This window comes from Lutra lutra, chromosome 17 (assembly GCF_902655055.1).
Source record: "Lutra lutra chromosome 17, mLutLut1.2, whole genome shotgun sequence".
Taxonomy (NCBI): domain Eukaryota; kingdom Metazoa; phylum Chordata; class Mammalia; order Carnivora; family Mustelidae; genus Lutra; species Lutra lutra.
In genome coordinates this window covers 44,699,812-44,754,015 of record NC_062294.1, presented here as the reverse complement: position 1 = coordinate 44,754,015, position 54,204 = coordinate 44,699,812, and the positions used below count along the sequence as shown (strand labels likewise).

General features: G+C 37.6%; 1 protein-coding gene across 6 annotated transcripts; it reads right to left on the bottom strand.

Moving 5' to 3' along the window:
• Positions 1 to 9,360: 9,360 nt before the first annotated feature.
• LOC125088376 (zinc finger protein 420) lies at positions 9,361 to 53,533 on the bottom strand. Of its 6 annotated transcripts, XM_047709402.1 has the most exons (5): positions 52,774 to 53,533; positions 51,237 to 51,287; positions 34,440 to 34,528; positions 32,793 to 32,922; positions 9,361 to 12,581 (listed from the first exon to the last, which is right to left on the bottom strand). In XM_047709402.1, exons 3-5 carry the CDS (start codon positions 34,446 to 34,448, stop codon positions 10,651 to 10,653), a joined length of 2,070 nt encoding a protein of 689 aa, XP_047565358.1. In that variant the 5' UTR covers positions 34,449 to 34,528; positions 51,237 to 51,287; positions 52,774 to 53,533; the 3' UTR covers positions 9,361 to 10,650. The 6 variants fall into 6 exon arrangements, with proteins under 6 accessions (XP_047565358.1, XP_047565359.1, XP_047565360.1 ...); XM_047709403.1 differs by lacking the exon at positions 32,793 to 32,922; XM_047709404.1 differs by lacking the exons at positions 32,793 to 32,922; positions 34,440 to 34,528.
• Between the last annotated feature and the right edge of the window lie 671 nt (positions 53,534 to 54,204).

The window sequence follows — 54,204 nt, the reverse complement described above, 5'->3', positions numbered from 1 at the left end:
CTAAGTTTTGTTATGCGTGTTTTCATTTTCATTTACCCCAAATTGTAATTTCATTTTTGGATTTCTTATTTAATCTAGTGATTTATTAAGAGTATGTTGTTTCAAAAAAAGAGAGAGAGAAGGAGAGAGACTCTTAAATACAGAGAACGCACTGGTATTTGCTTAGAGGGAAGGATGGTATGGATATAGGGGTGGGTTAAATAGATAAAGGGAATTAAAAGGTACAAATTTTCAGTTATAAAATAAGTCACAGAGATGAAAAGTACAAAATAAGGAATACAGCCAATACTATTGTAGTAATGTTGTATGGTTACTACATTACTGTGATGGGCATTGAGTAGGGTATTGAATTGTTGAATCCATATGTTTGTACATCTGAAACTAATAGAACTAACTGCATATTAATTATACTTCAAAAAAGTGTGTTGCTTAATTTCCACATAGGTTTCATTCCACTGTAATTGGTAAAGATATGTGGTATATCTTCAGTCTCTTAAAATGTATTAAGATTTGTTTTGTGGCTAATTACATGTTCTATTCTGAAGGTTGTTCAACATGCACTTAAGGAAAAATCAGTGTTTTGCTATTAATAGGTTGAGGATTCTGTTTTGTCTGTTGACTTAAATATAGTGTTGTTCAAGTCTTCTGTTTCCTTACTGATCTTCTACTTCATTGTTTTATTATTTTGTTTTGTTTTCAAATTTTTATTTAAATTTCAAGTCAGTTAACATAAGGTGTAATATTAGTTTCAGGTGTAGAATTTAGTGACTCATTGTTTTATTTATTATTGGAAATAGAATAGTCAAGGCTCAAGGTACTATTGTATAACTGTTTGTATATTCAATAATGTCATTTTTTTTGCTTTATATATTCTGCAGGTCTGTTGTTAGATACATATTATAGAGTGAATATTTGTGTGTCTCCCAAATTTATATGTTGAAGCCCTAAGCCCTACTGTAATGGAGATGGGGCCTTTGGAAGATAATTAGGATAAGATGAAGTCACGAGGGACAAACCTTCATGATAGAATTAGTGCTCTTATAAGAAAAGATATCAGAGAATTTATTCACTCTTTCTCTGCACCTGGACAAAGAAATGGTCATGTGAGCATACAGCAAGATAGCGGCCATCTACAATCCAATAAAGGAGCTTTCACTAAAAAAAAAAAAAAGTTCTCACCAGAAACTGACATATTGAGACACTGACCTCCAAATTCCAGCCTCTAGCATCGTAAAAAAATTAATTTCTGTTGCTTAAGACACCCAGTCTATGGTATTATTTTATAGAAGCCCAAGCTAAGACAGTGCATATGATTATAATTGTTATATTTTCTTGAAGTTTTAATCAATATCTCTGCCTGACCTCAGAGATTATGTAACAGAAACGTCAGTGATGACACACAACATGGAATACAAACTTCACAAAAATAGTTTGGAGAAGTCACTAATAAATGGATGGCTGCAGTCCTCAACCAACAAAAATCAGCAATCCCCAAGGAGGGAAATAATCTTATTTCCAAACTTACATTATACTACTCAAAATGTCTACATCTCAGCAACAAATTGAAAAGCATTAAAAAATAGGAAAGTATGTCCCATTCACATATCAAGAAGAATCTGACAGAAACTATCACTGAGGAAATGCAGATATTGAAATCACTGGTCAAATATATTAAACCAGCTATCCAAAATATGCTAAATGAGCTAAGTAAAACACTGGACAAAAAACTAAAGTAAATCAAGAATATAATAAATGAGGGGCGCTTGGGTGGCTCAGTGGTTTAAGCCTCTGCTTTCAGCTCAGATCATGATCCCAGGGTCCTGGGATCAAGCCCCACATCAGGCTCTCTGCTCAGCAGGGAGCCTGCTTCCCTTCCTCTCTCTCTGCCTGCCTCTCTGCCTACTTGTGATCTCTGTCTGTCAAATAAATAAATAAAATCTTTTTAAAAAAAGAATATAATAAATGAACAAAAATGTTAATTGGAAGATAGAAACTATCTTTAATGTTAATGTTAATTGGAAGATAGAAACTATAAAAAGGAACCAAAAAGAGATTCTGGAGCTGAAAAGTACAATAACTGAAATTAAAAATTCACTAGATGAGTCCAATGGTAGACCTGAGGAGGTAGAAAACTTAGTGAACTTAAAGATAAGGCAATTGAAATTATCTAGTCTGAAGACTAGAAACAGAAAGAATGAAAAAAGAGGGCCTGAGAAAGCTACAGGACACCATCAAGCACATCAATATATACATAATAGGAGCCCAGAAGGAGGAAGGAGGCAGAAAAAATATTTGAAGAAATGACTGCCCAAATCTTTCAAACCTGAAGACAAGAAATACAGATTTTCATAACCCTCAATCAACTGCAAGCATGATAAACTCAAAGGGATCAACACTCAGAAGTGTTACAATTAAATTATTGACAAGCAAAGACAAAGGTTCTTGAAAGCAGGAGGCAATCAATTTGCTACATACAAAGGTGCTTCAATAAAGTTAACAGCTGATTACTGATCAGAAACCATGTAAGTCAGAAGAAAATCAGCTTATATATTTAACATTCCAAAAGAGAAAAAAAAAACCCTGACAGATGTTCTGTATCTGCAACAACCAACCTCAACATGAAAGAGAAATTAAGATCCTACAGGTAAATAAAACCTGAGGGAGTTGCTACTAGGATACCTCTGTTTTAATTTTGTTAAATTAGTATTTATAAAGTAGAGTACCACAATGTTGGATGGTGAACTGGGGTTCAAAAAAAGGCCAAAAAGAAATTGAAATACAGTTTATTACTCACAGGTCCAGGAGGAAGTACACAGCATGCCTCCAGGGGCCACGCAGGTAGGTCCAGGCAGAATGCACACAGAAAGTGCAGCAGAACCTAGGGCACATGCTTTCATTAGGGTCTGTAGGTAGTGTTATAGGGTTCTAATGCTAGGGCCAGACTGCTTAATTCAAATAAAAAAAAGTGGGGTTTATATAAGCTTCATGGGGGACTTATAGAAGGGCCACACAAGGGGAAGGCTCTGGGAAGCAGGGGTAACTGTTTATTACAAGGGCCATTTGGGGAAGTCCTATCAAGAACTTGTGAAGCTATGGGCTGTGATCTAAGTTATGTACCAATGGGAGGGATTGGTGTTAGTTTGAGGCCCTGGTTTTACTGATTTCCATTTTAGTTTCTATTTATTTCTGCTCTAATCTTTATTATTTCCTTTGGTCTACTGGTGTGGGTTCTGTTTGTTCTTTTTCTAGCTCTTTTAGGTGTAAGATTAGGTTGAGATTTTTCTTCCTTCTTGACGTAGGCCTGTATTGCTATACCCTTCCCTCTTAGAATAGCTTTTGCTGCATCTGAAAGATTTTGGGCTATTGTGTTTTCATTTTCACTTGTCTCCATGTATTTTTTTATTTCCTCTTTAATTTCTTGGTTGATCCATTCATTGTTTAGTAGCATGTTTTTCATCTTCATATATTTGTGCTCTTTCCAGATTTTTTTCTTGTGGTTAACTTCTAGTTTCACAGTGGTGTGCCCAGAAAAGATGCATGGTATGAACTCAATGTTTTTTCACTTGTTGAGACTTGTTTTATGGCTTAATATGTGATCTATTCCCTTGTGTACTTGAAAAGAATGTATATTCTATTTTAGGATGGAATGTTCTGAATGTATCTGTAGCTCCACGTGGTCCAATAGGTCTTTCAAAGTCAGTTTCCTTTGTTGATTTTTCTTTTTACACTTTTTTAAAACATCTTAATTTTTTTTCGGTGTTCCAAGATTCATTGTTTATGCACCACGCCCAGTGCTCCATGCAATACATGCCCTCCTTAATACCCACCACCAGGCTCACCCATCCCCCCACCCCTGCCTCCAAAACCCTGTTTGTTTCTTAGAGTCCACAGTCTCTCATGCTTCATCTCCCCCTCTGATTTACCGCAATTCACTTTTCCTTTTCTCCTAATGTCCTCCATATTATTCCTTATGCTCCACAAGTAAGTGAAACCATATGATAATTGACTTTCTCTGCTTGACTTATTTCACTCAGCATAATCTCCTCCAGTCCTGTTCATGTTGATACAAAAGTTGGGTATTCATCCTTTCTGATGGCTGTGTAATATTCCATTGTATATATGGGCCATATCTTCTTTATCCATTTGTCTGTTGAAGGGCATCTTGGCTCTTTGCACAGTTGCAATTGTGGCTATTGCTATGAACATTGGGGTGCAGATGGCCCTTTTTTTCACTGTATCTGTATCTTTGGGGTAAATACCCAGTAGTACAAATTGCAGGGTCATAGGGTAGCTCTATTTTTAATTTCTTTTTTTTTTAAAGATTTATTCGTTTGACACAGAGAGATCACAAGTAGGCAGAACAGCAGGCAGAGGGAGGGGGGAAGCAGAGAGCCTGATGTGGGGCTTGATCCGAGGACCCTGAGATCATGACCTGAGCCAAAGGCAGAGGCTTAACCCAGTGAGCCATCCAGGTGCCACTATTTTTAATTTCTTAAGGAATCTCTGCACTGTTTTCCAAAGTGGCTGCACCAACTTGCATTCTCACCAATGGTTCAAGAGGGCTGGATGATCTATCCATTGATCTAAGTGCTGTGTTAAAGTCCCCTACTGTTAATACTGCAACTCATTTGTGTCCCAAAGGTTTTTTTCCTGCTTGCTGAACAAGTATAGATTAGCTCTAGCCCTGGCACCCCACCAAAATTCTCCACCATTCAGTGGAGCTGAAACCATACCTTCTTCTTCTTTTTTTTTTTTTTTTAAAGATTTTATTTATTTGTCAGAGAGAGAGAGGAGAGCGAGCGAGCACAGGCAGACAGAATGGCAGGCAGAGGCAGAGGGAGAAGCAGGCTCCCCGCCAAGCAAGGAGCCCGATGTGGGACTCGATCCCAGGACGCCGGGATCATGACCTGAGCCGAAGGCAGCTGCTTAACCAACTGAGCCACCCAGGCGTCCCGAAACCATACCTTCTATAATGAAATCTGAACCCCAGACTTAGAGATGGGGCCCATCTTCAAATTTATCCTTCCCTGGATACTCTCCTTCAGTCTTTGGGTACTCTTCAGAATTCTTTATATCTTATAGTTACTCTTTTACAATAGCTTCATGTTTCTTTATACTCCATCTTGGTCCAGAACTGGAAGTAAAATATCCTTAATAGCCACATTAAATATTTATACTAACTGTATTTAATAATGAATTGGGAGTTATTTCTATACTCTTATGGAAAATTTTTGGAATATTTATTTATTTGAGGGGGGTGGACAAAGGGAGAGGGAGAGAAAGAGTCTCAAGCAGACTCTACTGAGCATGGACCTCAACCAGGGCTCGATCTCTCGACTCTGAGGTCATTACCCGAGATGAAATCAAGAGTCGGATGCTTAACTAAGCCACCCAGGCGACCTGTTCTTATGGGAAGTTTTGAGCAAGTGAGAAGGAAATTATGTATCACTTCTGATAACCTTTCACTTAGTCACAGGGCCACAATTGGCAAGAGAGAATGGAAAATTTGGTACTTAGCAGGGGGAGCCAAGCACCCTGGGGAAAAAAACCTGATAATTTTGGCAGTCTGCCCAAATTATGGTGTATAATTAAAAGAATATATAGGTATAACAACATGCCACCATAAAAATGAGGTAATTTCATGTAGGAGAGGACCTCTGGGACAGAATATATTTTCCAAAAAGGCCCACTCACTCAACTATATCCTACCCCATATGCTCTGCTTACAACATGACACTCTCCTAAAAAAATGTAGCTGCCTAAACAGAGAATGGGCAGAAGTGAAATTATGCAACTTCCCAGGCTAGGTATGGAAGATCTTTATGGCATATTGCATTTTCCAAACAGGCCACAATATATCCTATCCTACAGGCTTTTCATAAAATGTGACACTTCTTTCATAGAGCTTTAACTTCCTCAACCAATAGAGTATGACACAAGTGATGTTATGTGATTTCTGAGGCTAGATCATAAAAATTACATGCACTTTCACCTTGTTTTGTAGGGCATACTCTTGAAACCCAAGACACTATGCTAAGTGGCCACATAGAGATATCACATGTAGGTATTCTGGCTGACCAACCTAAGGTCCAGTTGATAGCCAGAATCAAGTGCCAGACATGTGAGCATGTGAATCTTCAGATGATCCCAGCCTTCAGCCATCAAGCTTTCAAGCCACCTCATCTAAGGCTACGTCAATCAGAGATGAGCTGTTGTTGCCAAGCCCTGTCCAAGTTTTTACATATGTGTGAGCTAAATAAATTATTACTGTATCTTAAGCCAAGTCTGGAGTGGTTGTTATGTGGCAACAGCAACTGGAACGATTGCCAAAATATGGAAGCGAAAAAACAAGGCAGGTTTTTATAAAACAATTTATATATTCTTAAAAAGCAAATGAGGGACGCTTGGGTGGCTCAGTTGGTTGGACGACTGCCTTCGGCTCAGGTCATGATCCCGGAGTTCCGGGATCGAGTCCCGCATCGGGCTCCCAGCTCCATGGGGAGTCTGCTTCTCCCTCTGACCTTCTCGCTCATGCTCTCTCTCACTGTCTCTCTCTCAAAATAAATAAATAAAATCTTTAAAAAAAAAAAGCAAATGAAAAAAGCAAATCTACATTCTACCTCTCTCTATAGAGAGCTATATATATATACATATATACGTATATATGTATACATATGTCACTTTCATTCTCTGCTAGTAGTCTGTATAGCTAGAAATATATAGTTTCATATATATCCTTGGAAAAACTACATAAATTCCTGATGGATCTGTTCCAAAGTCTGGGAATTGTTTGGGGGATTTGAGTCATACACTGTTGCAGGCTAGGATTGGGTTTCATTAACAGTAGTACATATCCCTCAAAAATTCAAGAGGCTTTTGGGGTGCCTGCGTGGCTCAGTGGATTAAAGCCTCTGCCTTCGGTTCAGGTCATGATCCCAGAGTCCTGGGATCAAGCCCCACATTGGGTTCTCTGCTCAGCAGAGAGCTTCCTTCCCCCCCTCTCTCTCTGCCTGCCTCTCTGCCTACTTGTGATCTCTGTCAAATAAATAAAATCTTTAAAAAAAAGAAACTTATTAGGCTTCCAAGTATTTGCTAATTTGTTTAACTACAATGTCAAAGATCTTGTGTGAATACAGTTTTAAGCTTGATTTCTTTTGCTTACTGGCCCCTTGTGCTTTCATTTTTCTATCCCTTTAACATTGCCAGGCAATCATATTTCACATTAAATACCTCACTTTGGTGACTTTCATATCACTTTTCTTTTGGACCCCAAACTTCTCACCACCACCACCCCCATTTTCAGCTAACCTTAACACTCATGAAATCACTGAAGGCATTAGAAGAACATTTTCCAAAACTTCTCCCATCTCATCTACTTACTTCCCAGCACCCCATATTTGACCATACTATTGTCAGGAATAAACTTTCCAGGATATTACCCAAAATGATCCCTCCATCTGTTAAATCTTATCCCCTCACTGGCATAAAGCCATTACTCCAGTAATTCTCACTTCTTTGTTATGAATTATTCCCCCCATCCAATTATTCCAAACAGCATACAGAATTCCTATTACTTCTCCCATCCTGGAGACAATCTAATTCCGGTTGCTTTTTTTTTTTTTTTTTTTTTTTGCTTGTATTTGCTGCAAACACCTCCAAGCAGTTGTGTCTATATTCATTGTCCCCAATTTCTTAATTCAACCACTCCAAAACAAACAAAAATACCCCTACTCTTCTCAAGATCAACAATAATATGGATAAGTTCAAGTCAAGTCTCATCTAGTATTATGACTGCTAATGGTATCTACAACCATTGATCGTCTTCCTTTGACTCACTTTCATGTAGCTTCTGTAATGCCACACTATTCTGTTTTTCCTTCTATCCCACCCGTCCTTCTTAACATTCTTTGCTAGTCTGTCCTTTTATCCTTGAATTCTTAGTGTTAGAAGGCACTGTGGATCAGTCTTTTCTCTATCTATACCCAAGTCTTTAATGATCTTATTCTGCGTCATGGTTTTATATAAATATGGGCAATACTTAACAAATTAATATAATCTGTAGAACAGTACAAGCTAAAACATCCAAGTGCCTAATCAATATTATCATTTTGTCTAAAAAATATTTCAACTCAACATTTTCAAAACTGAACTCCCCAATATCCCCAACAAACCTGAAGGAATTGCAGCTTTCCCCATCTCAGCTAATGGGAATACCATCTTTCCAGTTGTTTGAAGCCAAAATCTGTGAGGCAAAGGCACCCCAGAAACCTCTCTCTCTCACCTGATATCTAACCCTTAAACAAATCTTGCTTGCTCACACTTACCCTATATCTAGAGTCCAACCACTTCTCACCATTGTTACCATTATGATGTAAGCTTACATCTTTCATCTGAATTAAGGGGCAACAGCCTCTTGCCCACTTCACTTTTTTTTTTTTTTTTTTAATTTAAACAACAAAATGGCAGCTTGTCAAATCACATCCTCTGCTGAAACACTCCTGTGGCTGCCTCTTCCACCAGAAAAAATTACAAAATGCTTACAGTGACTGACAAGGACTTACAAGATGTGGCCCTGTTATCTCCTTCCTCCTCTATTAATTACCCCCTTGCACAGACCTCTACAATAGCTTCTTTGATGTTCCTCAAGTATACTAACATCATCCCATTGTAGGGCCTTTGTTCTTAGCTTTCTCCTGTCTGCAGTACTCTTCCCTTAGATAACCACTTTCTCTTTCATGTCTTCAAATCTCGACTCAAATCCATTTCATAAACTTTCATATTCCTCTGAACTACTTCTGAATGACCTTTCCTCCATAACACTAATGTTCTAATATACCCTGTAATTTTTCTATAACTATTCTATCTCCACCTGCTAGAGTTGCTCATTGATATATCCCAAACACCCAAAAACAGTGGCTGGGATATAGCAATATATGAATTTACTGTCAACCAGGATTGGATGCCTGTAGGGAGAGATGACATCTCTTAACAAAGCAATATCACTTTCAATCTCTGTTAGTGGCCTCTGCAACTAAGTCAGTACCAAATTTATCTTTCATGGGACATTACCAAAAGCAGCAAGAAACACCCAACACACATTCTGAATGACTCCTACCATTTCTACTAAAATTGCAGCCTTAACTGGTGAAGGATCTGCCTTGTAAGATAGACTGGAAGAGAGTCAGACCAAATGTCCTGTCTATAAAAGCAAAAATCTTTAGTTTTCTAGCCTGAAGTAGGTTAATTCTCATTCATGATGGCACAAAGTCAATGCCATATATAAGATTTCCTTTACCCATAGCACTCCACTTCTGGGTACAAAATTCACATTTTAGTGTCAATGACAGAATAACAACAACATCAACAAATAAGTTTATTTGAATTTTATATAAAGAAATACAGGAGGCAGACAGACCAGAATTGGTACAACTGTTCCAAAAAATCAGTACAGGTGTAGACTCATTCTGTATTTCTGCTCCATCATCCTTAGTACCCAGATAATCATTTTCAAATTCTCCATAAAATCACCAGAGCTGTAAACTAAATGTCCACATTGTAGGCAGGGAAACAAAGAAATGCAGAGAGAGAAAGGTATTCTTAAATGTACAAATGTACAAATACCTTACATGTACAAATACCACTTCCATCTTGCTGAGCTGCAAAAGAGGCTGAGATCATTTTTCAGCCAAGAATTCTAAAGGAAAAATGGATATTGGATAGGGAAGTAGCAGTCTGTGACAGAATGTCATGTTTCACTGCAAAATAGTAATATCAGTTTATTTTTAGTTAAATTAAAAAGCTGTACATTCAAGTTTTTAGAAATTTCCTAGTAGGAAATTTTATTTTGGCTAGCCATTGTTTTTCATTTCTTAAATAATATTCTTGAATTATGGTAAAAATGATAGGACATATGAATTTTTGGACCTTGTTACAATTCACTTTACCTCTCTTCAACAATCCACTGATTAAATCTACAAATTTTTGTCTCCCCCCCAACCCCCAACAGTATGAATTTCCTCTTCTAGCATATGGAATAAGATGTGAATGAAAGCTTTCTCATGTTCATTACAGCATACAGTGGCCCCCACTCAAACAGTCAGGGTCAAATATTAATGAAAGATTTCTCAATATTCATTATACCCCTAAGTGTCCTCTTCTCATGCAAATTCTCTAAAATCATACTAGTAATAATGATAGCTAATACTTGTGGTATGGTATGTTCAAGGCACTGCTCTAAGAACTTTACATGAAATGCTCACATAATACTTCCAAGAATCTTACAAGGAAGGTATTAGGCCTATCTTACAAATGATTAAGCCAAAGCAGAGGTTAATTATAAATGTCATGAAGGAAAGTAGCTGGTAGAGTCAAAATAATGTTGGAAAAGACAAATTCTACAGCCAGAGGCCTCAATATATTTACTATATTAACAGAATTATTCTCTATTAGTATAAGCTAAAGTTTAATAGGTTTCCAGTAATGATAGGTTTTTCTACATAGATTACATTAACAGTATCTTCCCCCATTAGAATTCACTGATGCTGAACTTTATGAGGCAAATACGCTCCCATATTCACATTTTAGGAATTCTTTGATAATAATGGATTAGTGACCAGAGAAGGCTATCTTAATCATAAAGAATCAGGTAATTCATATATAAACTTGAGAGCTATGACTGAAATCTATCCCACACTCCTTATACTCAAAAGATTTCTCACTGATATGACTTCTCTGATGTTGAGTTAGTTGTGAACCACGAGTAAAGGCCTTCCCACATTCCTTACATTGATAGGGCTTCTCACCAGTATGAACTCTCTGATGTCGAGAAAGATGTGAGCTCTGAGTAAATGCTTTCCTGCATTCTTTGCATTCATAGGGCTTCTCACCAGTATGAATTCTCTGATGTAAAGTAAGTTGAGAGCCATGACTAAAGGCCTTCCCACATTCCTTGCATTCGTAAGGCTTTTCTCCAGTGTGAATTCGCTGATGTTGAGTAAGTTGTGAACCACGAATAAAGGCCTTCCCACATTCCTTACACTGATATGGTTTCTCACCTGTATGAATTCTCTGATGCTGTATAAGTAGTAAGCCACGGGCAAAGGCCTTTCCACATTCATTACATACATAGGGTTTCTCACCAGTATGAAGTCTCTGATGTTGAGAAAGATGTGAACTCTGAGTAAAGGCCATTCTACACTCTTTACATTCATACGGCTTCTCACCAGTATGAATTCTCTGATGTTGGGTAAGCTGTGAGCCACGAATAAAAGATTTCCCACATTCCTTACATTCATAAGGTTTCTCACCAGTGTGAATCCTCTCATGCTGAGTAAGTTCTGAGCCACGACTAAAAGTTTTCCCACATTCTTTACATTCATAGGGTTTTTCACCAGTATGAATCCTTTGATGTCGAGTAAGGAGTGAGCCACGATTAAAAGCCTTTCCACATTCCTTACACTGATAAGGTTTCTCACCAGTATGAATTCTCTGATGTTGAGTAAGCTGTGAGCCATGACTAAAGGTCTTTCCACATTCCTTACATTCATAAGGCTTCTCATTCGTATGAATTCTCTGGTGTTGAGTAAGTTGTGAACCACGGATAAAGGCTTTCCCACATTCTTCACATTTATAGGGCTTTTCACCAGTATGAATCCTCTGATGTTGCATAAGCAAAGAGCCACGAATAAAGGCCTTTCCACATTCCTTACATTCATATGGCTTTTCCCCATTGTGAATTTTCTGATGCTGAGAAAGCTGTGAGCCACAAATAAAAGCTTTCCCACATTCCTTACATTCATAAGGTTTTTCACCGGTGTGAATTCTCTTATGTAGAATAAGTTGTGAGAGCTGAGTAAAGACCTTTCTACATTCTTTACATTCATAGAGTTTCTCACCAGTATGAAGTCTCTGGTGCAGAGTAAGTTGTGAGTTCTGAGTAAAGGCCTTCCCACATTCTTTACATTCATAAGGTTTCTCACCAGTATGGACTTTTTGATGTCGGGTAAGTTGTGAGCTACGAATAAAGGCTTTCCCACATTCTTCACATTTATAAGGTTTTTCACCAGTATGAATTCTATGATGTAAAATAAGCTGTGAGCTCTGAGTAAAGGCCTTCCCACATTCCTTGCATGCATAGGGTTTCTCACCAGTATGAAGTCTCTGATGAAGAATGAGCTGTGAATCACGACTAAACGCCTTCCCACATTGCTTACATTCATAGGGTTTTTCACCAGTATGAATACTATGATGTTGAGTTAGGTGTGACGCTCGTCTAAAGGCCTTCCCGCATTCTTTACATTTATAGGGTTTTTCAGTAGAATGACACCTAGGATGTTGAGATAAGTAAGCATGCTGATTGAAAATGGACATTTTTTCATATATGATCATCCCTTGCCTGAAATATTCCTCCTGATTTTCTTGCTGCTTTTCCAATGTGTCTCTGATTTCCAAATAATCTCTGGAACTGGACTCCTCAAGATCACAGTTTTCAAGCCTGGCACTCATTTCCCATTGGGATAGTTCTGTTTCATAAGTGTCATTTTTTGGAGATAAGTCTTTATTTGCACTCCTTGAAGGCAAGTCTGAAAGATAAGAGAACATCAAACATTTCTGTTGTCATTTCAGGAGAACCCATAGTAGAAAAGACTATATGTGAAAATATCTATAGATGATAACCAATTTATGATGGTTCAACCTATAAACTTTTGCTCTTATGATAGTATAAAAGCAACATATATTCAGTAGAAACTGTACTTCAATTATGAATTTTGTTAATTTCCTGAGCTATCAATATGCAGTACAATACTCTCATGATCCTGACCAGTCGCAGTAAATTACAGCTCCCAGGCAGCCACATGATTGTGAGGTTAAACAGGTGATATACTTACAACTATTCTGCACCCACACAATCATCCTGCTTTTCAGTTTCAGTATAGTATAAAAAAATTACATGAGGTATTCAACACTTTATCATAAAGTAATCTTTAAGTTAGAAACTTTTGCTGAACTATAGACTATTTTAAATGTTATGAGCATGTTTAAAGTAAGATAGGCTAAGCTATGATGTTCGATAGGTGTATTAAACTTAAAATATTTTCAACTCACAGTGGGATTATTGGGGCAGGAGTTATAAGCTGAGGATCTGGTATAGGTAACCAATACCCAAAAGAAATAACTGGCTTACATCAGTGCTTTTCAAATATTATTTACTATGACCTATACTAATATCTACTTACCTTTCATATCACAACCTGACCCATACAGTTTCATTAAATAATATCTAGGTTTCTAGGTAGATTATGAAGTTGTAGTAATCCAAAGAGAAAGGTACTGGTACAGGCACATGTACACTAAAACAGAATAGAGACACCAGAAACAAATCTACACTTATATAGTCAATTAATCTATGACAAAGAACATTAAGAATATACAATGGGGAAAAGTCAGTCTCTTCATCAAATGGTGCTGGAACGACTGGACAGCTATACACAATAGAATGGACTGTCTTTTAACACCATACATAAAAATAATCTCAAAATGGATTAAAGGGCTAAATAGGAGATCTGAATCCATAAAAATCCTAGAAGAGAACACGGGCAGTAATTTCTCTGACATTGTCCACAGCAGTATTTTTTTTTCAGGTATGTCCCCTAAGACAAGAGAAACAAAAAGGAAAAATAAACTATTGGGATAACATCAAAATAGCTTTCGCACAGCAAAGGAAACCATTAACAAAACAGAAAGGCAACCTATTGAATGGAAGAAGATATTTGCAAATAGTATACCCAAAAGAGGTTAATATCTGATATATATAAAGAACTTATACAACTCTGAACCAAAAAGCAACCTGATTAAAAAATGAGCAGAAGACCCGAACATTTTTTCCAATTAAGACATAAAGATGGCCAACAGACACATGAACAGATGCCCAACATCACTCATCATCAAGAAAATGCAAACCAAAACCACAATGAGCTACCATCATCTTGCACCTGTTAGGATGCTAAAAACAAAAAGACAAGAAATACAAAGTGTTGGTAAGGATGTAGAGGAAAAGGAACCTTCATGTACTGTTGATGGGTATGTAAATTGGTCAACCACTGTGGAAAACAATATGGAGGTTCCTCAAAAAAATAAAAATATAGAGTGGGTGAAGATGGCAGCAGAGTAGGACCACCCGTGGCTCACCTTGTTCTATGAATACAACTACACAACTATCAAATCATCTTAAGTACCCCAGAAATCGATCTGAAGATGTGTACTCCATATCTAAAAGTAGACAAGAGGCCACATCAAAGAAGTTAGGAAGTCTGGAGATGCAGCTTGGGAGAGAAACTGATCATGTCTGCTGTGGTAGGGAGGGAGTTGCAGACATGGAGAAGGGTAAGAGACAGACTAGTACACTGGGAAGCACACAGAGAAAATGAATCTCCATAGCAATTGGCTTAGAAAGTGAAAGGACCCAAATTTTGAGAGTTCATGCAACCAGTGGGGGTTAACGCCCAGAGTTTAAAAGGTCAGTGTGTGTGGCTCTGAGAGAGCTTGGAGGACACGGGGCTGCTTTTGGAGAAAAGGCAGGTCAAACAGCCCACGGACATACAGTGTGGAAATAGTGATTTGAAGAGTACCTGGGGCACACAGTAGAGAGGTCAGTTGAGAGGCAGCAATCACAGAGAGACCCCTCAAGGAACAAAGGAATTAGCAGGTGCCATTTCACTCCCCCATCCCTCAGCATAAACACAGAGCCTCCTGTGGGAACCAACACAGTAACAACACTAGCTACTTGACTTGCTTTCAACAAGCCCCAGCTCCACCAAGCTACAGTGGAACCACCCTTCCCAGTAACACCTGGCAGGTCCCCTACCCCAGAATACTGGATCAAACCCCCCACTAACACTGTGTCTCCTGATCTAGGAGTTTAGTGAGGCCTCAGTTCCAGTGCAAAGGTGACAGGTCTCATTTCACAAGCAGACCAGAGCACACCTAGTTAAAATGCATACCACTGAGGCCAGGGACCAAACGCTGGTCCTAACAGACAAAGAAAGGCTTTGCAGATGACTAGCCTGAAGCATAAGGCATCCAGGACATGTCAGCATAATACATAGCACACATTGGAGAAACTCCCTAAAGCACCAGGCCCTAGGAAACAAGGACACTACACTGCATGACACAGCAGAAACTCTTCTTTATAAGGCCGCTACCCTCAAGAAAAGGAGATTACCTGAATTTTTTAACACAGAGAAATAGGCATAGAGTACTTAGACAAAATGAGAAAACAGGAATTTGTCCTAAATGAAGGAACAGGACAAGGTCATGGCCAGAGATCTAAACAAAACAGATATAAGTAACATGCCTGATGGAGAATTTAAAGTAATGATCGTAAGGATGCTCACTGGACTTGACAAAAGAGTGGAAGACACCAGTGAGACCATTAACAGAGATAAGGAATAACGTAATAGGAAGGGCTCAAGAAATGAAATGAGAAACACATTTGGAGGAGTGAACAGAAGGCTGGATGAAGCAGAGGAACAAATTGATAACCTATAAGACAGAGTAATGGAAAGTAATCAAGCTAAAAGAGATAAAAGAGATAAAAAAGAATTACACAAAATATATATATATTTAAATACACATTTAATATATTTGTATATGTAAATATATATCTATATAAAAGATATATATCTATATAATATAGATATTATAAGTATATATAAAAACAGATCAATTACATACACACACACACACACACACACACACACACAAAACAGATCAATAAAGCTGGTTCTTGGAAAAGAGCAACAAAATTGGCCAGACTTATAAAAAAAAAAAGAGAAAGAGAGAGAAGGAATACAAAGAAATACAATTACAAATGAGAGAGGAGAAATAACAATAAATACCATATAAAATTATCAGAGAATATTATGAAAAAGTATACGTTAACCCGGGGTGCCTGGGTGGCTCAGTGGGTTTAAGCCTCTGCCTTCAGCTCAGGTCATGATCCCAGGGTCCTGGGATCAAGCCCTGCATCGGGCTCTCGGTCAGCAGGGCGCCTGCTTCCTCTTCTGTCTCTGCCTGCCTCTCTGCCGACTTGTGATCTCTGTCTGTCAAATAAATAAAATCTTAAAAAAAAACAAACCCAAAAGTCTTCACCAAAAAACTGATAGAACTGATAAACCAATGCAGTAATGATGCAGTACACAAAATCAATCTATAGAAATCTGTTGTATTTCATAAACCAATAATGAAGCAGCAGAAAGAAAAATTAAGGAAACAATCCCATTTACAACTGCACCAAAATAAGATATCTAGGAATAAACCTAAGCAAAGAGGTCAAACGCCTGTACTCTGAAAAGTATAAAATACTGATGAAAGAAATTGAAGATGACACAAAGAAATGGAAAAACATTCCATCCTCATGGATTGGAAGAACAAACACTGTTAAAATGTCTATAATACCCAAAGCAATCTATACTTTTAATGTAATTCCCGTCAAAATACCAACGGCATTTTTTACAGAGCTAGAACAGATAATCCTAAAATTTGTATGGAACCACAAAAGATTTCAAATAGCCAAAGCAACCCTGAAAAAGAAAAAGCTGAAGGCATCACAATTCCAGACTTCAAATTATATTACAAAGCTACAGTAATCAAAATAGACACATAGACAATAAAAGAACAGAAAATCCATAAATAAACCCACAATTACATGGTCAATGAATCTCTGACAGAGCAGGAAAGGATATCTAATAGTAAAAAGTCTCTTCAACAAAGTTTTAGGAAAACTGGACAGCAATATGCAAAAGAGTGAATACACAAAAATAAATTCAAATGTACTAAAGATCTAAATGTGAGACCTGAAACCATAAAAATCCTAGAAAAGAGCACAGGCAGTAATTTCTCTAACATCAGCCATAGCAACTTTTTTCTAGATGGGTCCCCTGTGGCAAGAGAAACAAAAACAAAAATAAACTATTGGGACCTCATCAAAATACAAACCTTCTGCACAGCAAAGGAATCAATCAACAAAACTAAAAGGCAACCTTTGGAATGGGAGAAGTATTTGCAAATGACATATCCAATAAAAGGTTAGTATCCAAAATATATACAGAACTATACACTTTAATAGTCAAAAACAAATAATCCAAGTAAAAAATGGGCAGAAGACATGAACAAACATTTCTCTAAAAACACAGAAATGGCCAACATACACAGGAAGAGGTGCTTATCATTACTTATCTTTAGGGAAATGCAAACCAAAACTACAATATCACCTTGCACTTGTTGGAATGGCTAAAATCAACAACACAAGAAACAACAGGTGTTGGTGATGAGAAGGAAAAAGAACTCTCATGCACTGTTGGTGAAAATGCAAACTGGTACAGCCACTGTGGAAAACAGTATGGAGGTTCCTCAAAAAATTTAAAAAAGAACCACCTTATGACCCCAGTAATTGCACCACTGCGTGTTTACCCAAAGAATACAAAAACACTAACTCAAAGGGATACATGCACCCCAATGTTTATAGCAGCATTGCTTTTAACAGTCAAGATATGGAAACAGCCTATATGTCCTTTGATAAGTGAATAAATAAAGATATATAAATATAAATAAATAAATATATATATATATATTTAGAGAGAGAGAGAGAGAGAAATATTATCCAGCCATAAAAAAGAATGAAACCTTGCCTTTTGCAATGACATGGATGGAGCTAGAGAATATAATGCTAAGTGAAGTAAGTCAGGGAAAGACAAACACCACATGATTTCGCTCATGTGGGATTTAAGAAACAAAACAAATGAGCAAAGGGGAAAAAGAGAAACAGACAAACCAAGAAACAGACTCCTAACTATAGAAAACTGATGGTTAAGGGACGCCTGGGTGGCTCAGTTGGTTGGACGACTGCCTTTGGCTCAGGTCATGATCCTGGAGTTCCGGGATCGAGTCCCGCATTGGGCTCCCGGCTCCGCGGGGAGTCTGCTTCTCTCTCTGACCTTCTCCTCGCTCATGCTCTCTCTCACTGTCTCTCTCTCAAATAAATAAATAAAATCTTAAAAAAAAAAAAGAAAACTGATGGTTAAAAGAGAGGAAGTTGGTGGGGTTACTGGGTAAAATAGGTGATGGGGATTAAGGAGTGTGTTTACTGAGATGAGCACCAGTTGATTAAAACAAAATTTTTTAAAAATAATTAAAATAGAAATATCATACGGACCAATAATTTCAAAAGAAATGAAAACAGTAATTTGAAAAGATACATGCACCCCATGTTTATTTCAGCACTATTTACAACAGCCAAGATATGAAAGCAACCCAGTGCCCAACAACAGATGAATGGATAAGGAAGATGTCATATATATATATGTAATGGAATATCATACATCCAAAGGGATGTGACTGTGGCATTTGCAACAACCTCAATGGACCCAGGGATTACTATCTAAGTGAGATACGTCAGAGTGAGGAAGACAACATGATTTCAGGGGTGCCTGGGCAGCTCAACTGGTTAAGTGACTGCCTTTAGCTCAAGATCCTGGAGTCCCATGATCAAGTCCCACGCTGGGCCCCCTGCTCAGTAGGGAGTCTGCTTCTCCCTCTGACCCTCCCCTTCCTGTGCTCTCTCTTTCTCTCTCAAATAAATGAAATCTTAAAAATAAAACCATATGATTTCAGTGAGTGGAATCTAAAAAAAATTAATAAACAAAAAGCAGATCAGACCTACATATAAAGAGAACAGACTAATGGTTGCCAGACTAATGGAGGGTTGGGCAAAGTGGATGAAGCTGAATGAAAGATACAGGCTTCCTGTTAATGGAATGAATGTCATGTGACTAAAAAGCACAACATAAGGAATACAGTTAATGATACTGTAACAGTGATGCATCAGGACAAATGGTAGTTCCACTTGTGAACATAGCATAATGTATAAAGTTGTCATATTACTATGTTGTACACCTGAAATTAATGCAACATTTGTGTCAATTATATGCAAATAAGAAAATGGAAACCCAGATGTCCCTCAAAAGTGAAATGAATCAACAAACTTTGGCATTTCCCCACAATGGAACACTATTCAGGAATAAACAGTAAGTACAGATACATGGAATACCGTGGATAAATCTCAAATATATTTTACTAAGTGAAAAAAGCCAGACCAGAAAGGCTAGATATTTTTATTCCATTTATATAATATTCTGGAAAAGGCAAAATTGTAGGGAAAGAAAATAGGTCACTGGGACAGCATGAGGAAAAAAAAATTATTTATTTATTTATTTATTTATTTATTTATTTATTTAAGAGAGCACAAGCAGGGGGAGAGGCAGAGGGAAAAGGAGAGGCAGACAATCTTAACTAGACTCTACACTGAGCACAGGGCTTGCCAGACAGGGCTTGATCTCATTACCCTGAGATCAAGACCTGAGCTTTAGGTTCGTGTTTTTGTTTCGCTTAGTTGGACACTTAACTGAATGAGCCACCCAGGTGCCCCCAGCATGAGGAAATTTGTGGGTGTAATGGGACTGTTGTATATTAGGACTATAACAGTAAATGGTGCATCAGATTTCCTGAAGAACACCAATAAACACTAAATAAAACATGAGAAACAACCTCCCAAAAGAATGCCAAGCACAATGAAGAACCAGAAACTAGGTAAACATACTTTGAAGCCACAGCTACCCTTGGGACATCTGCTGTGTTCAACTGCCTACATATGAAACTTAATGGTCTTAAAAAAAAAAATCTGAGATAAGGCCCTGCACTGACAATATGTCAGATTAGTAATAAATCAAGCCCCAATTCAGGCTCCACTCATGCTAGGTAGTATGCTTGGGGATTATCTCCCTCTGCCTCTCCCCTCCCACTCTCCTTTTCTCTCATGTTCTATCTCTAAAATAAATAAACTTTAAAAAAACCTTTAAAAGCAACAGGTAGTCAATGGGAAAGTACAGAAGCTGGGTGGATAGAAGCTAGGAGGTTATAGCAATAATCCACATGGCTTGGACCAGATGATTCTGGAGGAAGGTATGGAGAAAGTGAGATGTCACTGGATTCTGGATATATTTTGAAGATGTGATGACAAGGATTTGATGATCAACTGGGCATGTGCTATGAGAGAAGTCAAAGAAAATTCTAAGTGTTTTGCCTGGGCATCCAGAACAGCAGAAATGCCATTTACTGAGAACTTCTCATTGTAGTAGAGGCAGGTTCAAGAGTTTGAACTATTAGATATCGTAAAGAAGATGTTGAGTAGGAAGGTATATGTATAAGTACGGGGTTCTGGGGAGATATTTAGATTAGATAAATAAATTTGAGAATTATCAATAACTAGATGATATTTAAAGCTATGGAATTTGATGAGATCACCCAAGAAGAGTCTTTGGATACAGAAGAAAATGGAAAGGGAAGGGAAGAAAAGAAAAAGAAGTTTGAGGATTGAGACTGGGACACTTGAACATTTAGAGGTCAGGCAGATGAGAAGTAACCAGAAAAGGAGACTAAAAAGGAGTAGCCAATGAGGAAAGAAAAAGATCAGGAGAATATGGAATCCCAGAACCCAAGTGAAGAAAGTGTTTTAAATAGGAATAATCAGTTTTGTCAAATGTTGAGAAGGTAAATGGTAACTTCTAATTTAACAAAGGCTTTAACAATAAAGAGGTTACTACTGATTTTCACAAGACAGTTTTGGTAGAATAAAGGGGATAAATTTTGATTGAAGCAGTTTTTAAAAGATGACCTAGAGTTATGGAGCATGGAAAATTCTTTTGAGTTTTGTTATAAAAAGTAACAGAGAAATGGGGCCATATCAAGAGGAAATTATGGGTGTTAAGAGATTTGTTTATCCATTTAAGATGGGATATGGGAGAAATTTCATGTTTGTGTGCAGATGAAAATGATTAGAATAAATACTGACAAGTTGATAATTACAGAAGACTAACAAAAAACAGAACATTGCTCCAACAATGTCCCTGAAGAGATGAGAATTAAGTGGCATTTAGTATAAAAGTAGAGGTACTGGTCTTAGATAAAGGTAAAGTTCATCTATCATAATAGGAAAAGAGGCCCAATGAGTATAGAGTAGGGAGACAGATCAGTGGGGCAGCAGAAGCTTGTAGAAGTTCTCTGATTATTTCTGTTACCTTGGTAAAATCAGCTCATGGCAATCATCTTGGAGTCAGGCAAGAGAAATTAGAAGTCATGATTATGCAAGTGGCAACTTAGCTTTGAAGTAAACAAAAATTGACAGACATAGAAAAAGGAACATAAATCCAAGATCATAGTAGAGATATTGTAAAATAATAAGATAACACAGTTGGTCTTTGTTCCTGATTTCTGGCAGGAAACTTCAAACTCAAAACTCTCTGAATTCCCTGAGTGATAAAGGTAAATGGAATGTTTTCTGTTATTCATTACAAGTCCCTTTCAACCACAGCTGAGTTTATGCTAAGGAAGTGACTTTTGGAAAGCCCCTAAGGATGGTAGGCTGGTTGCCAGGGGAACCAACCATATGATCGGTGGGTTGGAAATTGCAGCCCCATCTTCCCACCTCTAGAGGGCAGAGACACTAGACACTGAGTAGGTTACTAATGCCCATGATTTCATCAATAATGCCTACAAAATGAAGCCTCCATAAAAACCTTAACTGGGCTTCACAGAGCTTCTGGGTTAGTGAACACATGAAAGTGCTAAGAGGGTGGTGTGCCAGGAGACAGCATGGAAGCTCTATACCTTCTCTATACCTTGCTAGAGTATAAGTCCTGACAAGTTTTTGTTTTTGTTTGTAATATGAGTGCCTGACTTAAGCTTTGATTGCTAAGGCATCCATTTCAAAGAGGCAACCATTTCAGAGATGACGATCTCAAACATATTACAAGCCAGAGCAGATAAAGAGCCATGCTACCTCCCCCTACCAAAACTCCTTTGTTTTAGAAATCTTGGTTGATGTCAGTAACTAACCATTTGGACCACTTATTGTTTTCTCTTTGCCATCCTTTAAGTTCCTGCTTTTATTTTAAATTCAACAATAAAGAGCCCAGAAACCAGAGGCCCTCACTCTCAACCTCAGCAGAATCCTAGGCCTGTGCACTCTCTACCCATGACCTCACTGTGTGGCCCAGGGTATGCTGTGTAATTTCCAGGTCCTCTAAGTCATAAATCTTTACTTTTTCAAAGTTTCCTGATGGTTGCAATCGTAATAAGAGCCACAAAAGCTGGTCCAGCCACAACGTTAGTGGTTACTGATAAGCTGAGACCAGTACAAAAATACTTGCCCTGTGCCTCTTTTCTGTTTGGCTGTTTCTGAGTTGTATATTTTGTAATAAACTGAGAAATGTTTCTCTTAAGTTCTCTTGGCCATTCTAGCATGTTATTAAACCTGAGGAGGGTGTTGTGGGAACCTCTGATTTATAGCCAGTCATAGATACAGGTGACAACCTGGGACTTACAACAGGCCTCTGAGGTAAGAAGCAGTCCTGTGGGACTGAGCCCTTAACCAGCAGGGTCTGCGCTAACTCTGTAAAGTGAGTGTCAGAATTAAGTTGAATTAAAGGACCTCCTGCTGGTGTCTACCGAGAACTGGAGAACTGCTTGGTGTGGGAAAATCCACACATCTGGATGTGTGTTGTGTGAGTAGAAGGAAATAGTTTTTTTTGTTTTTTGTTTTTTGTTTGTTTTTTTTTTTTTTAGGACAGTAAATATAAACAGACTGAGAATAAATACGGGTTAAGAAGACTGAAGCATATGGGACGCCTGGGTGGCTCAGTTGGTTAAGCGGCTGCCTTCGGCTCAGGTCATGATCCCGGCGTCCTGGGATCGAGTCCCACATCAGGCTCCTTGCTCGGCGGGGAGCCTGCTTCTCCCTCTGCCTCTGCCTGCCGTTCTGTCTGCCTGTGCTCGCTCTCTCTCCCTCTCTCTCTGACAAATAAATTTAAAAAAAAAATCTTTAAAAATAAAAATTAAAAAAAAAGAAGACTGGAGCATAATTAATAAGATAGGTAGACAGATAAAGACACCATTTTATTATATTACAATAAGATTAGAAATTGGAGGGGCGCCTGGGTGGCTCAGTGGGTTAAAGCCTCTGCCTTTGGCTCAGGCCATGACCTCAGGGTCCTGGGATGGAGCCCCGCATAAGGCGCTCTGCTCAGCAGGGAGCCTGCTTCCTCCTCTCTGCCTGCCTCTCTGCCTACTTGTGATCTGTCAAATAAATAAATAAAATCTTAAAAAAAAAAAAGATTAGAAATTGTAAAAATAAAGCCAAAATACAATCCTAGAATTAACTTCTACATAATGTTTGTCATAAAAGGAAATAGCAATTAAACTTAAAATTTAGAACTAAATACCAAAAGAGCAGCCTGATGTGAAATCCTGATACTCAGATTATGTATCCACAGAAAACTTAGTCTTAAATGCATTATTAGAAAACAAGAAATAATTAAAAACAAAAGAATTAAGATTTCAACTCAAGAAGAGGAAGAAACAAAACAAAAAAAGAATTAGCTAGCTAAAAATGAGAAAGTGAATAAGCCAGAATTTATAAAGAATAGAAAGGGCTACAAGTTCATTCAGTCCTTCCAAATCAAGTAAACGATAGAAAAATATGACATGTTGGGGGAAAAAAAATCAGATTGGGTACAAACCCAAAACACTGAAAAGGAAAAAGAATAACATAAATGCCCAAAATTAAGAAAAGTGCTTATGAGAAAAACCTATATATAATTCAACAGTAAATTAGAAAAACTAGATGAAATGGATGAAATTAATAAAAAATGATCCATGAAGAAAGAAAATCTGAGAATACAAAAAAAAAGAAAGAAAATCTGAGAATACATCAGTAACCACATAAGAATTTTAAATGTGAATTCAATGTCTATGCTCCTAAAAGGTCACTGATACCAATGACTAATGGTACCACTGGTAAGATTATCCAAATCATTAAAGAATACACAATTCTAACCATACATAATTGTTGAACATAACAAAAATTTGGAAATCCACCCAAGTCATTTTACATAGTTAACTGAAATAAACAGACAATGAGAGCTCAGGAAAACTAAGTCAATCTCATGAATCACCATTAGTAGAATTTAAAAATCGACATTAGCAACGTAGAATCTAGCTATGTATTTAAGGACTAATACATCACAATTAAATAAGGTTTATCCCACAAATGCAGGAGTAATTCAACATCAGAAAATCTACTTGAGGAGTGCCTGGGTGGCTCAGTCGGTTAAGCATCTGCCTATGGCTCAGGTCATGATCCCAAGGTCCTGGGATCAAGCCCTGCATCAGGCTCTCTGCTAGAAGGGGGTTGGCTTCTCCCTCTCCTTCTGCCCCTCATTAGCTCATGCTCACTCTCTCTCAATCTCAAATAAATAAAATCTTAAAAAAGAAAAGAAAATCTATGAGATCCTATATTAAAAACTCTCTAAAATAAGAATGGCTCTTCTTTCACCTAATTAATTTAGAGTATTTACCAGAAACCTGTAAAAACATATTCAGTAAACATTAGTACTTCCGAGAAAGTCTGAAAAAAGATAAGAATTGTTTTCAAATTATGAAATACTCAATCAGCTCCTATGGGTTACAGTTTTCAAAAACTGGTACAAATAGAAAAGGAAGAAATAAGACATATATAAAACTCAAATTATCTACCTAGAAATCCAATATTACCCACTGGAAATTATTAGATATTTCTGTAAGATTATCATCAACTTACAGAAATCAACATTTTATTATCTGTATGTGTCTGTATTATACATGTATGTATATATACCTCTATTAACCATTTAGAAAATATACAACAAAATATTCCCATGCATACTATCAGTATTTATAAAGTACTGAGAAAATTGCTTAACAAGAAATGCAAAAGATTTTTTAAGAAAAAAAAATGAAATTTACAAAGGACATAAAAAATAGATACAGCATGTTTAAAGACAGGATTCACAATTGTAAATATGTGAATCGTGCATCATATTTCCTGAAAACACCTTGAAATGCTGGCTAACCTGTGACATATATCTTTTTAAAAGTATTCCATGCTTTAAAAAAAAAAAAAAAAAGCAAACAAGATCCAAAAGAGGCACAGTGAAGTGAACTAGAGGTAAACATGCCCTGAAGTCACAACTTCCCTCATGACATTTGGTGACTTCAACTGCCAGTTTGAATTTATCTTAATGGTTTGATAAAATCCAAAGAGACAAAGCCATGGGCCCACAAAATGTCAGAGGTCAGCACTAAACCTCTTCATAAAAACAGAACTATTCAAGGCTTACAGTTCAAGGGAAAAAAAATCCAAGGGACTTCAAAGGAAATGACAAGAAACATTTCAATCTTGGCCTAGATTCGCAATGAATAGAAAGAAAAAAATAATTTACACAGGAGTCCACATGAATATAAGAAGCAGCATTATTAGGCCTGTTCTCTATAATTACTGAATGCTGAAAGATATATATAAAATAATGACTGAAATATATGAAATGTAAAATATAAAGTCAAAACCATGAGAAAGGAACTAAATAGAAGCAAGGGAAAAAAAAGTAAGATCTCGGGGAGGAAGAAAATATCAAAGCTCTAGAAATAAAACAATATAATCAATTATACTAAAATCTTAAGAAGAAATCTTAAAAGCAGCCAGAGAGAAAATACAGATTACTTACAAAAGGAACAATAATGAGACAGAAGGCAGACTTCTCAAGAGCACAATAGAAGCCAGAAGACAGTGGAATATCTTCAGAGTGCTGAGAAAAAAATAATTGTCAGTACAGAATTCTATACCCAGTTAAGTCATCAAGCAGGAATGAAAGTGAAACAAAAGTTACTCTGCAATAACAAAAACAAAAACAGAGCATTTACTAACAATAGGATTTGCCTAATGTATTTCATGACAAATAAAATGATCTCCGCAGGAAGGTATAATAGAGGAGGAATAGTTTGCAAATAAAAGGATAATCAGGTGAGGGGCGCCTGGGTGATTCAGTGGGTTAAAGCCTCTGCCTTTGGCTCAGGTCGTGATCCCAGGGTCCTGGGATCAAGTCCTGCATCAGCCTGTTTCCCTGACCCCCACCCCCACCGCCTGCTTCTCTGCCTACTTGTGATCTCTGTCTGTCAAATAAATAAATAAAATCTTTTAAAATTTTTTCAAAAAGGATAATCAGGTGAATAAATCTATAAGCAAACACTTCCATTATAAAACAAAAATAATGCCCATTTGGGGGGTTAAAAAGAAAACAGAATTGAAATACCAGACAACATAATAGATAGGAAAGATTAATCAAAGTTAAAGCATTCTAAGACTCTTCATATATCCTTTATATTGTTCTGGGACAAGGGAGATAATAACTTTAGTCTTTGTTAAGTATGTATTCCTTAAGTGGCACAAAAAATAATAATAATGATTAAAGGACCCAAACAGGCACAAACACTCCTGAAATACTTAAACTCACCAGGAATCACAGGTATGTAGTATTTGTAAAAGTACAGAGAAAGAGTGTACATTGAGAGTAGGCCGCTGGTAAGAATTCTGTGACAATGATGCTATTGTGATGTAAGAGATGTCAATATCTCATCTCCTTATAGAACCTTAACTCAATATCACAACAGCTTCCAATCTATTTCAAGGTAGACACAGTCCTTTCTATTTTTCAACTGGTTGCCTTGAAATCCCAGGTGTGAGAGTGGGGCATATGATTCATTCAAGATTTCTGTTTTCCTGTGTTGTTAATTTTAGCTATTCTGACCAGTGTGAGGTAGTATCTCTTTGTAGTTTTGATTTGTATTTTCTTGATGATGAGTGTTATTGAGCATCTTTTCATGTGTCTGTTAGCCATCTGTATGTCTTCTTTGGGAAAATGTCTATTCATGTCTTCTTCCCCATTTTTTAACTGGACTATTTGGTTTTTGGGTGTTGATTTTGATAAGTTCTTTATATAGTTTGGATATAACCCCTTATCAGTTATGTCATTTGCAAATATCTTCTCCCATTTGTAGGCTGCCTTTTAGTTTTGTTGATTGTTTCTTACACTGTGCAGAAGGTTTGTATTCTGATATAGTCCCAACAGCTTATTCTTGCTTTTGTTTCCCTTGCCTCAGGAGACATATCTACTAAGAAGTTGCTACAGCTGATGTCAAAGAGGTTAGTGCCTATGTTTGCCTTCAGGACTTTAATGGTTTCCAGTCTCACATTTAGGTCTTTAATCAATTTTGAATTTATTTTTGTGTATGGTGTAAGGAAGTGGTCTAGTTTCATTCTTTTGCATGTTGCTGTCTAGTTTTCCCAACAGCAGGTGTTGGCAAGGATGTGGAGAAAGGGGAATGCTCATGCACTGTTGGTGGGGATGCAAATGGATGCATCCACTGTGGAAAACCTACAGAAGTTCCTCAGAAAGTTAAAAATACAACTACCCTCTGATCCAGTAATTGCACTACTAGGTACTTACCAATAAGATACAAAAATATTGATCCAAAGGAATACATGCACCCCTTATTTATTTATTTATTTATTTGACAGAGATTGAGAGAGAGAAATATCACAAGTAGGTAGAGAGGCAGGCGGGTTGGGGTGGGAAGCAGGCTCCCTGCTGAGTAGATAGCCCGATGTGGGGCTTGATCCCAGGACCCTGGGATCATGACCTGAGCTGAAAGCAGAGGCTTTAACCCACTGAACCACCTAGGTGCCCCGCACACCCTATTTATAGCAGCTTACCAACAATAGCCAAATTATGGGAACAGCCCCAATGTCCATCAATGGATGAACAGATAAAGAAGATGTGGTGTGTGTACGTATATATATATATGGAATATTACTCAGCCATCAAATAGAATGAAATGTTGCCATTTGCAGTGATATGGATGGAACTAAAGTGTATTATGCTGAGCAAAACAAGTCAGTCAGAGAAAGACAAATACCATATGATTTCACTCATATGTAGAATTTAAGGAGCAAATGAACAAGTTGGGGGAAAAAGAGAGGCAAACCAAGAAACAAACTCTTAACTATATAGAACAAACTGATGGCTTCTGAAGGGGAGGTGGGCAGGGGGATGGGTTAAATAGGTGGTGGGTATTAAGGAGGGGATTTGTTGTGATAAGCCCTGTGTTCTATGAGGGTGATGAATCACTAAATTCTACACCTGGAACTAGTGTTGCACTGTATTTAAATAAAAACTTGGAAATAAAAAAGACGTCTATAAAGCAGTATGCAAACACGTATATGGATTGAATGAGTGTCTTCATATTAATTAATACATTTAATAATTAATAAAAGCCCATTTTCATTAAATGCATGTATTTTTCAAACATCACTGCAATTAATAAAAACTACAAAACTGCACTTGCATTAAAAGAAATACAGTATATGTGATAAAAAATTAAAGATAACCACTAAAGATATATAAATAGTCTATGTCTTCCAAATTAAACAAGGGGGAAAATAGAATTAACAAAAAAAACCCCAAAAGCTGTATCCATCTTGATTAAGAAATAAAAAAGAAAGCACAGAAGATTAAAAGAGTAAACAAACAAACAAACAAACAAAAAAACACAAAATAGGGGAAAAATAAATCCAGGCAATAGCAATTAAATGGAGTGAACCTTCAATTAAAAAAATAAACTCTCAGATAATATACTATAGTGCTTACCAAACATGTCTGAACATTTGAACAACTTAAGAAGTTTCATAAAATATTTGTGTCCCATGCCCAGACTGTAATTTAATTGGTCTGGAGTGTGTCCAGGGATCTGGAATTTTTAAAAGAACCCAGCTAATCATAGAAATTTGGAAATCATTTCCATATTTTTTTAAAAAAAAAGTGGTTATGTCAATTGATACTGCCATCAGTAAGGTATGGAACACTTAAAAAATAAAACAAAACGAAGCAACAGATTTGTTCAAATATAATTCACATACCTACAATTCATTCATTTAAAGAATACAATTAAATAAGTTTTAGTATAGTCACAGAATTCTGCAACAATCACCACAATCTATTTTTATATTTTTAGCACTTCAAAAAAAAGAAAAACCCTTGTACCTATTAATCGTCATTTCCAATTTCCCTACTCTCATTCTCCATTCACCTTCACCTCCTACCCCAAATGCACTTGCAACCACTAATCTACTTTCTATCTCTATAGATGATCTATTATAGACATTTCATAAAAATAGAATCATGTAATATATAGTCTTTGTATCTGGCTTCTTTCACTTAGCATGTTTTCAAGGTTCATCCATGTTGTAGCATGTATCAGTACTCCTTTTTATTAGTGAATAATATTCCATCTTAAGGATAAACCAAATTTTATTCATCCTTTCATCAGCTGGTGGACATTTGGGTTATTTCCACATTTTGGCTACTGTATTGCTAAATAATTATCCACTGTAAAATGATACCAAATTTTATTCATTTATTCATCAGTCAACAGACATTTGGGTCATTTTCACTTTTTGGCTATTGTGAAAATGAAGTATGTAGCATTTCTGCCACCAAAAGTTGTAAACACTTGGTACTACCACTTAAGTTTTTGCCCCTCCAGGGTATGTGAAATCATTATCTGACTGTGGCTTTAATTTGCATTTCCTGATTGCTAATAAAGTTGAGCACTTTTTCATGTCTGTTGGTTATTTATATTTCCCTTTATTTTAACATAATGATATTAACCCCTTATATACCACTTGTAAATATTGTCTTCCATTCAGTAGGTTGTCTTTTCATGTTATTCATGGGTGTCCTTTGGTGTACAAAAGCTTTTTATTTTGATGTCATCCCAATAGTCTATTTTTGCTTTTGTGTCCCTTCCTGAGGAGACATATTCATAAGTATGTTGGTAAGAGTGATGTCCAAGAGATTATTGCCTATGTATTCTTTTAGTTCTATGATTTCAGGTCTTAATCCATTTTGAGTTTATTTTTGTGTATGGTATAAGAAAGTGCTATAGTTTTCATTCTTTTGCATGTAGCTGTCCAGTTTTTCCAGAACCATATTCAAAAGACTCTCTTTTCCCCAACTGAATATTCTTGCTGCCTTTGCTATAGATTAATTAATGATGTATATGTGGGTTTATTTCTGGGATCTCTGTTCCACTGATCTATGTGTCTATTTTGTGCCAGTACATACTGTTTTGTTTACTACAACTTTGTAGTATATCTTGAAATCTGAAATTGCTATACCTCCAGCTTTGTCCTTTTCTCAAGATTGTTTTGGCTATTCAGGGTCTTTCGTGGTTCCATATATATTTTAGGATTCTTTGTTTTAGTTTTGTGAAAAATGCCATTGGTATTTTGTTAGGCATTGCACTGAATCTATGGTTTGCTTTGGGTAGTATGGACATGGACATTTCACAATTATTAATTTTTCCAATCCATGAGCAGGGAATATCCTTCCATTTGTGTTGTCTTGAATTTCTTTCATCAATGTTTTATAGTTTTCAGAGCATAAGTCATTCACTTCCTTGATTTATATCCTTTTCCTCACTATCTATGCATGTCTTTTACCCAATTCTTCAAAAAAAATTATTTACCTTTTTCTCATTCTATAAAAGCTTTTTATATCCTAGGTATTAATTTTACTGTTGTCAATATGAATTGCAAATATCTTCACCCAATGTCTTTTACTTTGTCTTTTTATTAAAAAAACAATTTTTATGCAAATTTATCAATCGATTACTGATTATTATTATTATTTTTTTTTAAATCTAACCAGAACCTTTAGAAATGTTCTAGCTGGTTATCTTTCAAATCAGATCCTTTATGAAAATCTCATTGCTTATCATTTTTGTGATTTCGCTAATTTTTAAAACATTCACCAACATTTCACATTTATATCTAATAAGGCCAATAAGCCAAATCATTTGCCATGTAATCTATTGTTTCTTTACATTATCTATCACTCACCTATGACCTGTTTCCTTGTGGGTTTGATGATCTTTGTGACCTCCTCTTTTGTTGATCTTAATTTTGGGGAATTCTAAAGCCCTCTTACTTTCCTTCAGAGAGGATGTGCATTTTCTTTGGCCAGAAGTCAGAGGGCCCGACCTCAAAAAAAAAAAAAAAAAAAAAAAAATTTGGACTCCTTTTCTGAAGTTGTTTAGCTGTATTTATTTATTACTCTATCACTCACTCTTTAATTATGTTTTTTGTTCCTCCTAAGTTAACACCCACCCCAAGCCCTTTACACTTACTACTCCATCTGCTGGAATACCATTCCCCCATAGACTGGCCTGACTCATACCCTTTTATCAGTCAAGTCTTCCCTCAAACATTACCTCTTTAGAGAGGTTTTTGAAAATTTTCCTACCTAGGGGTCCTGGGTGGCTCAGTCAGTTAAGCATCTGATTCTTGTTTTCGGCTCAGATCATGATCTCAGGGTTTTGAGACTGAGCCCCACATCAGACTCCACATGCAGCAGGGAGTCTGCCTGAGATTCTTTCTCTCCCTCTTCCTCTGTCCCTCCACCCGCACTACTGGTGCTTTCCCTCTCTCAAAAAGAATTTAAAAAAATAATCTACCTATAAAATAGCCCACCCATACTCCCCAGTTAGTTCATTTGCCTATGAACTAACTTTTATCTTTACCTTTATCCATATTCTTTATTACTACTTGCAACTGTTATATTTACTAAATAAATGTATATATGTATATATATAGAGGCACACAAATACACATATATTTTTATTTCCTTGTTTACTTTTTATTTCTCCTATGAGAATGTGGCAGAATATGAACCTTATCTAGATCATCATTTCTCCAGTGCCTACTACAGTTCTTGGCAAAGAACAGGCTCTTAGTAAATGTATTTCGAATGAATGAGTACATTTTAAAGAAGGAGAAAATGATGTAAGTCTAAATTTTTAAAAAACCTAGAACAGAACAGATTCCCAAGTTTAAATAAAAGGTTTGTTTTCACTGGAGGAAAGGAAAAGGCCCTCCTTTGGCAGTGGGAAGGACTACCATAAAAGACCAAAAGGGAGAAGTAGGGATTAGGTGGGATTCCTTAGAGAGACTGTGCAGAAAAGCTCTTGCTTTTCTTTTCAAGTGAGAAATTTTTTTCCCACATGACCTGGGCTCTGAAAGGCAGTGTACCAACCAATAACTTCATAAAGCCTTCCGAGTAAAGAGTGAATGGGCAAGAGACAGTTACAGTCCAGGGACTTAAAGAATCCAAAGAAAGTGATCATTTAGGTTGAAAAATCACTTGTTGAAGTTTCAACTGATATAGGGTGTCTCTTGTCTACAGGAAAAAAAACAATCAACTTTCTTAGACAATCATATATTCTTCCTGAGCTCTTTTCCAGTAGAAGGTGGTTCTGGCACATTCATTCAATGTAAAATACAAAGTTCTTAAAATGTAATATTAAATTACAAAACATAAATAAGAGAATGTATTTGTTGTAATGGACTGTGTTGACCTGACTTGATCTGCCCTATTACTATGTAAATAATATAAGCTGTTCTATTAGAAAAACCATACATTTCTGCATCTATTTTTTAAAAAATATTTTGAGCTCCTTTAGCAGGTCTAAATTGTAACAAGGGATGGTCTGTTTTTCATATTTCAAGTGTCCCAGAATTAAAATCTAGCTCCTCGAAAATCAAGGAAGACAGGAAGGCAGACAGACAGAAGACAGATAATTATACTTGCAGAATGGAGAAGCCACATGTGCCCTCTGAAATACTACTATTTCTAGTAATTTAAAACCATTCTTTTGAGAATAGTAAGAGGCAATTCAGTTAGTTACTTAAAAACAGAGAAAGCAGCCATTCCAAAGGTAAATCCTGAAATACTTGGGGTACATTTCCTTACCTACTAGTGACACCAAGTTACTATAGTTCTCCAACATCACATCTCTATACAAATCCCTTTGAGCAGAGTCCAGGTATTCCCACTCTTCCTGAGAGAAGTCAATGGCAACATCCCTGAACATCACTGATCTCTGAAACAACAAATATAATACTAGTTGTAGAAATAAAGAAAATATTTTTTCAATGAAGGGGAGATGATGGGGGAGCTCTCCACAAGGAGGCAACAGAGAAAACAGCAAAAGGCCACTGACATAAATAAGACACTAAAGATATCAAAGCTTCTGGTGTGCCAACACATTCCTCTTTATTCCTGTTGCTGTAGATATTTCCTGTATACAGAACATCTCATTATACAGATATGTCTGGAACTTAAATAAAGAAGATGTAATGTCCCAATTAAAAGAAAAAGCACACATAGGCATCCTGTACACTACTCTATTACTCGCTCTTTCATTATGCTTGTATCTTGTATTATCATTCTCAATAAATGAAAGGTTCTCTTATTCTCTAAGAGATAAGAAAAATAACTGGGGAAGTTTTTCTGAAAAATCTTATAAAATCTGTACCTTGTAAGATTTGTATAGTTAAAGAATTTATTGAAATCTCAGTTCATCATCATATCAGACAGAATACATCATAAGCATTATCCTTACCAATAATTTAGAATACGTTTTTAAAGGGCTGCAAAATAGCTTTATATAATGAATATGTCTGACTTACTAAGTGTGCATATTTGAACACTTTAGGTTAGGTTACATAAAAATCTCAAAAGCATGTCTCATTTTGGGAGTTTATAATTTTCAACAACTTTTGCATGTGAATTATAATCTTTCTTGTTACTATTAATCACTTAAAAATGTACCCTTCCCTTGTTCTAAGCAACAAAGAGATAAAAAGATAATCTAAACTTATGCATACAAGATTAACTCATAATGTTGATTCTCACAATGATCTATATTATTGCTTTATGTCAATTATGGATTCCCAGGGAAGATCCCTGATCTCTCTGTCTCTAATCATGCTCCTAACCAATCTTAACAGCTCACAGAAATAAGCTCTTGCCAGGTATGGAGATAGAGTCCAGTCAAAACTAATGATACTGCCTAACCAAGAAAAGTTCAGTTTTCTCATATGTGGTGTGATTTAACAAACTTCTCTATCTTATAAAATCAGGGAATCTGCTTCTGTCATAACAGTGCTCCTAGTCTGAGATGCTCAAACTATTTTTGAATAATTATGTAAATATAAGTTAGATTACAAAGACAAACTTTAGGAAGATCCTTATCACTTACAAGAATGAAATGCTGGGGAACCACATTTTTTTTTTTTTAAATTTTAAAGATTTTATTTATTTATTTATTTGTCAGACAGGAAGAGAGAGCGAGTGCACAAGCAGGCAAAGGCGGAGAGAGAAGCAGGCTCCCTGCCGAGCAAGGAGCCCAATGCGGGACTCAATCCCAGGACCCAGGGATCATGACCTGAGCCAAAGGCAGTGGCTTAACCGACTGAGCCACCCAGGCGTCCCTGGGGACCACATTCTTGAGTGGGATTGGTTAGGAAGGAAATTTCAGAAATAAGAAATGCAAACATACACATACTCTGTAAAAAAGTGACTACTTAAAGAGAGCACAAAAAAACACCAATTTACCTGAGCCATGGTTTTTAGCGCTGCAAGAAATGATCAATCCTCCTCTGGATTCCTAGCTTAGAGAAGCACAGAGTCTGAAAAAGGCAGAGCTGGAGAGAAGAAAACAGAACCATGAGACCATGCTTTTTGCAAAGCTCCAAATAAGTAAGTTAGAATTATCCTTCTTGCTCTCTTCTTCCTGTCTCTAGCTCCTGTCACCAAAAGATACACTATGGGAAACGTACAGGTGGTGGTTATTACCCTGATCAAACTCAATGCTCTCTATATACAAAACGATAATATTTAGAACAATTTCTCTACCATTTCTGAAATAAAATATATAGATAATATGACACATTTATATACACTATGCCAAAAATGGAGATAATGATCAACTGTTACATAAATTAAAAGGCATAACTAAACACTTATGCTTTACAACTACTTGAACAAATTCAGATTTATAAGATGACAATATTCAGGAAAGCATTTTTTTAAGTGCTATGTTTTAAATTTTAATTCCAGTATAGTTAACATACAGTGTTATATTAGTTTCAGGTGTACAATATACTGATTAGACAATTTTATATACTACTCAGTGCTCATCATGGTAAGTGTACTCTTAATCCTCTTCACCTATTTTACACATAATCCCACCCACCTCCCCTCTAGTAACCAATGGTTTGTTCTGTATAGTTAGGAGCCTGTTTCTTGGTTTGTCTATTTTTTCTTTGTTTTGTTTCTTAAATTCCACATGAGTGAAATCATATGGTATTTGTCTTTCTCTAATTTCATTTAACATTATACTCTCTAAATCTATCCATGTTGTTGTAAATGGCAATATTTCACTCTTTCTTAACGGCTGAGTAATATTCCATTACATACACATATATATATATGAACATATACTACCTTTTCTTTATCCATTCATCTATCAATGGACACTTGGGCTGTTTCCATAATTTGGCTATTATTAATAATGCAATAAACAAGGGATTCATAAATCTTGTCAAATTAGTGTTTTCATATTCTTTGGGTAAGTACTCATAGCGGAATTATTGGATAATATGGTAGTATCTTGGCTATTGTAAATAATGCTGCTATAGGAGTACATGTATCCCTTTGAATTAGTGTTTTGGTATTCTTTGGGTAAATACCCAGTTACGCAACTGCTGGATTGTAGGGTAGTTCTTTTTTTTAATTGACATATAATGTATTATTCGTTTCAGGGGTACAGGTCTATGAATCATTGGTCTTACCACCCAGCACTCACCACAACAAATACCCTCCCCAATGTCCATCATCCAAGTACCCCATCCTCCTAACCCCCTCCCCTCCAGCAACCCTATTTGTTTCCTAAGATTAAAAGTTGGGATTATAGGGTAGTTCTATTTGTAACTTTTAAAGGAAACTTCATACTGTTTTCCAGCGTGGCACCACCAGTTTGCATTCCCATAAACAATGCACGAGGGTTCCTTTTTCTCTACACCCTTGCTAACAATTGTTGTTTCCTGTGTTTTCTATTTTAGCTATTCTGACAGGTGTGAAGTGATACCTCTGTGTGGTTTCGACTTGCATATCCCTGATGATGAGGGATGTTGAGCATCTCTTCATGTGTCAGTTGGCCATCTGTAAGTCTTCTTCAGAGAAATGTCTGTTCATGTCTTCTGATCATTTTTTAATTGGACTATTTGGTTTTTCTGTTGAATTGTGTAAGTTGTCTATATATTTTGGATACTAACCCTTTATCACATTTGTCATTTGAGAAGATATTTGCAATATCTTCTTTTAGTTTTGGTGTTTCCTTGGCTGTGCTGAAGCTTTTTATTCTAAAGTAATCTCAATATTTTATTTTTGCTTTTGCTTCCCGTCTCAGGAGACATATATAAAAACGTGTTGCTATGGCTGATGTCAGTGTAATTACTGTCTGTGCTCTCTTCTATGATTTTTATGGTTTCAGGTCTCACATTTAGGTTATTAACTAATTTTTAAATTTTTGTGTATCATGTAAGACATTGGTCTAGTTTCATTCTTTTGTATGCAGCTGTCCAATTTTCCAAGCACCATTTGTTGAAGAGATTTTTTCCATTGCATATTCTTGTCTTTTTTTTGTCCAAGACTAATTGACTTATAATTGTGGGTTTATATCCAGGCCTTCTATTCTGTTCCACTGATCTGTTTTTCTGCCAGTACCACATTTTACATAGATTACTACAGCTTTGTAGTATATATTGATACCCAGAATTGTGACACCTCCAGCTTTGTTCTTCTTTCTCAAGATGGCTTTGGCTAATGGAGGTCTTTTGTGGTTCCATATAAATCTAAGGAAATGCTGTTGTATTTTGATAGGGATTGACTTAAATCTGTAGTTTGGGGACACCTGGGTGGCTCCGACAGTTGAGTATATGACTCTTGGATTTGGCTCAGGTCATTATCTCAGGTTCCCTGGAGGGAGCCCCACATCAGGCTTCATGCTCAATAGGGAGTCTGCTTGAGGATTCTCTCTTTCTCTGTCCTCCTCTGACTTGGGTACTCTCTCAAAATAAATAAATCAATATTTTTTAAAAATCTGTAGACTGCTCTGGACAGTATGGACATTTTAACAATATTTGTTCTTTCCATTCATGAGCATGGAGTATCTTTCCATTTGTGTTGTCTTCAATTTTTTTTTCATCAATTTTAAGTTTCTGGAGTACAGATCTGTCACCTCCTTGGTGAAGTTTTTTCCTAGATATTTTATTCTTTTTGGTACAATTATAAATAGGACTGTTTTCTTCACTTTCTGCAGCTTCATTATTAGTGTATAAAAATGCAACAGATTTCTGGGGTGCCTGGGTGGCTCAGTGGTTAAACCTCTGCCTTCGGCTCGGGTCGTGGTCCCGGGGTCCTGTGATCGAGCCCCGCATTGGGCTCTCTGCTCAGTGGGAGCCTGCTTCCCTTCCTCTCTCTCTCTGCCTGCCTCTCTGCCTACTTATGAACTCTCTCTCTGTCAAATAAATAAATAAATAATCCTGAAAAAAAAAAGCAACAGATTTCTGTATATTGATTTTGTATCCTCTGACTTTACTAAATTCATATATCAGTCTAGTAGTTTTCTGATGGAGTCTTCCAGGTTTTCTATATATAATATCATATCATCTATAAATAGTGGAAGTTTTACTTCTTCCTTGCCAATTTGGATGTCTTTTATTTCTTTTTGTTGTCTGATTGCCATGGCTAGGACTTCCAGTATTATGTTGAATAAAAGTGGTGAGAGTGGACATCCTTGTCTTATTCCTGATCTTACCAGAAAAGTTGCCAGTTTTTGCCATTGAGTATGCTGGGTGTGGGTTTTTCACATTTGACTTTTATTATGTTAAGGATTGTTTCCTCTAAACCAACTTTGCTGAAGGTTTTTATTATGAATGGGTATTACACTGTCACATGCTTTTTCCACATCTATTGAAATGATTATATGGCGTTTATCCTTGGTCTTATTGATATGATGTATGATGTTGATTAATTCGTGAATATTGAACATCCCATGAATCCAGGGAATAAATCCTAGTGGATCACAGTGAACAATTTTTTTAATATATTGTTGGATCCGGTTTGCTACTAGTTTGTTGAAGAATTTTACACCTATGTTCAACAGAGATATGAGCCTGTAGTTCTCTTTTTTTGAAAGGTGTCTTTATCTGGTTTTGGTATCAGGGTAATGCTGGCCTCACAGAATGAATCTGGAAGTTTTCCTTCCTCTTCTGTGTTTTGGGATAGTTTGAGAACAGCTTTAAACTCTTCTTTGGTAGAATTTACCTGTGAAGCCATCTGGTCCTGGACTTCTGTTTATTGGGAGTTTTTTGATTACTGATTCAGTTTCATTACTGGTAACCAGTCTATTCAAATTTTGTTTCTTCCTGATTCAGTTTGGGGAGCTTTTATGTTTCTAGGAATTTCTCATTTCTTCTAAGTTATCCAATTTGTTGGCATATAATTTTTCATAATATTCTCTTACAATTCTTTATATTTCTGTGGTGTCAGTTATTTCTCTTCTTTCATTTCTGATTTTGTTGAATTGTCTCATTTTTTCTTTTTGATGAGTCTAAATATCTATTAGTTTTGTTGCTCTATTCAAAGAACTGGCTCCTAGTTTCACTTTATAAATTTTTTTTTTTAGTTTCTATTTCATTTACTTGTGCTCTAATCTTTATTATTTCCTTCCCTCTACAGGTTTGGGGTTTTGTTTGTTCTTTTTCTAGCTGTGTTAAGTGTAACTTTAGGTTTTTTATTTAAGATTTTCCTTGCTTCTTGAGTTAGGTTGTATTGCTATAAAATTCCCTCTTAGAACAGCTCTTGCTTCATTGCAAGGATTCTAGATCATTGTATTTTCATTTTCATTTGTCCCCATGTTTTTTTTTTAATTTCCTCTTTGATTTCTTGCTTGACCCATTCATTGTTTAGTAGCATGTTATCTAATCTCCACATATTTGTGGTCTTTCCAGATTTTTTTCCTATGGTTGATATTAGTTTAATAGCACTCTGGTTAGAAAAACTGCATGGTAGGACTTCAATCTTTTTAATATATTGAGACTTGTTTTGGGGCCTAGTATGTGCCCTATTCTGGAAAATATTCCTTGTACACTTGAAAAGAATGTGTATTCTGCTGTTTTAAGATGGAATGTTATGAATATATCATTTGATCCACCTGTTGTCTTCCAAAGCCACTGTTTCCTTGTTGATTTTTTTTTTTTTTTTTTTTTTTTTTGCGGGGGGATGATCTATTGATTTAAGTGGGATGATAAAGTCTTTTATTGTATTACTATCAATTACTTCCTTTTCCTTTATGTTTGTTATCAGCTGCTTCATGTATTTGGGTGCCCCCAAGTTTGGTGTGTTAAGTAATTACAACTGGTATGTATTCTTGTTGCATTGTTCCTTTTTTTTTTTTTTAAAGATTTTATTTATTTGACAGACAGAGATCACAAGTAGGCAGAGAGGCAGGTGGTGGTGGGGGGGGGGAAGCAGGCTCCCCACGGAGCAGAGAGCCCAATGCGGGGCTCAATCCCAGGACCCTGGGATCATGACCCGAGCCGAAAGCAGAGGCTTTAACCCACTGAGCCACCCAGGCACCCCAGCATTGTTCCTGTTATTACTAGTGTCCTTTGTCTCTTTATACAGTCTTTGTTTTTTTAATACCTATTTTGTCCTACGTAAGTATTACTACTTATATAGTTCTTTTCACTACTGTATTACTACTCATAGAAGTTCTTTTCACTTCCATTTGCATGATAACTGCTTTTCTATCCCTTCACTTAAAAAAAAAAAAAAAAGATTTTACAGAGAGATTATGCACCTGAGCAAGAGTGAGTGGAAGGAGGTGCAGAGGGGGAGGAGAGGTGGGGTAGGCGAGGGACTAGCAGACTCTATGATGAGTGTGGAGCCTGATGTGGGGCTCAATCCCACAACTCTGAGATTGTGACCTGAGCCAAAACCAAGAGGCAGGACACTCAAGCAACTAAGCCACCCACATGGCCCTCTATCCCTTCACTTTCAATCTGCATGTGTCTTTAGGTCTGAAATGAATCTCTTGTGGGCAGCATATAGATGGATTCTGCTTTTTTTTATTCATTCCATCATCCTACATCTTCTGATTGCAGCATTTAGTATGTGTACAAAGTAATTATTGAATGGTATGTCCTTACTGCCATTTCATTACTTTTTTTTTTTTTTAAGAAGATTTTACTTATTATTTGAGAGAGGGCGGGGGGCATGAGAAGATAGAGGTCAGTGGGAGAAGCAGACTCCATGTCAAGCAGGGAGGCCAATGTGGGACTTGATCCCGGGACTCCAGGATCATGACCCAAGCTGAAGGCAGTCACTTAACCAACTGAGCCACCCAGGTGCCCTCATTACTTGTTAATGATTGTTTTTGTAGGTCTCTGTTCCTTTCTTCTCTTGTCCTCTTCTCTCATTGTTGGGTTTCTTTAGTGATATACTTGGATTCCTTCCTCTTTAGTTTTTGCATATCCATTACTGGTTTTTTATTTTGGTTACCATTAGCTTTGTATATAACATCTTCTGAATATAGTGGTCTATTTAAGTTGATGGTTGCTTAAGTGTGAACACATTCTTTACTCCTTCCCCTCCCATTTTATGTGTATGATGTCATACTTTACATCCTTTTCTTTTGTGAATCCCCTGATTTTTATAGATATACTTATTTTTACTGCTTTTATTCTTCCTACTTTCTTATTCCTACTTATGGTCTTTCCTTTCCACTTAAATAGTCTCTTATAGCATTTCACGTGACTGGTTTAGTGGACATGAATTTCTTTAATTTTTGTCTGCTATTCTGAATGATAGCTCTGCCAGACAGTATTCTTAACTGCAGGATTTTCCCATTTAGTACTCTGTATACATCATGGCACTCCCTCCTGGCCTGCAAAGTTTCTGCTGAAAAATCAGCTGATAGCCTATACGAGCCTTTTCCCTCATGTGTAACTTGTTTCTTTTTTCTTGCTGCTTTTAAAATTCTCTCTTTATCACTACTTTTTGCCATTTGGATTACCATGTGTCTTGGTGTGGACTGCCATGTGTTGATTTTGTTAGAGGTTTTCTGTGCCTGCTGGATCTGGATTTCTGTTTCCTCTCCCAGATTTGGAAGTTTCTGCTATTGTTTCTTCAAATACAACTTCTGCCTCCTTTTTTCTCTTCTTCTACAGGATCCCTGTAGTGTGAATGTTATTCACACTTGATGGTTATGCTCAATTTCTCTATTTTCACTTTTTATTATTATTTTCTCTTTTATTCAGCTTGACTGCTTTCCACTATTCTGTCCTCTGTTTTTCTGTTTCCTCTAGACTACCGTTGATTCCACCTGATGTATTTTTTTTTTTAAAGATTTTATTTATTTATTTGACAGAGAGAAAGAACACACGTAGGCAGAGGGAGGCAGAGAGAGGGGAGAAGCAGGCTTCCCGCTGAGTAGAGAGCCCAACAGAGGGCCTGATCCCAAGACCCTGAGATCATGATCCGAGCCGAAGACAGAGGCTTAACCCACTGAGCCACGCAGTCACCCATCACCTTATGTATTTTTAATTTAAGTTATTGAGTTCTCTATCTCTGGTTCTTTTTTATGTTTTCTGTGTCTTTGTTAAGAGTCTCAGTGAAGTCCTCCATTCTTTTCTCAAGTCCAGAGAGTATCTTTATGACCATTACTCTAAATTCTTTATCAGGTATATATATAAATAATATAATATAATATATCTCCATTTAATTTATATCTCCTGCTGTGATTGTGTCCTATTCTTTCATTTGGGACACACTCTTCTGCCTCCTCATTTTGTCTAACTCTCTGTGTCTGTTCTATATGTTAGGAAAATCAGCTACATCTCCTGCTCTGGAAAGTAGTGGCCTTATGAAGAATTCCTGTAATACCCTGCAGTGCAATGTCCCCTGATCACCAGAACCTGGCACTTCAGGAATATCCTTTATGTGTGTTGCATGCTGTTCCCCGCTTTGTAGCTGAGCCACTTTTGCCTTCAGTTCAGTTGTCTGCAATGTCTTTCTGCCTGTTGTGTGTAAAGTTTGGTTCCTGCACTGTTTGTGGGCCAGAATGGGGCTGCACTGGGCTTAAGCTGAGTCACATCGGGCATTTGCCAGAGCCGAAGTAGCACCAAACTGCAGGGTACACTCCATGTGTTGTCCCCTAAGAAGCTTTCATTGGTGGGTAGGGCCTGCAGTCAGACCAGATGTCTATACCCAACCCCCAGCTGGAGCTGCAGTTGGACTGTGGTGTGTGGTTACCTTCCCCTCTCCCCTGAGTAGGGAGTCACACTGGAGTGGTTGCTGGCCCATGTCAAGGATGTTTGCACACTGCCAAGCTTGTGGCACCACTCTGGATATGCTATAGTCTGGCATATTGGAAGAACAGGTCTGCAGGAGTATGCATGTGTGTGGCCGGGTGTTAGCAAATTTAGCACAGGTCTATGAGAAGAGACCCAGAGCAGAGGCTTGGCTATAAGGGGTGGATCTGCAGAAGGGCGCAGGGGCACAGTCACTGTTAGCAAGTTATGTAGCAGATACCACTGATGCACTGGTTCCCATAAGCATCTGTGTGTCTAGGCTGGGGGATGGGGAAGGAAAATGGTGCCTGCAAGTTCTTTTGTTTGTGGAGACGACTCCCAATGATCCCTGCCCCTCCAGCACAAGTTCTGAGATCAGGAAACAAATCTCTCTCCCATATACCCCAGGCATTTTTGAAACTGCTGCTTCTATGCTGCACCTCTGTGGGGCTGATTTGTTGTGCTATCTCTTTAAGGGCAGGGACTCAGTTTTCTCACCCTCCCAGCTCTCCCAGAGCCAAGCCTACTGATTTTTAAAGTTCCAGGTGTTAAGCCCCACTGTTTGCAAGAATTCATGAAATCCAAAGCCAAATACTAAGGGGATTTGTGCCTGAGGCTCCCATGCCTGGGGTGCTTGGTGTGAGGATCTGTTTGTTATCTCCTCTACATGCTTGCAGTGTCCCTCCCTCCTGCAGACAGTCCTGTGGGTCCACTTAGCTCCCAACTGCATCCCTACACTCCTACCCACTTTAGTGTGGCCTATTCCTTACATTTAGCTACGGAGAGTCTATTCTACCAGTCTTCAGGCCATTTTTTGGCTCATTTTTACTGATGTACTTGTCATCTAGTTTGTATCCATGAGATGAGGTGAGCTTAGGGTCCTCCTAATCTGGCATCTTCCCCAGAAGTCTTGAACTAAGTATTGTTGACAACTTTTATTTATATTTGACATTTTGAAATAAAGTCTATATATGTGTATATGTATGTATGCATATGTATGTTTGTGTGTGATGTGTTTGGGTATGCACAGGCTCAATGAAATCCATTATCTACAAATGTAGGCTTCTGCAAGTATGGGATACTGGCAAGGAAAATATCACAAGCAGTATTGATATCAGTGCTGTGACTTTAAAAGTCACAGTACATTTCTAAATAAAACAAAGTACAGTCTTTTCTCAATCATTCTCAAGCACTCCTGGAAGATTAAGAGTAAAACCATGCAATAATAGTAACATAGATAAATTCAGCAGTTTGTAGAAATCATGCAAAAAATAATGCTTTATGTGAGAAGTTCTTGACCCAGATTATTATAAACACATTTTTTCCCCCAGCTATGGTCTTCCATTTTGCAGGTCATAGATCAATCATTTGCTGTGTCCTGCAGAGCATCTAGATTAGAAGTTAGCCAACTACTGCCCACCAACTATTTTTATAAATAAAGCTTTATTGGAACACATCTACACTCAGTTGTTAATAAATTATCTTTGCCTACTTTCATACTAAAGTGGCAGAGTTGAATAACTGCAACAGAGACCATGTGGCCCAGATATCTTAGTATTTACTGTCTATCCCTTTATAGAAAAGTCATCTACCCTATAATCAGAATGCATTACTTCAGTCCTTCAATAGCCAGATGACTTCACCCTCAACTCAGTTATTTTAACATTCAAAAGCATGCAGATGTATTTCTAAAACATCCTCCAGGGAGAACCATTGCCCCAAATATATGATATAGATATTCAATAAACATTTAATTAAAAATTCTACTTCTGGGGCACCTGGGTGGCTCAGCGGGTTAAGCCGCTGCCTTCGGCTCAGGTCATGATCCCAGGTCCTGGGTTCGAGCCCCGCATCGGGCTTTCTGCTCGGCGGGGAGCCTGCTTCCTCCTCTCTCTCTGCCTGCCTCTCTGCCTACTTGTGATTTCTCCCTGTCAAATAAATAAAATCTTTAAAAAAAATAAATAAATAAAAATAAAAATTCTACTTCTTCCAGATGTGGAAGTTCAATAGGTAATTGTGCCCATCTTAACAACTAAAAATACTTCAGATAAGATAAAAAAAAAATCACATTGGGGCGCCTGGGTGGCTCAGTGGGTTAAGCCTCTGCCTTCAGCTTGGGTCATGGTCCAGGGTCCTGGCTTCGAGCCCCACATGGGGCTTTCTGCTCGGCGGGGAGCCTGCTTCCTCCTCTCTCTCTGCCTGCCTCTCTGCCTACTTGTGATCTCTCTATCTCTCTCTGTCAAATAAATAAATAAATAAAATCTTTAAAAAAAAAACCCAAAAGATAAAAAATCAGTCTCCTTTAAATTCATCTCAGAGCTAAAGACACAAGGAAATTTAAATGAACTATAAAATGTGCCAAGCACTTCATAAGAGATATTTGGGAAGTTCCTGTCCACAGCAGGGATTAAACTAAATGGTAATTCCCTTAAAAGTAAATAGTCCAGCCATTCCAATTAAAAGACAATGTCAAGACAAGAAAAAAAGCAAGTTTCAACTATATGTTCTTTACAAGAAATGTACTTTAAATATGAAGACACAGATGAGTAAAGTTGTGGAAGAAGATATATCATACAAATACTAAGCATTAAGAAAATCCATGTGCCTGTATTAATATAAGACAACAGACAAATGAAAAGATATTCAATATCACTGATCATCAGGGAAATACAAATCAAAACTACAATGACATATCACCTCATACCTGTCAGAATGGCCAACATCAACAGTACTAGAAACATTAGGTGTTGGCTAGGATGTGGTTAAAGGGGAACCCCTGTGCACTGTTGGTGGAAATTCAAAGTGGTATACAGCCACTCTGGAAAACAGTATGGAGGTTCCTCAGAAAGTTAAAAATAGAACAACCCTATGACTTTTGCAATTGCACTACTAGCTATTTATCCAAAGGATACAAAAATACTAATTCAAAGGGATACATGCACCCTGATGTTTTATAACAGCATTACCAACAATAGCCAAATTATGGAAATAGCCCAAGTATCCATCCACTGATGAATGGATAAAGATGTGGTATATATACACAATGGAGTATCACTCAGCTATAAAAAGAATGAAATCTTGCCATCTGCAACAACATGGATGGAGCTAGAGGGTATTATCCTAAATGAAATAAGTCAGTCAAAGAAAGACAAATACCATATGATTTCACCCATATGTGTAATTTAAGACACAAAACAAACAAAGGGAACAAAAAAAGGGAGGTAAACCAAGAAACAAATTCTTTGCTTTTTTCACAGAGAAAGAGATCACAGGTAGGCAGAGAAGAAGGCAGAGAGAGAGAAGGAAGAGAGGGAAGCAGGCTCCCCGCTGAGCAGAGAGCCCAATGAGGGACTCAATCCCAGGACCCTGAGATCATGTCCTGAGCCGAAAGGAGAGGCTTAACCACTGAGCCATCCAGGTGTCCCCAAGAAACAGATTTTTAACTGTAAAGAACAAACTAATAGTTACCAGAAGTGAGGTGGGTGGGGAGACTAATAAAACAAGTGATAGGGATTAAGGAGGGCATTTGCTGAAATGAACATCAGGTGTTATATGGAAGTGCTGAATCACTATATTGTACACCTGAAACTAATATTACACTGTATGTTAACTAACTGGAATTTAAAAACTTAAAAAACAAAGAATATAAAATGGCAGAGAAAAGACATACCATACAAATACTAAGCAAAAGAAAGCCTATGTACTTGTATTAATATAAGAGAAAACAGAGATCAAAACAAAGACTAATACAAGAGACAAAGAGGATAAATTCATCAAGAAGACACAGAAATCCTAATTGTGTAGAGATTTAACAGCAAAGCACCAAAATATATGAAGCAAAAACTAAGAGAACTCAAGGAAGAAATGGACAAATCCACAATCAGATTTGGAAATTTTAGCATCTTTCTCTTAGCAACTAACAAAACAAGTAGATAAAAATAGCAGTAACGATATAGAGGATTTATACACAACATTATCAAGTACCTTGACAGAACTGATAACGCACCCCACTGTCAAGAATACCACACCAAACTGTCAAAAGAGAGCTGAAAAATGGCTGAACTGCCAGTTGTCAAAAAAACTAAGACAACAATCCAAAATGAAAGTAACAGTCAAGCTTTGAATCAGTTACTAATCACTTAGTACAAAAAGAAGCTAACCCAAAGAAAGCAACAGCTCCCCCACTGTTCCATGTTCCCCCATGGAAGAGTACCTAGAGAGGGTCAGATGGATCAGCACAGATACAGGGAATCATTTCACTGCCAATGGAGTATCAGACAAAAGGTTTCACCCACCTCAAGGACCAGGGCCACAGAATCCAAAAGGCGCCAAATCAGAGGAAGTAAAGAGGATCCCATAGATCACAGATGAACAATCTGAGTATTAATAAGAATAATAACTGCTATGGATAAAACATATCAAATATATTTAAATCTTCAAATTCATGATAACTTAAAAGAAAAACATAGGATGAACTTTGGAAGATGCTGAAAAATAATAAGTAAAAGCAAGCTTTTATCCTAATTTTTTAAAATGTGCTATACTTTAGAATAACCAAGACATTGATGAGAGGATGGTTCCCTTTACACAAGTATTCCAACTAATAATTGCCGAAGAAATAAGAGAATTAGAGAATCATTTTGTGGGACGCCTGGGTGGCTCAGTAGGTTAAATGTCTGCCTTCTGCTCAGGTCATGATCCCAGGGTCCTGGGACTGAGCTGCAATCAGGCACCCTGCTCAGCAGGGAGCCTGCTTCTCCCTTTCCCTCTGCCATTCCCCCTGCTTGTGCTCTCTCTCATTCTCACTCTCTCCCTCTCAGATAAATAAATAGAATCTTAAAAAATATATATCATTTTGAACTCTGATAAAATAATAAATTCCAAGTAAAGACAACCAATGGCTACTAAAATCACATAAAGGAAAACAACCTAATGTTATGCAGCATTCACCATTAAGTATAAAAGATTAGTGCAAAGCAAACAAGCAAAGCCACACACACAAAAAAACCCTGAACCTGATCAAACCTCTAGAATTAAATACCAGTTTAGAAGAAACACAGGAACATGTAAAATGACACCACACATATACAACCAACAGAATCCAGAATATGGGTAGCTCTATAAGAAAACTGCTTCTGGAATAAACTGCAAGAAAAGAAAAAGAAAGATTAAAAAGCATATCACACTATTACACTAAATAGATATTGTTTGGATCTTAATTCTAATAAATATTTATGGACAATGGGAGAAATGTGAACACTGACTTGTTATTTCATAACATTAAAGTATTAAAGGTGGGGTTTTTTTTTAATAGTGATGATACTGTGGTTCTCCATTACTCAAGTTAAAAAAAAAAAAAGGTCTTAGTTTATCTTTTTATTGTTAAATATTCTTTTTTCTCAGAATTTATTGAGACTTGTGGTTTAAAGATTTTATTTATTTATTTGAGAGAGAAGGAGTGGGAGAGAGAATCTGAAGCAGACTCCAAGCTGAGCTCAGAGCCAGACACAGGGCTCAATCCCATGACCACAAGATCATGATCTGAGCCAAAACCAAGAGTCAGACATTTAACCGACTGAACCACCCGGAGGCCCCATGGTTGTATTTTTTTAAGTAAAAATGTTCTTATCATTTAGATGCACATACTAAAATATTTGTGAATGAAATACATATCTAGAATTTACATCAAAATAACCCATTTTTTTGGTGGGGAGAGGGAGCAGTGGATCTATAGATGAAATATGTTTAGTTACAAATGTGTATTTGTTGAAGCACAGGGATGGATAGGGTACATGGGGAAGCATTATACTTCTTAGTTTCATACATGCTTGAATTTTTCTATAAGAAGTAGTTTTAAAAAAGGAAAGACTTTACGGGTGCCTGGGTGGCTCAGTGGTTTAAAGCCTCTGCCTTCAGCTCAGGTCATGATCTCAAGGTCCTGGGATGGAGTCCCGCATCGGGCTCTCTGCTCAGCAGGGAGCCTGCTTCTTCCTCTCTCTGCCTGTCTCTCTGCCTACTTGTGATCTGTCTCTGTCAAAGAAAAAAAAAAAAAAAAAAAAGACTTTAAATTAAAGATAGATTCCATATATGAACCATGATTCAGTCTAAAGGAGTTTTTTCGAGTAATTGTTATTTTCTTCTTTCTTTTGTATTTTCTAAGTCATAACAACAAACATGTACTACTTTGATATCAGAAAACAAGGAAATAATAGCTTTGTGAAATTTTACGAAAGGACATGCAATGGCTAAAAAAAGTCTCAATGAATTCTGAGAAAAAATAATATTTAAAAATAAAAAGATAAACTCTAAGACCTTTCTCTTTTTAACTTGGGTAATGGAGAAAAAGATGGGGAAAGGGAAAAATAAGGAAATGCACCCATTTCATTATTATTTGAGAGATGTGATTCAGGTAGAATTTGTACTAGAAACATTAAAATAAACTAAAAGTAGGCCACTTCTAGAAATTTGCCCCAAAGATAAACATCTACATATAGAAACCACATACATTGTTATTGATTGCTGTATTATATAATGGCAAAATACTGGGGAAAAAAAAACAAATGCCCACTCACAGAAGACTAGGTGAATAAACTAATACACCCATACAACAGAATAGATAATTATAAAACAGAGTAAGAACAATCTCTGTAGGCTGCTAAGAATGTTCTCCAGGATACATTAAACACATGAGAAAAAAAAAGGTATAGTGTAGTGTACACAGAATACTCCCTTTTAGTTAGGAATGGAGACGTAAAAAATAAATGTATACATGTATATGTACCTATGTATACATGCAAACACATACACATAAACATATGTCATTTAAAAGAAAAATAGAAGAATACACCAAATAAAAGTACAGGTAATTATTACCTAGACAGAGAAAAAGGAAACAGGTTGAAGGGGATAGGAATGAACATTGGCCTCCTCTGAATTCACCTTTGTTCTGTAGTTTTGATTTTGGAGATAAGTAAATATTTTACATAATTTTAAAATGAAATTAAATCAAAGTCAGGAAAACACAATCACTAAAAGTAAAAAGCAAGATGAAACAAATGAGCCTAACTGTAGGACAGGTCATATCCTATGAATGTCAAGAAGTCTTCATTGTTTTTCTGTATTCACATAATTGGTAAAAATATTGGTATTGTTAGTTTGAAGCTCTCTCCCAATTCAAAAGAAGGGAGAAAAGAAGGAAAAGGGCATAGGGAACAGATGGGACAAGATGATGGATTTGACCCAAACCACATCAATGATCACACTAAATATAAATGGTATATTTAATATAACATAAATTGTATATAATATAAATATAAATGGTCTATTTATACTTTAATTATAAGAGAAATTGTCAACTGGATAAAAACACAAGATCCAATGAAACGCCACCGACAAGAAATGCACTCCAACATCAGAACATAAACAGTTTAAAAATAAGGGGCGCCTGGGTGGCTCAGTGGGTTAAAGCCTCTGCCTTTGGCTCAGGTCATGATCCCAGGGTCCTGGGATCGAGCCCCACATCGGGCTCTCTGCTCAGCAGGGAGCCTGCTTCCTCCTCTCTCTGCCTGCCTCTCTGCCTCCTTGTGATTTCTGTCTGTCAAATAAATAAATAAATTTAAAAAAAAAATAAAAGAATAGTAAAAGATATTTCATGCTAACACAATGAAAAGAAAGTTGGACTGGTAGCATTAAATATCAGACAAAGTAGATGCTCAGAGCAAAGACTACCACCAGGAATAAAGAAGACCACTTCATAATGACAAAGGGATCAATTCACCAACAGCACATATTACTTAAAACTTTTACGTACCTAATAACAGAGCTTCAAAATACATGAAGGAGAAACTTAAAGAAATTATGAGGAGAAAGAAATAAATGCAACAGACAGAAAATCAGTAAAGGTACTATAGAGGATTTCAACAACACTATCAACCTATACCTGAGTGACATTTATGGAACTCTCCATCCAACAACAGCAGAATACAGTCTTTTCAAGTGCACACCAAACATTTACTAAGATAGACCACACATTTTGGGTCACAAACCTACTCTTAAATTTTAAAGGACTCAAGTCATAAAAAGTATATTCTCTGAACACAATGGAATGAAATTAGAAATCAGTAACAGATCTCTGGAAGATCCTCATAATACCTGAAAACTAAATAACATATTTCTAAATAAACCATAAATCAAAGAGGAAATCAAAAGGAAAATTAGAAAGGAATTCAAACTGATGTCAGAATAAATAAGACTGGCAAGTGAAAACTTTTTTTTTTAAGATTTTATTTATTTGACAGATGGAGATCACAAGTAGGTAGAGGGGCAGGCAGAGAGAGAAGGGGAAGCAGGCTCCCTGCTGAGCAGAGAGCCCGACGGGGGGGCTCGATCCCAGGACCTCGGGATCATGACCTGAGCTGAAGGCAGAGGCTAAACCCACTGAGCCACCCAGGCACCCCAAGTGAAAACTTTTAAGCTGGGCCTATGATGGTTCATTATACTTTTGTATGGTTTGAAAACTACCAAACAGGAGCACCTGGGGTGGTTTTGTTGATTAAATGTCAGGCTCTTGATTTAGGCTCAGGTCATGACTTCAGGGTCATGAATTCAAGTCCCGCCTCATGTTCTGCACTGGGCATGGAGCCTGCTGAAGATTCTCTCTCTCCCTCTTCCCCTTCCTCCATACCCCGCGCCCCCTACTCTTTCTTTAAAAAAGAAAAGAAAATAAAAGAAAAAAGAATGCTGCTGTGTCAGAAATAACACAATATCATCTCCTATTTAAATTAACGAGTCTCAAATCCATTCTTCCTCAATTTAACCACTGTTGGGAAGTATCTCTCTCAATTAACTGCACATATTCCTTGCTCCCAATCTACAGAAAACTGTTTTTGCTACCTCCATCATTTGAGAAAGCTTAACTAGGAAAGAGAAAACAAAAATTCCTATGTCCTGAAAAAATAAAGGCATTTAGGGAAACAAAGAGGAAACATCTACTCACCTTGGACTTTGCTTTTGAATGTACGACAGCCATTTTTTCCTTCTCTGGACTCTACTCTCAGGAAAAGAAAATGGAATCATAAGATAGTACACCCTTCTTAGGATATACTCTAAATTAGAACACATGCTCTTACCCACCCAGCCCCCCAAACTATCCCTCATTTACCCTGGAGGAAAGTTAGAGAGTAGAACAATTCTGTATTCTGTTTTAGAAAGAAGGTCCAAGACTCCAGCTGTCTGGGGCCAGAATTTACTGCTGGATTCAAAACTGTCCACTGGAGACAGAGCACTACCAGTTCTAAAGTATGTGACTGACTCCTCTGGCACATTCTCTAGAAGTATTCCTACTCCCCCATTATATTTCCACATAGCCTGTTTTGAAGGTGCAATCAGCTCTAATCTTGTCAAGAACAGGTCTGTGACTTAAAAATAGCTCAGTCTTCATTCAGGGTCTCAAATTCCTGACGTCTTTCCTTCCTATCACCTTTCTGCATTCAAAATTCTTAAGACTGTAAGGTGAGAGGACACCTGGAAGCCAAAAGGAAACCTACATCTACAATCCCAGTGTGAACTAAGAACCAGTACAGGCCATGTGTATAGGCCATGTGTGAAGAGGGATTGCTGAGGTCAAAAGAGAAAGAAGTCAAGTTCTGTAAGGACAAAGCCAAAGGGACTCAAGACACATGGGCAGACTCAGTCCCATAATGAACCCCCAAAATACAAAAACCCAATTTTATCTCCATACCTCACTAAACTCCCATAAGATCACAGACTATAAAATATACAAATTGACTAGACAAAGTCACATACACTTCCGTGGTCACACAGCCAGAGTCACAATCGCCAAATTAATATTACATCCTCAGACCACCTCTTATCTTAAACAAAATCCAATCATAAACAGAGCATACACACAAGGACTCAAGCACATCCAAGCACCCTGTCAGGGATACACCAGGCCAAAAACAGCATTTCACAGCAGCACTTTTACTATCTTCACACAGTCATGAAAGCGACACACTCACAGTCCCAACAGTCACACATATGGCATACCCACAGCCATCTAATCAGAAAAATGCAACTAAGTACCAGATCAAAGAAATAAGTAGGGTCACAGCAACACTCTCATGACATCTTAATGTCACAAACTTCAGTGATACACACAATAAACAGTCGCATACACAACCTCAAAGTGACCCAAGTACATCCAAAAACCCTGTCACAAGAGCACTGTCGCACAGCTCACAGTCACAAGCAAACCCCCGGTCACATACAAGGTACACACACAATCACCGTCACATAGGCACATTCCCAGTCAGTTAAGCACGCGGTCACAAACACATTGTCACAGCAGTATTACTACATCCTCAGAGTCACGACTCACCCTCACACAAACGCTTACACACAAAACCACAGTCGCACACGTTCATTCGCCTAAATCAGTAGCAGTCAGGCTGACTCACAGCACAAAACGGCTGGAGACCAACATACACGCAATCCCAGCGACGCTTCCGCCACGACATTCCCGACATCCTCACCTCGACTGAAGGTGCGGTTCAGGATCCAGGATCTGGCGCCCGGGGTCCAAGCCCAATTTGGGGTTCGCCCGCCCAGCCGGAGCCGAGCCAAGCTCCTCCACAGACGCTGCCCTCCCCACGCGAGGTCCCCAAATCGCGCGAACAAACGGAAATGAAGCCGCACTGGGGACGCGGTGGCTCTGGGAAATGTAGTCCAACGCCCGGAAGGTTGTAGCCTGCAGGGCCAGGACGCTGAGATGGCCAGTTTACTAAACCTCCGCGAGATTCCTGGACTCCGCGGCTAAAATGCTCTCGCGCAACGGCTGCGCCGCGGGTGTTCCTGGGAGTGCCCGTCTGCACTCAGTGCGCAGGCGTCAGGCGCGCGCTGCTGGGGCGGTTGGGGTCTGAGAGTGCAGTTGCGGCGAGTAGTCCCCGGGTCTTATCAGATCTGGAGAAGGTGGGACGGACCCTCAGGCGGGCATGTGCAGGGGAGGAGCTGGGGCTGAGGCGGGGACTAGCCAGAGCATCGGACTCGCAGAGACCTCCCCCCTGCCAGGCCAGGCCCTTTTTGTGTGTGTGAGATAACGCGAGACGGTTACAGGCTGACTGGGAGGCCCTCGGCGGCTGTGTGTGTGGTTGTATTTCCGTATTTCTGAGTGCGATTCTACATGCCGCTGGGTGTGAGGTGGCTTGTACTGGAAGCTGCCTGGTAATGACATAACTGTGGGATTGTCTGACGGAGGAAGGGACCTCTGCTGTTGCGGTTTGTTCTTTGTTCATAATTGAGGGTGGTTGCGTGACTGGTAATGACTAGTGACGATTTGTGTTATGCAGATGTGCTCTTTTCGTGCCTCTATTTCGGTGTCTGTAGAAGTTTGACTCCCAGGAGAGCGGGAGGTCCTCCTGGTGGATGGTCAAGTTGTTTCTTTCTTGGACACTAATTTGATTTGGGGGGGGTTAATCAGTTCATCTGGCGAATAATTTATTTTTTAAAGATTTTATTTATTTGTTAGCACAAGTAGGCAGAGGGGCAGGCAAGGGAGAGGAGAAGCAGGCTCCCCGCTGAGCAAGGAGCCCAACATGGGGCTCAGTCCCAGGAATCAGGACCAGAGCGGAAGGCAGACACTTAACTGACTGAGCCACCCAGGCGCCCATATCTGGCAAATAATTTAGACATGATTTTTCTTTTTTTTTTTCTAAAGATTTTATTTTTAATTCATTTGACACAGAGAGAGACCACAAGTAGGCAGAGCAGCAGGCAGAGAGAGGGGGAAGCAGGCTCCCCTCAGAGAGCAGAGAGCCAATGCAGGGTTGGATCTCAGGACCCTGAGATCATGACCTGAGCTGAAGGCAGAGGCTTTAACCCACTGAGCCACCCAGGCGCCCCTTAGACATGAGTTTTCTATTGGATCAAGTATACATGTTATGGGGAAGAATGCAAAATCAACAGTT

Excerpts from the sequence above, each read along its gene's own strand:
- LOC125088376 (XM_047709402.1), bottom strand. Across the intron at positions 12,582-32,792 it reads TAACTTGGTGTCACTAGTAG|ACTTGCCTTCAAGGAGTGCA; the intron begins GTAAGGAAATGT and ends CTTATCTTTCAG.